This window comes from Gavia stellata, unplaced genomic scaffold, assembly GCF_030936135.1.
Source record: "Gavia stellata isolate bGavSte3 unplaced genomic scaffold, bGavSte3.hap2 HAP2_SCAFFOLD_42, whole genome shotgun sequence".
In the NCBI taxonomy this organism is placed as follows: Eukaryota; Metazoa; Chordata; class Aves; order Gaviiformes; family Gaviidae; genus Gavia; species Gavia stellata.
In genome coordinates this window covers 537,115-594,469 of record NW_026776913.1, presented here as the reverse complement: position 1 = coordinate 594,469, position 57,355 = coordinate 537,115, and the positions used below count along the sequence as shown (strand labels likewise).

Here is a 57,355-nt window from a genome sequence, read left to right as displayed (position 1 = left end):
CACACCGCTGTTTTGGCTCTTGCTTAGCAGTGCTGGTACAGCGTCAAGGCTACCTCTCCAACCTCCCTCCCCTGCAAAGGCCTGGGGAGGTGGGCAAGGGCTTGGGAGGGGACAGAAAGTGTTTTGGGTGCTCTTGGGATGTGTCCTTCACACAATGATGTGTTTTGCATCGGTCTAAGGCTATCCACTGTGGAAAGTGGACTTATGAGGAGGTAACATGACCTTAATATACAGGTGAGGAATGTCTTCTATGTTGTATTGAACTATGTCTACCTTTGGTTTTGTTTGTTGGCAAGTAAGAAACTTCCTTCTGTGCCTGTGTGCAGCTCGTTCTCCAGGTGAAACAGTGGGAATTGGTGCCAAGGGGCTGAAACATGCAGCTGCAGACTTTAGTTGAGAAGACTCTGTTTGTACAGCACTGCTGTAAGGCACACGTGGTTGAAGATAGAAATGGTGGAGTTGGTGGAAGGTACCAAGACTGCCCATATAGTTTCTGCCATAAAGGGTAGTGACTTCCATATATATTCCTCGTCAGTTAGGATATGCTCTCTTTCAGTATCAGTTGCAGATTGCTGCTATCACTTAAGGTTTATGCAGAAAAATAAAGGGAAGTGGGAAAAGAATAAATTCTTTCTTCCTGTTGGTGAATGATGAACTCTTTTCACTTTGAATACACTCCTGAAACCTCTCAAATGAACCACATAAAACCAGAAAATCAGGAAAATTGGCTTGTTAGGGCGTTTTTCATGTTCGAGTGCCCTCTGGAGCCAACTTCCTGAACTGCAGATCCTGAAAGATTGAACAGGCCTCTAGAGAAGGAGAAGCAGAAGCAAACCTCCAGGTTTCTGAGGGTGTTAGTGAGCCCCACCAAGGGCCATCACTGCAGAGACCATGGAGGGAACGCTGGACAAGGTGACCATCCCTGAGGGCTGGTGAAAGAGGAAGTCAAAGGTGACAGATAAGAGGTGGAAAATGAAATGTGGGGGTGGCTCTGATGCCAAGCAGGCCCTTGATGTCTTTCTCTAAGGAGGATGACCTGGTCCTGACCCCCATCACCTTGCAAAAGGCATCCTGTCCCTCATAGGGTGCTCAGGGCTCTTCCTATGAGCAGTGGGATGTGGGGTGCGCAATGACAAGTGCAGGACAGCGGTCGCACAGCTCCCAGCCTCTATGAAGGATGAGGAGGCAAGAAAGCACTGGGGCTGTAAGGAAATGGTGACCTCCTTGGAAGAGGCAGAAGTGACAGGGAAGAGGACAAGGACCCCACTTGTGTTGTTGAGAGGTCCCAGACCCACCAAGACTCTCAGCTGTCCCCACCGCAGGCTTTCCTACACTGTCCTATGCCTGTGCCTGTTTCCCAGCAGATTTAACCACCTACCATGACTTCCTGAATACAGTAATACAATAAATTCAGTAAGTTTGCAGATGATGGTGAAATAGGAGGAGGTCTGGATTTGATTGAGGGTGGAGAGGCCTTATAGAGAGAACTGGATAGACTGGAGAGCTGGGCAATCGCCAACCACATCAAATTTAACAGGAGCAAGAGCTGGATTCTCCACCTGGGATGCAGTAATCCGAGTTATACATACAAATTGGGGGAGGAGAGGCTGAAGAGCAGCCCTGCAGAAAGAGATCTGGGGTTTTTGGGTTCAGGGCAAATTGAATAGGAGTCAATAGTGTGCCGTGGCAGCCAAAAGGGCCACCCGTGTCCTGGGGTGCATCAAGCACATCATCGCCAGCTGGTCGAGGGAGGTGATTGTCCCACTCCGCACTGCACTGGTACGGCCCCACCTCAAGTGCTGTGTGCCGTTTGGGGCACCTCAGTAGAAGAAGGACACCAAAGTATTAAAGTGTGTCCAGGGAAGGGCAACCAAGGTGGTGAAAGGTCTCGAGGGCAAGACTTGGGAGCAGTGGCTGAGGTCACTTGATTTGTTCAGCTTGGAGAAGAGAAGGCTGAGGGGTGACCTCATCGCAGTCTACAACTTCCTCAAGGAGGGCAGCGGAGAGGGAGATGCTGACCTCCCCTCTCTGGTGACCAGCGATAGGACCCGAGGAAATGGAATGGAGCTGTGTCAGGGGACGTTCAGATTGGACATGAGTAAAAGGTTCTTCACTAAGAGGGCTGTTAGTCATGGGAACAGGCTCCCGAGGGAAGTGCTCACGGTACCAAGCCTGTCAGAGTTCAAGGAGCGTCTTGAAAACATATGTCATGTGCTTTAGTTTTAAGTAGTCCTTGTGAGGATTAGGGAGTTGGACTCAATGATCCTTATGGGTCCCTTCCAACATTAGATATTCGATGATTCCTTGACTTCATCAGGTCAATTCTTTCTTTTACATGCAGTTGTTGATCTTCAGAATGAGACTCATTCTATAGAAACGCTGTTGCTGGTACCAGTTGCAAAACCGATTGTCTGACTGCAGGATCTGCCCAATTCTTTTCAAACCTTTTCCCCTCAATAGCAGGATGGAGAAGAATACCATCTGCACCCTCCTGCCCTTGACCATCACACCCAGAGCAGCGTAGTCATGCTTGCTACTTTCCAGGTCTCCTAGGACAACATCAGTGGTTCTCGTGTGGAAGAGCAGAAGGGGTTAACATTCCAAGATCAGGACAAGCTTCCGCAGCCTCCCAGCAATGCACCCCTTGATCAAGGACAGCTGACAGAGCTCCTTAGAAGCTGCTAGAGCTTGGCAGCAGCTTGTCAGAAGTCTACGTCTCCTCTGACTCTTCTTACTTGGCAGCCAAAGGCCCCTTGAATGTCCTCAGAGGGCTCCATGGATCTTCAAGACCCAGGTTCACTAAGGCTCTCAAAAAAGTCCCCAGGAGACATTGTCAGGACTCCATTCGGCCAAGAGCTGAGGAACTCGGGGTGATTCCAGTATTGATCCTGAAGTGAGCCCGAGGTTGGTCTAGAGGCATCCGAAGGTGCTTTCCAGCATGAATGGGTTTGTGATTCTGTCATCTCTCATAATAGCTACTGCAATTCTTGCAGTCATCAATTCCTCCTCTGCATCTGGATTAGCACCAAGCATGGTAACCCTAGAGCCACACCCTCTCAATGGTGTCAGGATGCCACTAAGGACTGAAACATTTTATGTTGAAAGTTTCATTGTGGATGACTCTTTGTTTTCAGACAGAACAGGCCCTTCTCACAGCCTGAAACACCTGTGCATTGCAACATGATGCCAAATGAGAGGGATGCAATCAGAAATTCATGACACGAGGGTAATGATGTTATAACATCTGAGGGGTCCTTGGGAAAGCCAGTAAAAACTCAAAATGCCCTAAAAATCTCAGACATGATTTGTAAGGTTGGCTTTGCCACTATGGCAGTCTGAGGGAGCTGGGTTTGTTCAGTGGAGAGAAGAGAAGCCTTTGGGGACACCTGGGGACAGCCTTTCCACACCTACCAGGAGATCACCAGGAAGAGGCAGCCAGGCTCTCCTTCCCTGTTGTGAATGATGGGAGGGTGAGGGCCAATGGACTTCACTTGAAACACCTGAGGAAAAGCTCTTTACCCATGAAGACGGTCAAGCCCTGGGGCAGGTTGCCCAGAGAGGTTGTGCTCTGTCAGTCCTTGGATGTTTTCGAGCCTCACACAAATAAAACTCTGAGCCGCCTGGTGTGACTTGATAGCTGACCTTGCTGGGAGCAGCAGGTTGGCTCTCGTGCAGCATGAGGGACTGCACATTTCCTTCCACCACAGGGCTTCCCTGAACCATGCTAGGGAAAGCACTCAGCTTCCCCATGACCATGGAGGTGAGCAAACCTGAGTTTGGTCAGATTATCTTTTTTGTCTTGCGCATGTCACCACTGCTTACCTGCAGAGCTGCTTGGCAGGTACCTCCAAACAGCCTCGATCATGTCCTTTGCTTCATCTTCTCTTTTCTTTTCCCCTCTTTTCCCCCATCAGAGCTCTGCCCCTTGGTCATCCTTATCTCCTCGCATACAAACAGCCCACCTGTGTTTGCTCTTCCCACACTGGTCTTGCCTTTGCTTGCTCTGTAGCTCTTTCTGAGATGGGCAGCATGGAAAATTCTATATTGGAAAGTGACTCCATTAAACTAATACCTCATTTTACCATTTGTAGTGCTCTGCAACTCATGCTGTTACCTTGTGAGAGTCACCACAATCAGACTAATTCAATTGCACGAACAGCCGACAAAACAGTGACTCAGTCCATGAGGACCTTGAGGATCTCTGGGATTCAGCCAACAGAAACCTCCTGAATTTACAAGGAGAAGCCACCAGTCCTGTACCGGGGGGAGAAGAATAACCCTGTACCTCAGGGCAGGCTGGTACCTGACTGGATGAGCAGGGACCCAAAGCAGAAGGGCCTGGGCCCAACGAGGGATGCCATATGACCCAGTAGCACGTGCTCACCAGAAGAAAGATCAGCTGCGTTAGGAATGATGTGGCCACCCAGACAGTGGGAGTTATCGTCCTCATCGAGTGAGCACCGTTGTGGCCACATTTGGACTAGTGTGTCCCTCTGTGGGGTTTCCTGCTCTAGGCAATTCGGGAGGAACTGGAGAGTGCCCAGAAGAGCTCTGCAGAGATGGGGGTCGGGGTCTAGTGCCCTCCTTGGGGGTGCTGAGGCACCTGGGTGTTTGTCTGGTGGGTTTAGACTGGACATGAGAGAAAGAAATGCCACTCCAAGGGCAGTGCTGTGATACAAGAGGGAGCCTGGGCCAGCCCAAGGCTTTGTGCTTCAAGGAACAGCCAGGGATGGCGGAGAGGAATCAGTAAAGGCAGTGAGATACTCAGGTGAGAACAAGAGGATGGAGTGTCCACAGCCTTCAGGGAAACAGGGCCAGGCGTACACACCATAGGACAGCCTTGGGTGGAGACGGTCGAGGGAGCTGGCAATGCCGAAAGCCCCCAACAGAGCTGACGTCCTCCTCCCCTTGGCTGTGGCTGTTGTCTGTGCCAGCCAGGGCCTTCCAGTAGGAACTTCATCATTACAGCTCGAGGGCCTCATGGACTCCTCTTCCCTACCCAGGAGCCTGGCAGGTTTCACACCGTGTTTTTGCACTTGCTCAGGGATCTTCCTGGGGCAGTGTGATGGAGGGATGTTCCTTGACCACACTGCCCCAGGAAAAGCCCCGAGCAACGTGTCAGGGAAAATCGCATACTCTGGGAATGTGTTGTGTATGTGACACATTGCCCCAAGCAATGTGTGAGGCACCAAATGGCATTCTCTGTGATGCCGACTGGGGTGTCTGTCATGCACCCACCCTGAATGGGAATTGCTTTCCTGTTGGTCCTGTGATTTTCTTGCCAGCCCTGGCATCTCATGTAGCTCTGTGGGCCTGGATTTGAACCTTACATTGAGCAGCTGCCTTGAATTCTGTACCACAATGTGGGGATGAACACGAGACAGCTGCCAATACAGTCAGTGAAGGTCTAGTGAATCCAACACCTGGAGGAGAGGAAGAAAGAGACGGAGCTCTCCCTATGGCATACGACTCCATTCCATCCTATGAATAGCTCTATAGGCTGACCTGAACATAACGAGTAGGGACAGGTTCAGTTGCCCTTAATTTGGGCAGCAGCTGTCCTTTCAGTTGGCCAAAGGAAATTCCCAAGAGCCTCCAAGAAGATGCCCCAGATGTTGGCCTGTCTCTACATCAGCCTGCACGTATCTTCAATCTGTCTCTATTAGCGGCACATATCTTTGACCACCTCTGGCACCTCAGGTGTCACCAGACAACTGCACCTGAACAGCTCACTCCTGGCCTCCAGCTCCATTAATTACCATGGGAGCTGAGAGCAGGAGCTCACATGCAGGTGCCTATTGTGTGTCCACCTGAAGGGGGGCAAGAGGAATCCCACCTGCTGTGGGTCTGTGGTGTGCATGGGAGGGAGCTGAGTGCCCTTCCAGCCCCAGCACTCCAAACCCAGGATGAGATGCCTTGTCGGGCTCAGCTGCATCCCTTCCCTCAGCAGGGGTAAAGGAGATCCCTGCCTGTCCCTGTCTGGCTGTCCTGTCTAAAGATGGGCCAAGAAAAGTTGATATTTAGGCGTGACTCTGTCTCTCAGCAGGGAAATGACAGTGCTGGGAAGAAGTGTCTCTCCCCAGCTGCGGGAGGGAACCTCAGTGATTGCTCCAGCCTGTTTCACAGCAGGTTCCCCTGGAGCCCCAGGGACCCCTGGGGGGAGCCCCGAGGGGCAGAGAAAGTGCCGCCTTGGGCTGCTCCTCTGCTGCTGAGCTGGGCCGGGCTCCTGGGATGGAGGGAGCTCATGGCAAGCGGGCAGCGCTGAGGAGAGACAGCTCTGCCCAGGAGCAGCTCCTCTGCAGAGCGCAGCAGGGCTGAGGGCACTGCCTGCAGGCACCGAGGGGAGAGGATCAAGGCAGAGAGAGGTTAAAGGCAGTCTGGAGTGGGAGGACTGAGATGAGCTCTCTGGAGGAGAAATCTTCACAGCCCTTGACACGGTAAGTCTCTTGCTGCAGGGCAATTTAGGTACAGTTCACGGGCAGATCTCCTAATGCTGGCACATCCCACAAACTCTGAGAGCTTTCAGGAAGAAGTGCCGCAGGTGCTCCAGTGTAGAGGAGGAGGAGGTGCCCCAGAGCAGGGCTTCCCTGCTGCACCATCAGAGGGACAGGGCATGAGGGCTGCCTTCTGCCAGGGACGGCTGCAGGGTGTGAAGGTGGGTGTGCAGCCAGGGGTGCCCAGGGCTGTCCTTCCGAGCAGGGTCCCTGCACCCCCGGGGCTGGGTGCTGGGGCAGGGACTCTGCCGCCTGCCAGGGTCAGCACTCAGCCTGCCCGGGGAGCTCCCCACGGCGCTGTGGGGAGAAGCTGGGGGTGGAAGGAGAGACCAGTGCAATGGCAGGGTGCTTCTGCTGTTGAGAGGGTGCTGTGTGGGTCAGGGCTGCCCTCAGCTCCAGATCACTCTGGGGACATTTGCAGAGGGTTGTTCACCTCCTCAGCAGCTGGACCTCCAGCGTAGGACCAGTGCATGTGTCCTACAGTCGATACACAACAAATATGCTAAAAACAAGTGCCCTGCAGTGTTGCTATCTGTGAGGTGGAGAGCACGGCTGGGTAAGGGGACGGCTTCACTGCCTGCCCATCAGCCTTTCTCTCCTTGCTTCAGTTTTTCAGACCACAGACATATTATGTATTTCTACACCTGCCTGTGGTGCTCTCAAATCTCAGGAGTTGGTGTGGAGGGTGAAGGTCAGCTTCTGTTTGGGGGGACACTGCGCCAGGTATGTCTTCATGGCAGGTAGGTGCCTCAGTTTTTTTTAAACTGTGAGGCACCATGTCGCTCAGTTGGTGGGGTTGGGGAATGAGCTGACTCAGTCCTCATTCAGCTGAGGGAGGGGGATTTCTATGGGAAATGGCATAGGTTTTTCATCAGAGAAGTCCTTCTCAACTTGTCACTGCCTTTTTCTCCTTGCACAGGTCCCCATGCCTGGAGGAAGAAAATGTCCAACAGCAGCTCTATCACCCAGTTCCTCCTCCTGGCATTCGCAGACACGTGGGAGCTGCAGCTCTTGCACTTCTGCCTCTTCCTGGGCATCTACCTGGCTGCCCTCCTGGGCAATGGCCTCATCATCACTGCCATAGTCTGCGACCACCACCTCCACACCCCCATGTACTTCTTCCTCCTCAACCTTTCTTTCATCGACCTGGGCTCCATCTCCACCACTCTCCCCAAAGCCATGGCCAATTCCCTCTGGGATACCAGGGCCATCTCCTTTGCAGGATGTGCTGCACAGGTCTTTCTGTTTCTCTTTTTCATTGCAGCAGAGTTTTCTCTTCTCACCATCATGGCCTATGACTGCTACATTGCCATCTGCAAACCCCTGCACTACGGGTCCCTCCTGGGCAGCAGAGCTTGTGTCCACATGGCAGCAGCTGCCTGGGGCAGTGGGTTGCTCAATGCTGTGCTGCACACAGCCAATACATTTTCACTACCACTCTGCCAAGGCAATGCCTTGGACCAGTTCTTCTGTGAAATCCCACAGATCCTCAAGCTCTCCTGCTCAGACTCCTACCTCAGGGAAGTTGGGCTTATTGTGGTTAGTGCTTGTTTCAGTTTTGGGTGTTTTGTTTTCATTGTGCTGTCCTATGTGCAGATCTTGAGGGCCGTGCTGAGGATCCCCTCTGAGCAGGGACGGCACAAAGCCTTTTCCACGTGCCTCCCTCACCTGGCCGTGGTCTCCCTGTTTCTCAGCACTGGAGTGTTTGCCAATCTGAAGCCCCCCTCCATCTCTTCCCCATCCCTGGACCTGGTGGTGTCATTTCTGTACTCGGTGGTGCCTCCAGCAGTGAACCCCCTCATCTACAGCATGAGGAACCAGGAGCTCAAGGATGCCATGAAGAAATGGTTTTCACGGACACTTTTCAACAGCTGAGACCTGCCATCTGTCTTCACACATGATTCCCAGTGCATCCTGTAATGTGTTAGAGCTTTGTTTATTCACTCCGTTGCTGGTTTTGTTGTTGTTATTTCTCCCTGTCATTTTCCTGCATGACTCTTTGGATTTGTCCCGCTACACCTGAGGCAGGAATGTGCTCTCTCTCATCTGGACACCTCAGAGAAATTTGTGTAACTCTGGCTCATATCTGACTCTCTCACACTAGCTCTGTAATAAAATGGGATCTCCCCTGCACGCTGCCTGCACGGTTGGCTCTTCTTCCAAAGCTGGTGTTAAGAAGAACAAAAGCCCAAAAGGGCTCATTGATCCACGGATTTGGGAGCAAAAACCTCCTTGTCACATCATGCCCTTTTAGAGACCAAGGGATGGATTTTGAACTGATCTCTGTGTGTGTCTAGTGACAGTGGGGATGGTGAGTGTCACTGAGGGACATACCCAGGGCAAAGCCATCAGGGTGAGCATCTCCTGCCTCGAGCAGGAGAGATGGACAAGACAATGGTCAAGTCTCTTCCAACCTGAGTTATTCTGTCATGCAGTGAGTCTTTTCCATGAAGATAGGATAGGCAGAGGAAGGAGAAAAGAGAGAGAGGCAGAAGTAGAGAGATGAAATGTGCCAATATAAAGACAGTAGTTCTTCTGATCAATGCTTCTCCAATTGAAGAAATGATAAGAAAATTTATTTTGCTAAGGGGCTGCATAAAACAATTAACAGAGAGCAAGGGCGTGTAATCAGCTTGCCAGTACATGCTCTTGCTGCTGTTAATAAAAAACTATGAAAAAAAATCATGAAATTTCATGAAAAGCCAGCCATGCTGGAAAGGAAGACTTTTCCAGCTATTACATTGAGGTCTTTTCTGCAGAGCTGTCAAGTTTCTCCTAAAAATCTACATGCAGGGCTGGATTCAGTTACCCACAAAGAGATGGTCGCTGCCCTTTGGAGCTGAAGCACCCACGTGGGAAATGCGTCCCAGGACGTCTGAGAGCCCTTCTGGAGCCTGAGCTGGCAGGCAGGCAGAGTACCTCGGGGTGGTGGAAGGCATCACCTGCCTTCAACACTGCTGGGCAGACTGCGACGAGGCCTCTCCAGCACAGCAGCACGTTGTGTCCCCTTGGGTGCTGGCTGTGAGGTCAGGTCTGAGCAGGCAGCGGTGGGAATACAGATACTCTGAGGTCTCAAAAGCCATTGCAATGCTGCCCCCAACAAGATGACAGATTTGGGGAGGTCAGGGGGAGCTGGGACAAGATTTGGAGGAGGGCAGAGAGGTTTGGCCAAGAGAGATGAAAGGTTTTGAAGAGGAAAGATGCATTTGGGTAGTTTTGATGCCACCACGATACTGACTGAGAAAACATTCACGTGAGGCCTTTACCCTCTTTCTAAGCAGTAACCTCAAGCCCTAACCCTACCCCAAAATGGCACCCTTCACCCTGACAGGAACCCACTGCTCTAATCCCTAACCTCAAACCTTACCTCTAAACCAAAGCCCAAACCAGAAACTCCTCCTCCTACCCTGTTACTCACTCCAATTCCCAGCCTGTATCCCTGCCATTAAATGCTAGCCTTGACCCTCACCCTCCCCACAGCCCTACACAAACCCTAATCCACAAAGCGAGCCCCTCCCCTGGCACTAACTGGACACCCTCAGCAGAACACCAAACCCTCCACGAAGCCCAACAGGGCCAAGGTCTTTGTCCTCTTGGCTATGGCAGTTGCCTCTGCTACCGACACCTACCAGGAGAAACCCGGAGGCTCTGGACTTTGGTTCTTCCTCGCCCCTTCTGGGGAGGCCGGGAAGTGTTGCACTGTTTTTCTGCACTTGGCATTGCTCATCCTCACATCCCCCTGCCCCCAGGAAGAGCCCTGAGCCACACGTGAGGGACCAGCTCTGCCTGCCCAGGGCCTGGGGCTCAGGGTTTGGCCTTTCTGCTTCATCTAACAATCCAAGGGCTTTCTCAGCATTACAGCCACCTGCACAGTGCCTTTGCCTCCCTGCAATCACAGCCTCCAGTTATCGGCTCTAACGAGTCCCTGGGGAGGCTCTGTCAGTAATGGCCCTCAGTGGGACCCAGTAATGCTTCAAGGTACTTTAGCTTTTGCTTCTGCCTTTGACTTCTTGAGAGGTTTGATTTCTCTCATCATCAGAGATTCATGGACTACAGGCCCAAATACACCGTGGGGCTCATTAAAGTACAGAAAGCCCTAACGAGCTATTTCCCTGCGTGTCACTTTCTTCAAGTCTTCAAGACTTGTAGAGCTAATTGGAATCATTTCATAGTCTAGTTAAGGAAGATTTCAAAGTGCCCCTAATAAAAAAATATATATTTTTAAATGTTACATTTTATTCCTTTCTGTTTAAAGAAAAGGTGACAGCAGCATTCTCCAGTTGATATTGACCCAGAGTGTCGGGGAGGAAAAGCAGTCCCTTGAGGCCTGACACTGCATGGACACCCTTGCTCCTCACCTCTCCAGCCCCACCATTTCTGTCCTTGGCCACCTGGGACTTGCCTCACTTTGCCTTCCGTCAGACTTCTCGGGACTCAGGGAGCTGAATGTTACAGCGCCATTGCACCACCTCCCACCTGCTTTCCTTAGAGAACTGCCTGCACACCGGCACAGAGGGAATGTTCCTCTTTGCAAGCAAAGAGAAGGAAAGCAAGGAAAAGTTTCATAAACATTAAAACGCACTCCTCAGCCACACGTAAAGTACAAGCTAGGTCTCATGAGGCTGACTTTCTACAAGGGGTAATCTCATGAGAAATGCTTTAGATAGGGAGATACAAAAAAGTAAATATCAACATAATTAAAGAGTTGGCTCTTAAAGAGAGACAATTAGACTACTGAAGGACAGGCCGGCTTTTAGTCCCTGAAGCTCAAAGCAGCAGCGTAGGTGAGAGGTACCTGAACGAACAAAGAGAAAGGGAAGGAGAAAACTGGAGAATAATGGAAAGGGCCTTTGCCCAGGCAGTCTGCATCTGAAACGATGACTTTAGAAATGGTCTTTGTATCAGGGCAGGGGAAAGTCAATGAAAGATCAGAGAAATGAAATACAGCGTAGGACAGGCAGAAGAGTGGTCCTGAAGTTACAGGGGAAGGTCAGCATTTCCTTGGAATATGCCTTTTGAAAGGTCATGGGATTGGTAGAGGTCTCTTGTGAGTGAGGACAAACCAATGATGCACCCCTCTTGGAAGGAGGCCAAAAGTGCACCCCAGGGAACCCCAGGCTGTACAAGCTCACTTCACAGAATCACAGAATCACAGAATCACTAAGGTTGGAAAAGACCTGTAAGATCATCAAGTCCAACCATCAACCTACAAACACCACCATGCCCATTAAACCATGTCTCACAATGCCTCGTCCACACGTTCCTTGAAAACCTCCAAGGATGGTGACTCCAGCACTTCCCTGGGCAGCTTATTCCATTGTCTTACCACTCTCTCAGTAAAGAAATTTTTTCTAATATGGAGTCTAAACCTCCCCTGGTGCAACTTGAGGCCATTTCCTCTTGTCCTGTCACTAGTCACTTGGGAGAAGAGGCCAACACCCACCTCTCTGAAACCCCCTTTCAGGTAATTGTAGAGAGCGATGAGGTCTCCCCTCAGCCTCCTCTTCTGCAGACTGAACAACCCCAGTTCCCTCAGCCGCTCCTCATAAGACTTATGCTCCAGACACCTCATGAGCTTTCTCGCCCTTCTCTGGACACACTCCAGCACCTCAATGTCCTTCTTGTATTGAGGGGCCCAAAACTGAGCACAGTATTCAAGGTACGGCCTCACCAGCGCCGAGTACAGGTGTACTCCTTTGGTAAGGAGTGTGCCATCAGTTAGAGGCCTCTTGGGTGACATTTCTGGGACCTTGAAAGAGAAGAATTTGTCCAAAAGCAGTCAGCATGGACTCACCAAGGGTGAATCATGCCTCACCGACTTGATTGCCTTCATGATGAAGTAGCTGCATTTGTGCATGAGGGGAGAACAGTGGATGTTGTTTACCTCAGCTTAAGCAAGACTTGTGGCATAGTGTCCCTCAATATTCTTCTACCCAAGTTAGGTTCTTACAGTCTGGATGGGTTGACAAACAGATGGGTGAAGCACCAGTTGGATGATCAGGCTGAGAGAGCAGTGGTGACGGGGTCATACCCTACCTGGAGGCCACTGGGACATACTGGGGCATTGTGGGGCAGCACAGGGGACTCTGCTGAGACCTGGGCAGTTTAATACGTGTAGCTATGACTTGGAGGAGGCAACTCTCACCTTGTTTGTCGATGACCCTAAATTGGGAGGACCATTGCTGTGCCCTAGGGATGCCATAGAGGGGAAACTGGAGAGGTGGAAGGACTGTCCTGTCAGAACCTTCATGGCATAGAAGGTGGCCAAATGGCAGGTCCTGTGCCTGGGACAGACTAACGCCCTGCAGTGGTAGGGGCTGAGGACTGCCTGGCTGGGGATCAGCTCTGCATAAATGGCCCTGGTGGTGCTGGAGGACAGAAAGCAAATTAGAACATCTGTACACTACCATGTAAATTTCTGGGCCTCATGTGGGGCAGGGGAGGAGGGAGTGAGCGGCTGTGTGGCTGCTGGGCTATTGGCCAGAAATAACCCATTACAGCAAGGAACATGTTGATAGCTGGGAGCGAGTTCAGAGGAAGACCGCCAAGATGCTCAGGGGCTTGAGGACTTACATTGGAGGAGGAACTGAGGGACAAGTCCTTGTTCAGCCTGGAGAAGGGAAGGCCTCAGGAATATCAGCCTGCCAGTCACTGTGGGGATGTTTTCAGGGAGATGGAACCAGTCTTGTCACCGTGACCTTTGGCAGGAGGATAATCAACAATAGTCAAGTGTTGAAATAAGGACTAGTCAGGCTGGAGATAAGGAAAAACATTTTCTCCATGAGGGCATCCAAGCATCAGAGCAGGTTTCCCAGAGACATTGTGCCATCTCTGTCCTTGGATGCTTTCAGCCTCCACTGGATAAAGCCTTAAGCAACATGGTCTGACTCCATAGCTGCTTCTGCCATGAGCAGGAGGTCAGAGCAGAGACCCCCTGGAGTCCCATTCAGAAGAGTGGAAAACTAAATGATGCTGCAGTTCCTTCCCCTCTGGGTCTTCCCTTGATGAGAGTAGGGAAAGTTTTCAGTTCCACATGACCACCATGGAAGTAAGTCAGATGTTAGTATGGTCAGAGCAGCTGCAGCTTGCTTGTCCGTTTCCAGGCAGTGTTGCTCAGATGCAGGGCTGCTTGACAGCTATCCCCAAACAGCCCTGATCATTCCCTTTGCTTCACCTTTCATTCCCCTTTTCACTCTTTTCCCACCTCTCAAGCCCTACTCTTCAATCATCCTTATCCCTTCCCATGTAAAATCCAACTCCTTTTCACCGTTTCCCCACTGGCCCTGCCTTGGCTTCACTTTGGACCTTCCTTTGGTGGTTCCGAGATGGTTACCACGGTACTTTCTACCTTGGTTAGCAGCTCCATTACACTAGCAGTCTTCTTGTCATCTGTAGTGTTCTGATCTCGTTGGAGGCACCACGACTCAGGATGACCATTGGCACACGTGCTTTAACAGCTGGACTGTTGGAGCTTCAGTCCAGAGAGACCTTGACACACCTGGAGATTTGGCCATGTCCTGGACCTGGCTGGGGTGGAGTTAACTTTCCCCATAGCAGCCCTCATGGTGCTCAGCTTTGTATTTGTAGCCGGAGTGCTGTTGCTACCACACCGCTGTTTTGGCTCTTGCTTAGCAGTGCTGGTACAGCATCAAGGCTACCTCTCCAACCTCCCTCCCCTGCAAAGGCCTGGGGAGGTGGGCAAGGGCTTGGGAGGGGACAGAAAGTGTTTTGGGTGCTCTTGGAATGTGTGGTTCACACAATGATGTGTTTTGCATCAGTCTAAGGCTATCCACTGTGGAAAGTGGACTTATGAGGAGGTAACATGACCTTAATATACAGGTGAGGAATGTCTTCTATGTTGTATTGAACTATGTCTACCTTTGGTTTTGTTTGTTGGCAAGTAAGAAACTTCCTTCTGTGCCTGTGTGCAGCTCTTTCTCCAGGTGAAACAGTGGGAATTGGTGCCAAGGGGCTGAAACACGCAGCTGCAGACTTTAGTTGAGAAGACTCTGTTTTTACAGCACTGCTGTAAGGCGCACGTGGTTGAAGATAGAAATGGTGGAGTTGGTGGAAGGTACCAAGACTGCCCATATAGTTTCTGCCATAAAGGGTAGTGACTTCCCTATATATTCCTCGTCAGTTAGGATATGCTCTCTTTCAGTATCAGTTGCAGATTGCTGCTATCACTTGAGGTTTATGCAGAAAAATAAAGGGAAGTGGGAAAAGAATAAATTCTTTCTTCCTGTTGGTGAATGATGAACTCTTTTCACTTTGAATACACTCCTGAAAGCTGTCAAATGAACCACATAAAAACAGAAAATCAGGAAAATTGGCTTGTTAGGGCTTTTTTTAATGTTCGAGTGCCGTCTGGAGCCAAGTTCCTGAACTGCAGATCCTGAAAGATTGATCAGGCCTCTAGAGAAGGAAAAGGAGAAGCAAACCTCCAGGTTTCTGAAGGTATTAGTGAGCCCAACCGAGAGCCATCACTGGAGACCACGGAGGGAACGCTGGACAAGGTGACCATCCCTGGGGGCTGGTGAAACAGGAAGTCAGAGGTGATGGATAAGAGGTGGCAAATGAAATGTGGGGGTGGCTCTGATGCCAAGCAGGCCCTTGATGTCTTTCTCTAGGGAGGATGACCTAGTCCTGACCCCCATCACCTTGCAAAAGGCATCCTGTCCCTCACTGGATGCTCAGGGCTCTTCCTATGAGCAGTGGGATGTGGGGTGCGCAATGACAAGTGCAGGACAGCGGTCGCACAGCTCCCAGCCTCTATGAAGGATGAGGAGGCAAGAAAGCACTGGGGCTGTAAGGAAATGGTGACCTTCTTGGAAGAGGCAGAAGTGACAGCGAAGAGGACAAGGACCCCACTTGTGTTGTTGAGAGGTCCCAGACCCACCAAGACTCTCAGCTGTCCCCACCGCAGGCTTTCCTACACTGTCCTATGCCTGTGCCTGTTTCCCAGCAGATTTAACCACCTACCATGACTTCCTGAATACAGTAATACAATAAATTCAGTAAGTTTGCAGATGATGGTGAAATAGGAGGAGGTCTGGATTTGATTGAGGGTGGAGAGGCCTTATAGAGAGAACTGGATAGACTGGAGAGCTGGGCAATCGCCAACCACATCAAATTTAACAGGAGCAAGAGCTGGATTCTCCACCTGGGATGCAGTAATCCGAGTTATACATACAAATTGGGGGAGGAGAGGCTGAAGAGCAGCCCTGCAGAAAGAGATCTGGGGTTTTTGGGTTCAGGGCAAATTGAATAGGAGTCAATAGTGTGCCATGGCAGTCAAAAGGGCCACCCGTGTCCTGGGGTGCATCAAGCACAGCATCGCTAGCTGGTGGAGGGAGGTGATTGTCCCACTCCGCACTGCACTGGTACGGCCCCACCTCAAGTGCTGTGTGCCGTTTGGGGCACCTCAGTAGAAGAAGGACACCAAAGTATTAAAGTGTGTCAAGGGAAGGGCAACCAAGGTGGTGAAAGGTCTCGAGGGCATAATTAGGAGCAGTGGCTGAGGTCACTTGATTTGTTTCAGCTTGGAGAAGAGAAGGCTGAGGGGTGAGCTCATCGCAGTCTGCAACTTCCTCAAGGAGGGCAGCGGAGGGGGAGATGCTGATCTCCCCTCTCTGGTGACCAGCTGTGCTGGTTTTGGCTGGGATAGGGTTAACTTTCCTCATAGCAGCTAGTATGGGGCTGTGTTTTGGATTGTATGGGGCTGTGTTTTGGATTTGGGCTGGAAACAATGTTGATAAAGCAGGGATGGTTTAGTTACTGCTGAGCAGGGCTCACACAGCACCAAGGCCTTTTCTGCTCCTCACCCCACCCCACCAGTGAGTGGACTGGGGGTGCACGGGAAGTTGGGAGGGGACACAGCCGGGACAGCTGACCCCAACTGACCAAAGGGATATTCCATACCATATGACATCATGCTCAGTATGTCAAGCTGGGTGAGGAAGAAGGAAGGTGGGGACATTTGGAGTAATGGCATTTGTCTTCCCGAGCAACCGCTATGCATGATGGAGCCCTGCTTCCCTGCAGATAGCTGAACACATGCCTGCCGACGGGAAGTGGTGAATGAATTCCTTCTTTTGCTTTGCTTCTCCACACAGTGTTTTTTGCTCTACCTATTAAACTGTTTTTATCTCAGCCCACGAGTTTTCTCACCTTTACTCTTCTGGTTCTCTCCCCCACCCCACCAGGGGGGAGTGAGTGAGCGGCAACAATATCACACCAATCGAGACTCCCTGGTTCCCATCCATAAGTTGATCCATCAACTGGAAAGGAGTGATCAGTAAGACTCATTCACCCTTTAAGAGTCCCCTATGGCCCGTGCAAAAATCTAACGGAGAGTGGCGGTTAACAGTGGACTATCGAGGCCTGAATGAAGTCACACCGCCGCTGAGTGCTGCCGTACCAGACATGCTAGAACTTCAGTATGAACTGGAGTCAAAGGCTGCCAAATGGTATGCAACAATAGATATCGCCAATGCGTTTTTCTCGATCCCTCTGGCAGCAGAGTGCAGGCCACAGTTTGCTTTCACATGGAGGGGTATCCAGTACACCTGGAATCGACTGCCCCAGGGGTGGAAACAGAGTCCTACCATTTGTCATGGGTTGATACAGAGTGCACTGGAACAAGGCGAAGCTCCCGAACACCTGCAGTATATTGATGACATCATTGTGTGGGGCAACACAGCGGAGGAAGTGTTTGAGAAGGGGAGAAGAATAATCCAGATTCTCCTGAAAGCTGGTTTTGCTATAAAACAAAGTAAGGTCAAAGGGCCTGCACAGGAAATTCAGTTTTTAGGAATAAAATGGCAGGATGGGCGTCGCCATATCCCAATGGATGTGATCAATAAAATAACAGCCATGTCTCCACCAACTAACAAAAAGGAAACACAAGCTTTCTTAGGTGTTGTGGGTTTCTGGAGAATGCATATTCCAAGTTATAGTCTGATCGTGAGCCCTCTCTATCGAGTGACCTGGAAGAAGAACGACTTTGAATGGGGCCCTGAACAGCAGCAAGCCTTTGAACAAATGAAACAGGAGATAGTTCGTGCAGTAGTGCTTGGGCCGGTCCGGACAGGACAAGGTGTGAAAAATGTACTTTACACCTCAGCCGGGGATAACGGCCCCACCTGGAGCCTCTGGCAGAAAGCACCTGGGGAGACTCGAGGTCGGCCTCTAGGGTTTTGGAGCCGGGGATATAGGGGATCTGAAGCCCGTTACACTCCAACTGAAAAAGAAATATTAGCAGCATATGAAGGAATTTGAGCTGCTTCGGAAGTAGTTGGTACTGAAGCACAGCTCCTTTTGGCCCCTCGATTGCCTGTGCTGGGCTGGATGTTCAAAGGGAAGATCCCCTCTACGCATCACGCAACTGATGCTACATGGAGTAAGTGGGTTGCACTGATAACGCAACGAGCTCGGATGGGAAACCCCGACCGCCCGGGAATCCTGGAAGTGATCATGGACTGGCCAGAGGGCCGAAACTTCGGAGTGTCACCAGAGGAGGTGACTCGTGCTGAAGAGGCCCCTCTGTATAATGAATTATCAGAGACTGAGAAGCAATATGCCCTGTTTACAGATGGATCCTGTCGTATTGTGGGAAAACATCGAAGGTGGAAAGCTGCTGTGTGGAGTCCTACGCGACAAGTTGCAGAAACTGCTGAAGGACAAGGTGAATCAAGTCAGTTTGCAGAGGTGAAAGCCATTCAGCTGGCTTTAGATATTGCTGAACGAGGGAAATGGCCAGTACTTTATCTCTATACAGACTCATGGATGGTGGCAAATGCCCTGTGGGGGTGGCTACAGCAATGGAAGCAGAGCAACTGGCAGCGCAGAGGTAAGCCCATCTGGGCTGCTGAATTATGGCAAGATATTGCTTCTCGGGTAGAGAACCTGGTTGTAAAAGTACGTCATGTAGATGCTCACATACCCAAGAGTCGTGCCACTGAAGAACATCGAAACAATGAGCGGGTGGACCAAGCTGCTAGAATTGAAGTGGCTGAGGTGGATCTGGATTGGGAACATAAGGGTGAGCTATTTGTAGCTTGATGGGCCCATGACACATCAGGACATTTAGGAAGGGATGCAACATACAAATGGGCTCGTGGTCGAGGGGTGGACTTGACCATTGATGCCATTGCACAGGTTATCCATGAATGTGAAACATGTGCCATAATCAAACACACTAAGCAGCTAAAGCCTTTTTGGTATAGGGCGATGGCTGAAATATCAATACGGGGAAGCCTGGCAGGTTGATTATATCACACTACCACGAACCCCCCACGGGAAGCAGCATGTGCTTACAATGGTGGAAGCAACTACCGGATGGATGGAAACATACCCTGTGACCCATGCCACTGCCCGGAACATCTTGGGCCTTGAAAAGCAAGTTTTATGGCGACACGTCACCCCTAAAAGAATTGAATCCGACAATGGGACTCATTTCCGAAACAACCTCATTAACACCTGGGCCAAGGAGCATGGCATTGACTGGGTGTATCACATCCCCTACCATGCACCAGCCTCTGGGAAAATGGAACGATACAACGCACTGTTAAAAACAACACTGAAAGCAATGGGTGCTGGGACATTTAAGCATTGGGATACACATTCAGCAGAAGCCACTTGGCTAGTTAACACTAGAGGCTCTGCCAGTCGACCTGGCCCTGCCCAATCAAAAGCCCTGCGCACTGTGGAAGGAGATAAGATTCCCGTAGTACATACAAGGAACTTGCTGGGAAAAACAGTCTGGGTTATTCCTTCCTCAGGAAAAGGTAAACCTATTCGCCGGGTTATTTTTGCTCAAGGACCTGGGTGCACTTGGTGGGTAATGCAGAAGGATGGTGGACTCCAGTGCGTACCTCAAGATGATTTAATTCTGGGTGAAACTGATCCATGATTTGAGTTACATGTTACAGAAATTACTACAGCAGGAACCACCTGAACCAATGAAGGACAAGCCTTACAAGAAGCAGTGCAAGTGCAGCAGTGACCTGACCTGAGCTGGCTGTGGTGCCCAATAACTCCACGCGATACAACACCTCTTCTCTCCTGAGTGACCACCATTAACAGATGGAGCCCAAAGTCACGGACTAAATGAACTCAATGGACATTTTGTGGACATTTGTGGATATCCGTGGGCACTTTACAGGCATTTCACAGGGGTGGTCCATAGACTAAGGGAATGATATCTGTGTACTATAGGAAAGGATGGGAAGGGTGATGGTAGGTAAGGAGAATGTATTGGATGGTGTGCTACCTGAGTATGACATAAATGGTATGGAATAAGGGGTGAAGAATGTGCTGGTTTTGGCTGGGATAGAGTTAATTTTCTTCATAGTAGCTAGTACGGGGCTTTTCTGCTTCTCACCCCACCCCGCCAGCGAGTAGGCTGGGGGTGCACAAGAAGTTGGGAGGGGACACATCTAGGACAGCTGACCCCAACTGACCAAAGGGATTTTCCATACCATGTGATGTCATGCTCAGTATAGAAACTAGGGGAAAAGCTGGCTGGGGGACCGCTGCTTGGGCTGGGCATTGGTCAGAGGGTGGTGAGCAATTGTTTTCATTTGTACCACTTGCCTTTCTTGTTTGTTGTTGTTGTTATTTTCCTTTTCATTACAATTTTTATTATTATTATCATTATTATTTCATTTTGCCTCATTTCACTTATTAAACTGTTATTAAACAGCTGGGGTGAGAGGCCAGTGCTGGAAATGGTGGTGGTTATTGGCTGGTGTGTGACGACTGCCCTGGGGCAGGTGCCCGGGGTGTCCAGCAAACACGAGCACAGGCCAGACCCTGCTCTGCTGGTCCTTCATGTCTCTCGCAGGAGCCCGGCTGTGCGATGACCCTGCTGTGTGCCCCCACCCTGCCCACTCACACACTTGAGCTGTTCACTGGAGTTTTCATCAGTGGGGCCGCTTTCTTGGGCATGTTCTTGAGAGCAGCCTTGGAACAAGTCCTAAGCCTTCAGGCTGTGCCCTGAGAAGATCACCTTTCTTTATGGAAACGTTGTTGTGGAGGCCAGCTCTGTCACAGAAGTGCTCGTTCCCTGTCCCTCCCTGTTTTCACAGGACTACCACATGGCAGGACTGTGCCCAAGCTGCCAGAGCACTCAGGCCTTACACCAATTCAAGGGCTGAGAAGAAGAGAGTAGAAGTGGGAAGTGAGCAGGTCTGGAGACACCAGGCACTGGTGCTCCCTGGCAGTGCTGCCGTGCTGGGATTCTTTTCCTCTCCACCTCTGCACACCCGTACTCACCCTGTAGCTCCAGAGAATGCCTCAAAGGAAGGATCTCAAAGAAGTCACTGAGGGGTTCTTAGTTTTGTTTAAACACACAGACAGCATGGCTCCTTATTTACACAGACCCTGGGTAACACAAAAGTTGGATAGACATATAATTACAAATGGCACAAATAATGACAATTCTTTATGGACAACATTGTGCAAAGTAAGACAAAGCAAATAAACCCCAAACCCACAACGAAAGCCACCAAAAACTACAGAAGATGGGCTTGGCCTGTAACGAGTCACATTAGGAGTGATTTGCAGAAGATGATAATCAGTTTATGGCTTTTGAAAATCATCCAGTCATCAGTTTCCACACTGCATCCTTGAGCTCCTGGTTCCTCATGCTGTAGATGAGGGGGTTCACTGCTGGAGGCACCACCGAGTACAGAAACGACACCAGCAGGTTCAGGGATGGGGAGGAGATGGAGGGGGGCTTCAGGTAGGCAAACGTGCCCGTGCAAATTAAGAGGGAGACCACAGCCAGGTGAGGGAGGCACGTGGAAAAGGCTTTATGCGGTCCCTGCTCAGAGGGGATCCTCAGCACAGCCCTCAAGATCTGCACGTAGGACAGCACAATGAAAAGAAAACAAAGAAAAGAAAAAAATAAAGTAAAAACAAGAAGACCAACTTCCCTGAGGTAAGCATCTGAGCAGGAGAGATTTACAATCTGTGGGATTTCACAGAAGAACTGGTCCAAGGCATTGCCTTGGCAGAGTGGTAGTGACAATGTATTGGCTGTGTGCAGCACAGCATTGAGCAACCCACTGCCCCAGGCAGCTGCTGCCATGTGGACACAAGCTCTGCTGCCCAGGAGGGTCCCGTAGTGCAGGGGTTTGCAGATGGCAATGTAGCAGTCTTAGGACATGAAAGTGAGAAGATAAAACACTGCTGACATGAAAAAGACAAACAGAAAGACTTGGGCAGCACATCCTGCAAAGGAGATGGCCCTGGTGTCCCAGAGGGAATTGGCCATGGCTTTGGGAACAGTGGTAGAGATGGAGCCGAGGTCGAGGAGGGAGAGGTTAAGGAGGAAGAAGTACATGGGACTGTGGAAGTGGTGGTCGCAGGCTATGGCGGTGATGATGAGGCCATTGCCCAGGAGGGCAGCCAGGTAGAGGCCCAGGAAGAGGCAGAAGTGCAAGAGCTGCAGCTCCCGCGTGTCTGTGAATGCCAGGAGGAGGAACTGGGTGATGGAGCTGATGTTGGACATTGCTTCACTCCAGGCATGAGGCACTGTTGAAAGAGGAGAAGACATTGACAAGTTAGGGCAAACTTCTTGGAGCCAATCCTGTGCTTGTTTCCCAAAAAATCCCCCCTCCCCCTAAATTTCTCATCTTTCTTTGGCGTAACTTCATTCTGCTCCTTTTTATGATCACAGGTTTGTGCTGCTGCGTGAGGGCACTTTCTTTGACGGGGCAGAAATCGCCACCTTTCACATTGCTCTCAGCCTGAACACTGACGAGCCCTGAGGAAAAAAAGGTCTCCCTGTGCCCTAGTGCAGAGTCAGGAGAACTGATCTGCCCACGAGTGACCTGCTGGTAAGCATGCAGGTGCCCTGTGCTTACACCTGTTGCAGGTTGATGTCTTTAACAACATACTTGAAGAAGAAAGTGGACTTCCGTGAGCACGAAGAGTCCAGTTTCAAATTCCATGTCTCCAAACTGTTCTCTTTCCCCGTGCAGCTGAGCAGAGAGGGATGCGGAGGGGTGGCATGGCTCTCTGCTACTTGGAGTTGTCCCTGCTGGGAGCTGTTTCTCTGTCTCCAAGTCTCTTCCCAGTCAGTTCATCCCACCGGCTCTCTGCTCGGTTCTGCCCTGAAGACACCTTCTGGCAGCAGGGCACTGCCCAGAGGCATCTCCCTGTTTGCAGGTCCTAAGGAGCAAATCAAAACAAACCTTAAGTCTCAAGCAAAGGCAATGCTGGTGCTGTGTGTAGGTAGAGGAGTGGCTGAAGACACTTTATAGGAATTCTGGCAGTATAACGGTTTAGAGTCTCAGTGACTTATTCAAACTTGACAGCCCCTTTTCCCTTTCCCTTAGAAGAAAGCTGAGATGACAGGCCCTGAAAAGGTCTTCATCTTTAGGGTAGCCCCTGCTTCGATCTTCCTCTTGAAATGTTGCCTCTGCCAATGTCCTGGTGGTGGTCTAGGTCTGTGAGCAGCCCTGACCCCGGCAGAACCCTCTTGACAGCAGAAGGACCCTGCCCTGCCTCTTGCCCACCCCCAGCTTACTGGCTCTTGGCGGGGCTTGGAGACACAGCCTTGATGCTGTGCGAGCACTGCTCAGCAATAGCCAACACACTGTTGCGCTATCAACGCTGTTCTAGCCGCAAGGGCAAAGCACAGCACTGTATGGGCTGTGATGAGGAAAGTTAATGTCAACCCGGTGAGACCCAGTGCAAAAGTCTTTCTGGAGGTGAGGGCCCAAAACTTGACACTCTATTCTGCATGTGGTCTAATGGGTGGTGAGCAGGGGGAGACAGTCACTTGCCACAATCTTTTGGCAAGGCTTCTCTCCGCAATGCCCAGGACACTTCCTCACTAGCAGGGCACACTGCTAGAAGTCTTTTTGCCTTCTATCCCCAGGACCACCAGGGTCTTTCATACCCCGGCCAGATGGTCCCCAGCCCATGTCACTGCAGTGGGCTGGCTACCCCAGGTGCAGGACCTTGTGCTAGTTTTTGTTGAATTTCATCAGGGGTCTGACACGACAGTCCTCCCACCTGCCTGGGTTTCTCTGAATGGCATCCCTAAGGCATCCCTGTTCCTCCCAGTCTGGTGTCCGCGAGAAATGTGATGAAGGTTGCGTTCTCCAGATCACCTTATGAAAGAGCACCTTATAAACTGCACCAGGCCCAGGAGAGACCCCTGTGCTGCCCCACCTTCCCTGGCCTCCAGGCAGGGTATGATGCCTTCGCCACTACCCTCTCAGCCCAGTCACCCAGCTGGTCTTTTACCCACCTGCTTGTCTACCCGTCCAGACTCTAACGTCCTAACTTGGGTACAAGGTTATTGAGGCACACCAGGTCAAAAGTCTTGCTGAAGTTGAGGTAAATGGCATCTGCTTTTACCTCTTATTCACAAATACAGCTAATTTATCCTGGAGGTAGTCTGCCTGGTGAGGCGTGATTTACCCTAAATTACATTACGTGCTGATCGTTCTCAGTCACCTTATTCTCCCTTAGGCAGCCAGAAATGTCCCCCAAAGAGGCTTCATTCACTAACACACTCCTCACCAAAGCCTGTGGTTCCCTGAGTTGGACTTCTGTCCTTTTCCAAAGATGGGTGCAATGAAGGGAAGAAGAGAAGGAAGAAAGGAGGAAAAGGGGGAAAGAAGGAAAGAAGGAAGGAAGAGAGGGAGGGAGGGAAGGAGGGAGAAAGGGACTGGTACAGTGCCTGTGGGTTGACACTGGGCTGGGCGCCGTGTAGCTCTTCAGCTCTTCAGCTGGGCTGTCCAAGCCCCACTGCCCCACATGGCCCCACAGATCCGCAGTGCAGGCACTGCATGGACCAACGTGCATTCAAGGGTGGGGAAACATTCCCACCAGCACAGTCCCCGCGGCAGCCCTCCATGCCTCCTCCTCCAGTAACCCCCTCCATTTGGCAGCCCGCCATCAGTGCCTGCCCCTGCACCACCTCCGGTGTGTCCCATGCATGTGTTAGCAGACAGCTGTGCTGTGGGGTCTGGAGGGCTTGGGCCAGAAGAGAGATGGCACAGAGCTGGCCATGCCCTGATACAGGCACAGAGACCACCAGGAGGGAGGAGATGGCCATGCAGCAGAAATCCCTCCCCAGGGCTGGGTGTATGGCCAGGGACTGAAATGGCTGATGTGCGGGGATGCTTTGTTGCAAGTGTTTGGGGCAGCTTCGCTGAGGTGTCCAAGGGAAATGGCACAGAGCAGCTCCTCTCTCCCACACCTTTGATGCCTTGCTTCCTTCTCCACGAGACCTGGCTCTGCATCACAAGCCCTCTCGACTGTGTCCTTACCCTGTATGGTCACACAGCTCAGCTAACATTGGTGTTTTCCCCTCCTGAGCACTTGGCAGCCCAGCCCAGCCACTCCTCGGCTCTCCACACCTCCCCTGCCCTCTCCCCAGCCCAGCAGAGCAGCCCAGTCTGGGCTGGCCCCACAGCAGTGCCCGCCACAGGGTGCCGCAGAGCTTTGGGCACTCACCCCACAGCCGCAGCCTCTCTGAAGGGGCTCAAACTGCCCAGCAGCACCAGGGCTGGAGATGGCCCATGGGCACGAGGAAGCAGAGGCCAGTCTCCCTCTGGCTCTCCTGCATTCACCCTGCAGGTGATCTCCCACCCCGACTGCCTTTGTCCCACTCTGCCTCCCCACCAGCCCCGCTCCCCAGGACAGCACGAGAGCCCGGGCTCTGGGGCTCCTCAGGGAGCTCACGCATCTGACCAGGCTCAGAAAATCCCAGTGCTACTGTGAGGTTCTCCCCCTGAACACAGGGAGAAGGGAAGGAGAAAATAAGCTTTGGCCGCAGCTTTTTAAGGAGAGCCCAGCCTTCCGGCACTGAACTGGGGAGATCCCCCTTTATTGCAGAGATGCTGTTACAGGGGTCAGAGGTGACCCAGTGTTCTGCAAGGATCAGACACCACAGGACTGTGCCTCAGGGGACGGGGCATGAGCCCAAGCAATTACCTCTAAGTATGATTCTGAAAGGGAAAAAAAAACAGAGCCTGGCCTAAACTCTTGCCTAAGATCTGGGCACTCTGCAGAGAAGGAGGCAGATTATTGTTGATGGAGTAAGGTCCATTGGATCAGTTTCCACACTACATCCTTGAGCTCCTGGTTCCTCATGCTGTAGGTGAGGGGGTTCACTGCTGGAGGCATCACCAAGTACAGAAATGACACCACCAGGTCCAGGGATGGGGAAGAGGTGGAGAGGGGCTTCAGGTAGAAAAACATGATGTGCTGAGAAACAGGGAGACCACAACTAGGTGAGGGAAGCATGTGGAAAAGGCTTTGTGCCGTCCCTGCTCAGAGGGGATCCTCAGCACGGCCCTCAAGATCTGCACGTAGGACAGCACAATGAAAACAAAACAGCCAACACTGAAACAAGCACTAACCACAATAAACCCAACTTCCCTGAGGTATGTGTCTGAGCAGGAGAGCTTGAGGATCTGTGGGATTTCACAAAAGAACTGGTCCACAGCATTGCCTTGGCAGAATGGTAATGAAAATGTATTGGCTGTGTGCAGCACAGCATAGAAAAAAACACTGCCCCAGGCAGCTGCTGCCATTTTCACACAAGCTCTGCTGCCCAGAAAAGTCTCATAGTGCAGGGGTTTGCAGATGGCAATGTAGCGGTCGTAGGCCATGATGGTGAGAAGATAAAAATCTGCTGACATAAAAAATACAAGCAGGAATACTTGGGCAGCACATCCTGAGTAGGAGACGGCCCTGTTGTCCCACAGGGAATTGGCCATGGCTTTGGGGAGAGTGGTGGAGATGGAGCCCAGGTCGAGGAGGGAGAGGTTGAGGAGGAAGAAGTACATGGGGCTGTGGAGGTGGTGGTCGCAGGCTATGGCGGTGATGATGAGGCCATTGCCCAGGAGGGCAGCCAGGTAGATGCCCAGGAAGAGGCAGAAGTGCAAGAGCTGCAGCTCCCGCGTGTCTGCGAATGCCAGGAGGAGGAACTGGGTGATGGAGCTGCTGTTGGATTTTGTGGCCGGACATAAGGAAATTCCAGTCAGGGCAGGGAGGTGGTCAATGTCTTCTTTAAGCAACCTGTGGATTTCTCAGGATCAGTGACACAGGGTCTTACCGAGAACAGAACACAGCACTGAGCACTGAGCAGAGCTCAGTATAGCTGGGCTGTAAGGACAGCCCGCTGCAATGGCCCACAGGGATATTCAGTTGACTCTCTCAAGGGAATTCAATGGCACCAAGATGAGCTGTTACTACGGAAGTTAAAGTTAAAGAAGAAACAAAGCAATGTGAGGCCACAGCAACATTTAGCAAGAGCAGGTGTAAATAGTTCTGAGATACTCTGTGTTGTGTTTGGCTCAGTCTCCATCAGCAGGGTCTCCCCGGCCCTTGTACCCTAAGGCAGAACCCATGGAGAACAAGCAGCAGTGGGTGGGGATCAAGTCAGGAGTCACTTGAACAAACTCAGCCCTTGCCAGCTCATGAGACGGGAGGGCCTTCATCCAAGGATGCTGAGAGAACAGGCCAAACTTTCAGTGATGCTGTTCTATGTCGTATTGGACAGGTCATTGGTTTAGCAGAACTCACTCAGCTGGTAAACCCCAGGGGATCTGCTAACTGTCCTGGTCCTGCCCAAACAAAGCCTGTACATAACTGTGGGAGGAGATAATGTCCCCGGAGTGCACACAGGGAGGTGGCTGGGGAAGGCAGTGTGGGCTGCTCCTCCCTTGGGAAAAAGCAAGCCCATTTGTGAGATTGTCTTTGCTCAAGGACCTGGGTGCACTTGATGGGTAATACAGAAGGATGGGCGATCCGGTATGTACCTCAAGGAGGTCTGACCTTGGCGGAAAATCATCCGTGGTGTGAGTTATAAGTTCTAGGAAGCGAGGCAGCAGGAACCACTCAAACCAACAGAGGGCAATCCTCATGAGGAAGGGGGTGGGTGCAATGGTGATCCAATCCAATCCGGTCTTGGCACACAAGGATCCAGCACGTTACTTCACCTGTCCTAAGTGACCACCTTGACAGATGGGGCCCAAGTCATTGGCTTCTCATATGGACACTCGCTGGGGGGGGTGGGGGGAGCGGAGCTGGAATGGGTGGATAATATCAGTGATGTCAAGGAGCAGCGCAGTGGTAAATGAGGATGTATAAACCTGACTGTTGGAAGCAAAGCTGCTCCTAAGTATGCAGTAGAAGTTGTAAGTGTTGGTAAGAGGGGATTTGGGGACTGAGAAAGAGAGAATGGAAAGGTTTGAGTAGGGTGTAGAAATGCAACAACATAGGAATGGGGCGATTCTGTATGTATTGACTGTATACACTCAGGTGTATCACTCAGTGTGGGACCTGACCATGACGGAAATTCTGTGGAATAAGGGTGCAGATTATACCGGGTCTCGCTGGGTTGGGATTAACCTTCCTCATAGCAGCTCATCTGGTGCTTTGCATCAGTGGCCAAAACAGTGTTAATAACTGTTTTAGCTATTGCTGAGCAGTGCTTGCACAGTGTCGAGGCCTTTTCTGTTTCTCTCTCTTCCCCTCCAATGCGTAGTTTGGATTTCTTGATGATGGAAGAGCAGGGGATGTCATTTAGCAAGGCCAAGTTTTTTGCTCTCTATTGGTGTCTGTGTCTGCTTTTTTCCTAGGGGAGGGGCATCAGGAGCCCATGTTAGAAGAGGCAATGGGTTACCCCATGCCCGACACAGCCAAGTCCAGCCAGCTCTGCAATAGACCTACTGCTGGCAAAAGCTAAGCCCATCACCCAAGCTGCTGGCACCTCTGTGAAAATGTATTTAAGAAAGGGCACAAATGCCAGAGTGGGACAGGAGTAAGGAAAAAAAAGGTGTGAGAAAACTTCCTGCAAACATCAGGGTCGGTGAAGAAGGAGCAGGAGGAAGAGCTCCAGATGCCACAGAAGAGATTGCCCTGCAGCCCACGGAGGGACCACAATGGAGCAGGTATTTCCCTGCAGCCTGTGGAGGATCAAGTGCCAGAGAAGTTGGGTATTTCCTGAAAGAACTCTAGCCTGTGGGAAGGTTGCCACGGGGAAAGTGCAAGGAGGGAACAGCAGAGGTGAACTGTGATGAACTAACTGCAATCCCCATTCCTCCTTTTACCACTCACGGGGAAAGGAGGTAGAGGAAACAGCAATGAAGGAATCAAGCTGAGCCTGGGAAGAAGGGAGAAAGGGGAGGTGCCATTGTAATATTTACCTTTTCTTCTCACTATCCAAACCTATTTGAATTGGTACTAAATTACATTAATTTTCAACAAGTTGAGTCTGTTTTGCTCATGATGGTAACTGGGAAGTCATGTCCCTGCTTTTATGTCAAGTCCTGAGCTTTTTTTTCCCTTTTTTCTCCCCTGCACTATTGAGGAGGAGGAGTGAGAGAGTGGCTGGGTGGGCATCTGGCAGCCAGCCAAGGTCAACCCACCACGCACTGTCTCCCACCATACTCCCGTATTGAACCTAGGAAGCTACAGTCTTGATAGGTGGGCAAAGAGGTGAGCAAAAGACTGATTGGATGCACTGGAGTCTCTCCTGGGACTTAACGATGTTATCAGTGTCCTGGAGGAGCTGACAGAGTTTGCAGATGACACAAAACTGAGGCAAGGGACCAGTGTCTACATGGGAGGGCTGCTTTCTGGAGGAACTCTGACAGGTTGGTAGAGTGGGCCAACAAGAACCTACTAGATTTCAGAGAGGAAAAATGCCAAGTCCTACCCGTGGGGTGGCCTAACCCTGGGCAACAGCCCCAACTGGGGCCCAGCTCAGCAGAAAAGGCCCTGGGGGTCATGGTGGACAACAAGGTGTATGAACAGAAGCATATCCAGGAGAGAAGGGAGAGGCATTCTGCCCCTCTATTCAGTGCTCACTAGACCACACACACAGTACCGCACTGAGTTTGGAGCCTACTACCCCAATACTGGAAAGACATGGATCAACCGGAGTGAGTTCAGTGAAGGGGCACCAGTACAGGCAGGTGTGTGTGAGTGTGCAGGGGGCTGGAGAACTTTCCACCTGAGGAAAGGCTGAGGGAACACTGTTCAGTATGGAGACGGGAAGGCTTCGGGAAACCTTATACAAGCATTTCAGTTCCTATCAGGTGGTTAAGGAGATAGAGCCAGGCTCTTCGTCATGGTGCATGGTGGGAAAATGAGAGGAAAGGGACAAAAGTTGAAAGAATGTTCAGGTGGGAGATAAGGACCATGAGGTCCACGGGGTCGTAATCATAAGGTCACTCATGGACTGGAAGAAGTTGCCCTGAGTGGTTGTGCAGTCCTGATCCTTGGAGGTTTTCAAGCCTTCTTTCCCCCTAAATATCATCTCCAAACATTGAAAAAAATACTCTTGCTCATGCAAGAAAGAAGCAAAAGCCTATGGCACGAGTGCAAGCTCTGCCTCCCCTGGGCCCTCTCTTCCCTGTGAGAGAGCTCTTCCACCAACCCCACACTTCTTCCACCCTCAGTTTTTGCAGCTGCACGTGCCTACCCTGCCCACTTGCCTTCACCACCGTCAGCTTTGTACTTGAGGCCCGACACATATCTTGGCACTCCTACTCTAAGCTGGCCCCACCCCACACCTGGAGCCCACCTGGCCATGGAGGCAGGGAGAGGCCAGGTGCTGGGCACAGCTTTTTTCTGGGAATGTCCCCAAGGAGCTCTCCTCTTGTGTGTCAGCCGGTGGCCTGGACAGGGTGGAACTGGGACAAGGGCTGCTGGGGCAGGGCTAATGTAGCCCGGCTGGGAGAGCATTAGACTGAAGACCTAAAGGTCCCTGGTTCAACCCCAGGCTTCAGCAATGATTTTCTCCCTTTGATTTTTGCAGAGCCTGTCTGCCTTCTTGCATCCTGCCCTGGCCCTCCTTGCTCCTTCACCTCTTGCCAGAGCACTGCCCGTGCACTGTAGCTGCAGATCTGGGGGTTAGAAGGAGCCTTCCTCTTGCACCACAAGTCCCCAGGCTTGCCCTGGACAGGACTCCCTAGTCAGTGCTTCTTCGGGGCGGTCTGCATCTGTCCCTCCTTCCCTGCTCCACAGCAATCGGCATCCCTCCTTTGCGGGGTCTCTGCAAAGACCCTGTCTCTGTCCTCTTTGTCATTCTCGATGGTGCACAGACTGCACCCCTCCTCACACACATCCTTCACCTGGACCTCAGTTCCCAGACCAGAGCATACTGCCCATGGGGGAGGCCACCGTCCCCCCAGTGCCAGGGAGAGGCACTCCCTGGAGCTGAGGCCTGAACGGCAGCAGCCTCCCTCCAGAGGTCTGTCGTAGTGAGACCTCAGATGTGTGAAGGGCAGCTGACAAAGCCGTGCTGAGGATCGTCCCCTGTGGCGCATGGGCTTAGTCACACGCTGTCCTGAGCAGAGTTTCTTGGACCCCTTTGCCCCCCTGCTGCAAAGTTTGATGAAACACAAACATGCTGCTCTCTGCACATCAGCAAGGAAATACACGGCACAGGGGGACCCCTCTGGGGCCCCACATGAACATCCCTCTGCATCAGTTCCTCCCTGCTGCAAGGGCACAAGTCCGGACAGAAATGCCAGCAGTGGCTCCCCTGCGGTCTAGCATTAAACGTCACCAACTCTCACACTGTGACTTCCGTACAGCACCAGTTCGACCGCTGGATGTCGTTTTTACGCTCCAGATTTACCTCCCTCTGCATTTCCTCAGCATCACACCTGCTTCTGTGTTCTCCATCCCATCAGCACCAAACCCGGGGCTCACAGCACACCTGTCTCAACAGTCCCCAGTTTCCATACCCAAATATGCTCACCCACCAGACTGGACTGTCCAGCCCAGCTGCAGCCCTTCACAGCCATCAGGCACTGTCCAGAGGAAGAAAGACCTGCTCATGAGCTCCAACAAGCTGCTGGGCTCCACTCTTGCAACCTCTTGCTGCTACAGAACCCTTCTCACCCATCAGGAAGACAGTGACAACTGTGACCCAGGACATGTCTCTCTGTCTCCAGTCTGAGCACCTCCCCAGTCAACCGGTCAGGCCAAGGAATGGCACATACTGGACTATAGTCCCACAGCAATGTGCACGTCCTAGCTCCCTGCAGATCGGCTGCCTCATGGCTGGCTCCCCAGGCATGCACCTCTAGAGGAGTTTGCGTTTGTTGTGACCGAGCGCAAGTGAGAGGCGGTGAGAGACCGTCTGTCACAGCACAGCTGCTGTCTTGTCAGCTTTGAGCATGAGCTTGAAAATGCTTGGCCGCAGGGGTAGTGCCTGCAGGATTGTCACTGCTCCAAGAGTCCTTCTAGGTCTTTCTTGAGCAAGAACGGGAGAGCCATTGCTGAGGATGGGCTTTGGGGCCCTGTGTGCAAAGCAGACTAGATGAGCAGTCCATCCCCTTAACTCCACTCAGCCACCCCAGAAGTTCACGGTGACTGTGGTCTGCTTTAATTCCCACAAACCCTCCTTGCCAGGCAAGGGCTCAGCAGGGAAAAGTCTATGGCATTGGGCACCACAATTGCCCCAGCTTTACCACCATGACAACACCACCCCTGCACGTGGTCAAACCATCGACCATTGAGTGAAGAGCTGAACACGCTCACCCACCCTGCCCCAGAGGCCGCAGCCAGGGCTGTCCCAGGGCACTGCTTTGCTGTCAGGACAGTCCTCAGGGCTGAAGGAGTGGGAAGGTCCCTGAGCCCTACCTACACCCTCAGCCCCAGGGAGATGGAAGCTTGCTGTTCACCCCACCTCCAGGGATGCTGGGGGACAGAGGGGTGCAGGGGGAGGCCCAGTGCCTGGAGGAAGGGGTGTAAGATTTCTGTCCCCATGTCCTCTCCACCACATGCCCTGGGGTGCCATCAGAGCCTGGGGGTACCTCACCTCAGGGAGGGCATTCCCCTCCCCCTGTTGCACTGCTCCTGCTGTGGAGTTGGGGACAGATGTGGCACAGAGGGCTGTTGCCCTGGGTGGCAGAGGAGGCTCAGGGGAAGGGATTTCCTCTTCTCCATTGAAACACCATGGAGTAGGCCAGATCATGGCAGCAGCACCTGCAGCAAGAGCCTCCTCCTGCCCCATTGCCCTGCAGAGATGTTGAAGGGGCAGCATTCTGCAGTGCAGCCCTGTGCCAGGATCGGGCCCCAGCAGAGTGCTGGTCCTGACTTCCCCCCATCTCAGGAGGATTCAAGTGCTGTTGTCTGCAGTGTCCCTGGGCACCCAGGGGACAAGAAACTGTGCTTGTCATAGGCACATCAACAGGATGCGAGTGTCTCTGATGCTGGCAGGTGTCAAGGGGATGTAGCTCAGTGGAAGAGTGCCCACTTCGCATGTCGGCGGTCCTGGGTTCAGTTGCCAGCATCTCCAGGGATGCTTTTGCCCTGACTCCCCAGCCTCAGGCAGGTGCAGGCACTAATCCTCCCCAGGCTCTGTGGGCCTGCCCTGCCCACCCAGGGCTTGGCTGTGAGGTGAGGAGGGCTGTGTGCGCTGCCTCTGCTGAGCCCCCTCTTGGAGGAGAAGCAGGTAGCTGTGCTGGACCTGAGCTCAGGTCACTGCCCTGCACCACACACCCACCCCACCCACCGCCCAGGGACAATGCTTGGCAGCAGAGTGCCCCTGTGAGGAGACCTCAGGGAGGGGATAGACGTCAGCAGCACACTGGGAATCCTTTCTGGCTGCACTGAGAGATATGGTGTGAGGGTGCTGGTACAGCCCAGGTGTCCTTTGGGACCAGGGCCATGCTGCCCTGGTGGGTCTCCAGGGATAAGGGTCTGAGATTGTCCTGTCTCCAGGTGGAGATGCCATACCACATGGGAAACACTCCTCTGTGCCAGCAGGTAGGGTGTCTGAGTTGGAGGAGCCTGGGCAGGGCTGTGGGACCCCCAGCTGGAGGAATGGAATGACATTTCTTACCCTGACCCTGCCTCCAGCTCCTTCTCCTTCCGCTGTCACCACTGGCTTAGAGCAGAGCCTCAGCTCAGGGAACCTGGAGCTGCTGAGGTCAGGCACAGCCCTGCAGAGGTGGGTTTGGTGGGGCCGGTGCCCACCTCTTGTTTCTGGGTGTTGGGTGTCTCCGTCCACCCTGTGATGGTGGGATCAGGGATGCACAGGCTTGTCCAAAGCCATGCCCAGGTGGCGAGGGCCAGAAGGTGGTGCCTCAGCTGCTCCATCAGCAAAAACACCCTCAATCAAAATGGGTTGTGAGACATGGCCTTTCACTGCAGGACGCCCAGCCCCCGGGAACGGTGAGCCCAAACTAAGAGAAATAAGGCTGCTCTCCTCTGGGTTTTCAACAGCCGAGCTCTGCCCGGCATAGGGCAGTAGTGCTGAGAGTTGGGCTCTCACTGTGACCCCCCTCAGGTCAGTCCTTGGGAGCTGCAGGAGCAAGCACGGATCTGGGGCACAGTGATGATCCTGCCTCCTGCAGAGAACAGAGCCAGCCTGCAGGGCCAGAATGTTCAGGTCCCAAAATGCCATGAAATGGGCTCTTTCTGCTCAGCTGTGCTGCCCCCTCAAGCACACCCAGGCCTATGGCTCATCTCCCCAAGGAGGAGGAGGCAAACCTCTACCAGGTGCCAGAGCAGGGGAGAAATATTATGCCTGTGGGAGGGCAGAGCTGGCGGGGAGGTGGCGCGGGACCGGTACTGGGCTCTTCTCCCTGGTCCCCACCTGGGGCACCTTGAGTCTGCAGGTCAGTGTCTGTACTGCCCAGAGGCCCCCGCCATCCTGTGTTCAGAAGATAACACTCCTCCCTTCCTCTTTACTTCACTTTTATACGTTACTTCTCTGAGATGCAGGGCTGCAGCTTGCCCCAGTGGGTAGTTTTCCAGGGAAAGGAGGCTGTTTGCAGTGCCCATGAATGTCACCCATCGCTGCTCTCCCATGGGGGCTGCCAGCAGGAAGGCTCCAGGGTGTGGGGCAGAGGGATGTGTGAGCCTGGGCTCCCCCAGGTCCCCCCAAGGGTCACCCCAGGTGTAGAGGAGCTCCCAGCAGGGAATGGGGCAACGCTGCCGTAGAAGAGGATGCTGGCAACAGCTGCTGCCTCTCTTCTCCTCTAGGGCCAGATCCTGCTCTTTGCAGTGCTACTGAGCTGCAGCTGCTCCCCACAGGGAGCCCTGCCACAGACAGCCAACGCACCTTCCAGCCCGCAGCAGAGGAGTCCATTGGGGAAGAGCTGGAGGGGTGTGGAGATCCACCAGTGGGAGCAGGGAGGGCAGTTTGGGCACCAGTTCCTGCCCAGGTGTCAAATCCTTCTCCCCACCTGGCTTCTGCATAAGAGGTTTCTCTGCCGTGGGCACTGGGGCAGGTAAAAGCCTGAGCAGAGATGGACCCTGGCTCAGCTCCCAGCAGTACCTGCTTTAGGGGAGGGACACAAAAATCTCCTCTGCCATGGAAATGTGCCCACATGAGCATCCTCCTGGATGGGCCCTTCTCCAGGCCAGGGGCTGGGACATGGCTTTTGGCTGCAGCACACGTCTCGTGGGGATCCTTTCTCCATCTCCCTGGCCCTCCAACAGCGCTGAAAGAAAGATGCCCCTATTCCCCTGCTCCCACCCCTCCTCTACCTGCACACAAGTACTGCCCCGACACAAACCCAGACTGGCACCACTGGTGAGGCAGAGGAGGACAGGGGTGGGGGCTGGAGGGGAGCAGGAGGAGGGGGTCATAGGGATGCCATGGAGCCTTACAGCCCCTGCTCAGGAAGAAGGCAGCTCTGCGGCTGTGACAAGAGTGCTCGGGGTCTGCAAGTGCCTGGGCAGCAGGAACAGCCCCTGGAGACTTGGGTCCTGGCAGAGCATGAGGAGAGGGAATTCCAGTCCCATGTGTCCCAGACAGTGGCTCTGCACCCTGTGCTGGGGCAGTGGGGAGCAGAACTGCCTCCGAACCATTGTGGGAGGTAATCTGTGGCCATGATCCCCCTGGGGTGGGCTGGGGTGTTCAGGGCACTGCAGCCGCCTTAGGGCTCACTTGTGTGGGGCCACAGCCCAGGGCTTACCCTGGCATGGCAGCTCTGTCATGGCCTCTGCACTGTGGGACCAGAAGGTAGGGCCTGGGGCAAGGAGCAGCTGGGAAACCCCGGGGTGAGGAAATGGGTGCTCCCACTGGGGTCGCATCATGGGACCTATCAGAGAGACATTTTGACTAGAAACTGCCCGTGGCCAGCAGGATGGAAGTGTCTCTGTCAGTACGATTATCCCCCAGGAACCATGGGCTATCGCAGCCCCACAACCTCACCCCAAGCCTGCTGTCCCTGAGACACACCCCTTCCCCACCACCATGTCTTTGTGCTCTGCTCCCCTAGACCAGCCTCAGGGAGACACCGCGACACCTGGGCAGGCAAGCAGCAGCTCAGGGTCAAAGTCCCCCGAGACTTTTAATAAGAACAAATATGATGTACAGCATAAGAATGGGAAGAAAAATAGAGGAAACTCTGGACTGTTTCTGCTGTGCATGGGTCAAGGGAGATGGTGCCCTGGAGCTCACAGCTCTCCCAGCTGCACAGACCTCTCCTCCCTCCTGGCTGCACCCAGCGGCACAGCAGGGTTGGGCTCTCCTGGGCTGGGGCTCAGGCACTGTTGTGCACTGAGCTCCGGTGTCACAGCCTTTGTGTCCTCACAGGGATGTGCCAGAGACACCTCTTCAGCATCATCATAGCCCGTACTCCCCAGGGACAGGGACGAGGTGACTCCTTCAGCTCCAGGGACCCTGGCACTTCTCTGGGAGTGCAGGCTGCCCCCTGCAAGCAGCGAAGCAGGACGTTGCAGTTCGCCCCATGGGTTCTGTACATCACTTCCCTCCCTGTTCCTCACCACATTCAGCTCCTTCTCCCACACCCAGTCCCTCCAAGGGAAACTCCTGGGTCAGGTTCCCTCTTCCCATGGTCTCAGTATGGCAGCGGCTTGGGTGGCGCCAGGGATGACACCCCCGGAACCAGCAACACTGAATTTCCCTCTCACCTCTGGCTGCATCCCTGGTCCCTGCTCCCTCCTCTGGCACCCTGGGCATTTCCCAAGCTCCCTGCCCAGGGGCAGCATCCTCCCCTGGGTCAGAAACCTCCCTGGCATCATCATAGCCATCCGCTGGCTCACCTCCGGGCAGGACAAGAACATCTGAAAGCAGAGGGGAGCTGGTGACAGTGAGAAGGTACGTCCTGCAGAGCAGAGGGCGGGAGGATGTTCTGGGACACAGGGCTGAGACACTGGTGTTGGCAGCACCACGGGAGACCCCCAGGTCCTCCCCATCTCTGACAGTGACACTCAGTGACACCTTTGTCCATCACAAGTCTGCAGGGAGATCAACCCCTTCCTGCCTCCGTTACCTGGTGCTGATCCCAGACCATCCTCCTCCTCGCTCACGCCAGGGTAGGGCTGCAGCTGGGTCAGGGACTCCTCTGAATAGGAGCCTGGAGGGATGCACAGCGGGTGTTATGGAGCAAGCCCCACTGACCTGGCTCATGGTCAGCACTGCTGGGGAAGGGGGACCCACAGAGCTGGGGCTGAATAGGGAAGAGGGATGGGAATTCACCCTGCTCCCCTGGGACAAACCCTGTCTCAAAGGTGCTCCCAGAGCTGCCCTAGGACAGCCCCTTCCCTCACTCCTCGGCTGTCCCATGGGGTGCAGGGGCAGGCAGAGAGGGGCTGTCCAGCTGGGATGGGCAAAGCTGGTTGGGAGGAAGCTCCTCTCCCGGGCCCAGGACCTGCATGCTCTCCCCACAGACCACACGGCCCCAGCGCTGAATGGGCTGGGGGCCTTACGGGGATCAGCCCTGGGTTATGGCCAGGGAAAAGGGTCCTGCAGATGCGCCTCCAGGGACGACCCACACCCACCTGAGCGACCAAACCTCGCCTGCTTCTCCCACGCTGGGCTGTAAACAACCTCCTCATACACGGCCTCGGGGAATGGTTCCTGAGCTCTCCAGGAGCCTGGGGACACAGGCAGGGCTGGCACAGGGAAAGGCAGAAGGGCAATGGGACCCCACTGTTCTCCCGCAGACCTGTTCCTTGGGACTGGTCCTACAGCACAGCCCCACTGTGTTGCCCAGGCACAGCTGCCACATCCTCAGTGAGGGCAACATCACTGTGGAGGTTATCTGGGGCAGTGTCATCCTCGCATCATCCTTTTGGAGACAGCGCTCATGCCCCTCTGGCCCCTGGGTCATGCCCCCTTGCCTGACCCCAGAGCAGCTCCCATGTTTCCTCTCCACCTGGAGCTGCCCCTTATCTGCCCCATGGGTCCACAGCAGAGCCCCTGCCCTGCTAGGGAGTGGGAAGGGCTGGGCAGAGGGACAGCCCGGGGGCCTGACACCGTGGAGATGGACCATGCTGCCTTGCACTCCTCCTGTCATCTCCCTTGCCCCAGAGCCCCCTCCAGCGCTACCTAGAGCACTGCCAGCCTTGGCCATCCCCACTCTGCCATTTCTCTCCTCGCTCTATCGCTAGCTCCCCCCGCCTCTGGGCTCTCTCCACCCCTTGCTGCTGGTGCCCCACAGCCAGGCACTCAATGGGGCCGTGCATGGGACAGGTGGCAGTACACAGTCTCATCCCCCCAGCTCTGCTCGTGCCCCTTGCTGACACCCTGCAGCACCCCAAAGCCCTTCCAGGAGGCATCTCCCCCTGGGACAGCTGTGGAAGGACCCACCTCTGCGTCCAGCCCTGGCGCTTAGCACTTGCCCAGCCAGGAGGGCCAGGAGCAGGCAGAGAAGGGCCCCCAGGATGATGCAGATGATGACGGGCACTGAGACTCTCCCACTGCTGGTCAGACGGCCTCGGGTGGGATCTGCATGGGCAAGAACATGGAAGGGGCAGCAGCAGGCCTGGGAGAGGTGGAGGCAGCACCAGTCCTGACCCCCATCACACAAGGCAGCAGGGGGTGGAGGGCCCCAGGGGTAGAGTGACGGGGAAGCTTCCACCCTGCTGAGTAAATTACAACCCTCCCTAACCCTCCACCACCCACCCAGTGCCTCCTCCTGGGAGTTTCACACCCTAGCAAGGAGCCCCTTCCATCCAGCTGTGGGTCACAGTCTGGGGGGATACCCAGCCCTGGGGGGAGGACAAGTTACCTGCTCGGGGTGGGGATGCTGCTGTCCTGGCTATAGCTGCAGAGGAGGAAAAGGAGAGCTGAGCTGAGAGGGCGGGTGTGCGGGTACCACACAGCCTCCTCCTCAGCACACCGTGTATGTGTCTGTAGGTGTCCTTGACACATCCCACCCAAATTGCCCCTCCTGTAGTGCTAGAGAGGGAGGCTGGGACTGGGTCCAGGGCTTCTGCTGTGGGCAGCAGGCAGGATGGCACAGCCAGCCCAGGGGATAGCCCTGGGGCTGCAGGGCCCCACGGGCAGTGGCCAGAGGATGTCCAGTTCCACCAAGACTGCTCCCCACCTGGCACCAGGCTCCTGCACTCTGCAGGAACGTTCTTGCTCTTGGGAGGTCAGGGGCCATGCCAGGACCAAGTGGACAAAAGGCCTTCCCCAGCTCCCTGCCAATACCCAAGCAAGGGGTCCCAGTCCTGCCACTCACCTGAGCAGCGCACGGCAGCATCTTCCTTATGCCGGCAAACACCGCTGTCCCCGGGCCGGGCCCAGCAGTCCTGTAAGGACAGCTCTGTCCCCTGGCACTCCACCTGCTCCAGCCAGATGGGGCCCATCCCCATCCCAAACGCAGCCTCATGCAGGGCAGACACTGCGGGGCCACAGCCCAGCTGCCTGCACGCCACTTCAGCATCCCGCATGTCCCAGGAGTCATCGCACACCGTCCCCCAAGAGCCACGGTGCCAGACCTCCACTCTGCCTGAGCACCCGTCCTCACCTCCCACTGCACGAATCTTCTCCCTGTCTGGAGAAGGCAAAGACCTCCCATGGCACTGAGACAGCTGGCAGAGCCCTGCCAGACAAGAAGGGTACACAGGGGAGCAGCTCCCTACCTGTGCAGCTCGTGGAGTTGGGGCACGGGGCCAACGGGCTCTGGGGCATTTCTGGGCGTCCCCCTGAAGAAGGAAACACTGTGGTGAAGGGGTTTGTTTGGGGGATCGTGCAGAACAGAGCAGGGCTGAGCTCTGCTTGTGCCTCCCTTTGCCATCATGATCACGGCAGCAACTGAACACCGGTCATTCAGGGGACACGCGTTGGACTGTGGGGGGACCCAGATTGCTCAGCCCCAAAAGGTCCCTGGTTTGCAGAGCAGCAGGAGGGTGTCCATGGAGGGAAGGCACCTCTGAATCCTGTCTGGTCTGTTCTGAGACCTCACCTAGAGATACCTCTGCCTCCCCTGGGCACTGCTGGCAACCTGGGTGGCAACTGCTGCTGGACATGTGTGGCTGCGGTCATGCTTGTGCCACTGGCAACACAAGGGTCTGACATGGAAAAGAAAAGCCCCTCCAAGCCCTTTCTCTGTGTTTGGCTATGCCCAGCGGGTAGCAGGATCTGGGGTGACACGGGTGCCCAAACGGCTCAGAGTTACCGTTGCAGATGATGTGGACCTCGTCTCGCAGGTCTTCGCATGACTGTGGGTCCCAGGGAGCCGAGGGACACTGCCAGAAGGAGCTGGTTTTCTCCCCACACTGCACCTTATCCAGCCACGCGGGGCCAGACACCCTACCATAGGGCAGGCCTGTTTCCTGGGATCCTCTGTCTCCGCAGCCCAGCTCCTTGCATGCCAGCGACACCGTGTCGAGAGTCATCGAGTTGGAGCAAATGCTCCCCCATGTCCCGTTGTAGAAAACCTGCAGGCGCCCAGAGCAGCCGTCGCTGTTCTCCAGCCTCAGGGCCACGAACTCTGGGAGGAAAGGCACCAAGGGGGAACAGGCTGGTCTGGGGCTGTGGGAGCCAGGACACCTCTGCACCCGCCAGGCACTCAGACGGGCAGGGGCAGGGCCAGCACACCCGCCTTGCACCCAGGGGCAGAGAGAAGTCCCTGATGGACAGACACCCCTGCCCTTCCCGCTAACCCTTGGGGACAGCTGAGCTCCCCAGGGACCCCCGGTGGGACTGAGGGTGCCCATGCATGGGTGTCCACAGGACGGGCTTGGGCAGGAGCTCAGAGGCAGCCAGGGAGAGCCTTGGCCATGCCCGGCCCTCCGTGTGTCCTGGCCTCCCCAGGAACCAGGCTCCCACCACAGCTCCCAGCACAGACCTGAACAGACGACTCCCGCATCCTCTTTGTGCCCGCAGTCGTGCTGCCCCCAGGGCCTGGCAGGGCAGTCCCAGAGAGCAGCTTCGGCCCCGGAGCAGTTCACGCCATCCAGCCAGATCTGCCCGGAGCCTTCCCCAAACTGAGCAGAGCCAGCCACCTCCACTGCCCCTCCGCAGCCCAGCTGGTGGCAAATGACGGCAGCATCAGACAGGTCCCAGCCATCGTCGCAGACAGTCCCCCAGCTGCCCTGGTAGTAGATCTCCACTCTCCCGGCGCAGCGCCCAGCCCCGTTCACCAGCCGGACCCGCCGGCTCCCTGTAGTGGGTAGAAACCCCTGTTGCTCTCAGGGGCCGGCTGCCCACCCACCCTGTCACCTGGGGGGCCCGTGCAACGCCGCTCACCCCAGCAAATGGCTCCCACGTCCTCCGCAACCCCTGCCGCCAGTGCACTCTCAGGCAGGGAGGTGTTGCAGAGGGTCAGGTTGGCCTCGTGCCCTGCGCACCTGACCCCTCGCAGCCCCACAGGGCCCGTCCCTCGCTCCGGCTTTGGGGGGTTGTAAGCTCTCCCTGCCTCTCCGCACCGCAGCTGCCGGCACACCACGCTGGCCTCCTGCACATCCCACTGGTCATCCAGGACTCTGCCCCACGTCCCATGCTGGAAGATCTCCACTCGCCCATCGCACCGGCTCCCTCCACCCACCAGCCGCAGGGATGCAAAGCTGGCTGAGCCTAGGGAGAGCAGAGATACCACAGCCATTGGCGGCACCGGGGAGCATGGTACCCTTCAGGGAGCAGGGCAAGAGGGGATTTTCCGACCAAACAGGACAAGATTGAGCCTTGTGTTGGCGAGAAGAGAGGGCAAAGCTTTGGCCTGTTCTACAGCTCACACCCAGGTCTGCTGCTGCTGGGGGCTCCTGCCTGGGTGGTGGGATGAGGCTCTGCAGGGCCCTCTGTGGGGATGGGATGCAGCTGTCTGCAGCCAGAGGGCTGAGGCAGTGCCCTGCAGCCCTGTCCTGGGCTCATCCCAAAGTATAGGAACAGAGGAGCCCAGGCCTGGCAGCGGCACCAGGGCCTAAGCCACTGCCCTGATGCTTCAGTCCTCAGCTCTCCCGCAGCAGAGTGGTCAGACTAAGCAGGCAAAGCCCTCCCGTTGGCTCCTGGGTTTCTCCAGGGAGAAATTCAGCCTGGTACTGCCTTGCGACCCCTACTTTGGGTGGCCATGATGCACACAAAGGGCGAATGAAGTTAAGGCAGCATTTTTCCGGCACTCACCTGAGCAAATAACAGCAGCGTTGCTCCCGCGGGAGCATGGTGAGGCCCCCAGGGTGATCACTGGGCACTGACCCAGGTGGGCTTCAGTCCCGTCACAGTGGAATGAGTCTCTCCAGACAGGGCCAGTCTCTCTCCCAAAATACTCTCCTCCAGGAATGGACTCGGCAAACCCACAGTTGAGTTGATGACAGAGAACGTGGGCATCCGACAGATCCCAGTGGGAGGCACAGAGGGTCCCCCAGGTCCCCAGCACCTGGACCTCCACCCTCCCTGCACATGCCGTGCTGCCGTTCACCAGCCTGAACCCTGTGTACTCTGGGGACAGAGGAGGAGGAGAGAGGGCGGATTGGTGCTCTTGTACCCCCAGTAGCTGGCGGGGAGGCCAGAGGAACAGCATGCCTTTCTTCTCCTTCTGCACTATTTTCATGCTGCAGACAATCCCCTCATCCCTCCTGCCCTCACACCCGGCCCAGCACGGTCCTTGTTCTGTTCCCCAACCCCGGGCACAGCCCCAGTGTTCAACACCCCACCCCGAGTCCTTACGTGTGCAGGTGACAATAGCGCTGTTCACGTGGGTGCAGGGCTGGTCCCTGGGGGACCCTCTGGGGCAGGAGGCCAGGAGGGATTCATTCCCCACACACTGCAACTCTCCATCCCAGATGGGACCGACCCCTTCTCCAAAGTGACCTCCTCCAGTGACAGGCAGGGCCACACCGCACTGCAGCTCCCTGCAGACCACGTCAGCAGCTTTGGGACCAAAGTGGGAATCACAGACGGTTTTCCACTGGTCCCCATCACGGATCTCCACACGTCCTGAGCAGTGGCTCTTCCCTTCCACCAGCCGGACAAATCCTGGAAAAAACACAAAGCAGCTGGGAGTTCCCAGAGCCCTCTGGCAGTTACATTTCCACATCTCTGGTGACCTTCAAGCAAGCCATGACCAAATCACCCATTGCACATCCCAGAGGAAGCTGTGGGGGAGTGTTGGTGCCACAAAGGCATCCAGGAACCCTTGCGCCCCTTCACTACACCATCACAGCACTCAAGGGTACGTGCCTATCTCAGACCCACAGCAGACCCTGCAAACCATGTTGCTGCCTTTGGGACCAAAGTGTGAGTCACAGACAGTTTTCTAAAGGTCGTCCTCATGCATCGCTACATGTCCTTAGAGGCGGCTCTCCCCTCAGACCAGCTGGACAGATTCTGGACCAACCAAAGACCCCTGAGATTTCCCACAGCCCTTTGGTTGCCACGGGCAAAAAGCCCCACGACCACCCCTGCTGTTCTCAGGGGGTGCTGATGGCACAAACACATCAGGGCCCCCCTGCTGCTCCTCAGAAATCAGCACAGCACTTGTGGGCTTGCTTCTCTCCCAAAGCCATAGCCACAGGCACCGCTCAGACAAACTGCTGCTGCCCCAGAGGCCTGGGGCTGCCTGGCACTGGTCCCTGGGCACTGCAGCACCTGAAGCACTTGGGGTCCAGGGAAATGCGCCCAGGCGCTGTTGGCTGCTACAGCTTGCTCTGCCCCACTGAGCTCAGGGCCAGACGTGAGGAACCCCTTGGAGCTGCCAGAAATGCACCCCATTCCCCAGGGGGTCTTGAACTGTTGGGGTGCTTCGGGTAGACAGAATATGTCACAGAGCAGAAGCATGGTGAGGCTGTACCTGCAGTCAGTGTCTGTACCAGCCCCTCGCTCCAGCACCCTCCTGGGAAAGAGGTCCTCAGCCATGGCCAGAGTGCACTTCTGGATGCGCATGTCCCTGGCCAACAGCCGGGAAGAGGGCAGGAGAGTGGACAGAAGAGCAACCCTGGGCTTCCACGAGCTCCCAGTGCAAGGGCAGGCACAGAGGAGAGCCAGTAAACGGTGGCACATCCAAAAGTGCAAGGCAGCCCAGCACTGGGAGAGACCTGAGAGGCTGGGCAGCGGGTCAGCACTGCCTGGACAGGGCTGTATCCTCACGGGCAGTCTCTTGAGGGGTGACCCTGGGAGAGGAATGAAGTGCCACATGCCACCCCACTCGTCTGCCCAAGCCCCGTGGTCTTCCTCTCCAAGCAATCCCTTTGCTTGGGCCAAGGGACTCCTGTCTGCCAGGGGGCACAACCCAAAATTCCCCATCCATCTCACGCCCTTCCCTGCGGCTGTGGGTGTCTGCGTGAGTCACTCTTGGTGCCTCTGGCATGGGGGGACCTGGCCCTCCACTCAGTGCTGCCAGACAGGCCCTGGGTGAAAGGGAGGAGAAAGATGGGAACCAACAGACACTGCGGGGCTGGGTGGGGGATTTATCTGAGCCACTTCAGGGGCCAGGCAGGGTATGGACACCCTGGGGCAGGTTCCCACTGGGCCTTCCCCAGGGATGGAGGAAATCAGCAATGACAATCCCAGCTCAGCAGTTCAACCAACATCACGGGACCCTGCTCAAGTGTCCATGTGTTGCTCCCTGAGGGCACAACCAGGCCCCTTTCCCTGTCCTACCGCCTAAGGTGGAGAACAGGCTCTCCCTTACCTGAACATGTCACTCCAGCATCCTCACCGTGACCACAGTCATGTTCACCCCATCCTCCGTGTGTGCAGTCAGACAGGGCAGACTCAGTGCCATTACAGCCAACATCATCCATCCAAATGGGGCCGGATCCTGGCCCAAAGTGTCCGTACTGAGGCGCTCCAACAGCAGACCCACAGTCCAGCTGCTTACAAACCACTGCAGCATCATCCATGCTCCAGTCGTCACCACACACGGTCCCCCACTGGCCCCTGTGTTTCACCTCCACTCTCCCGGCACAGTGTTTGCCGCCATCCGCCAGCCTCACCTCCGCAGCACCTTCAAACACTGACACAGGACCAGTCAAGACAGTGCCGAGCCCCGGCACTGTGGGTCTGGGGAAACTCTTGCCCGGACGGAGTCAGAGGTACCAGGGTGGGAGCCCACTCCCTGCCAGGCTGTTCCCAGGGCAGTGCAGGGGTTCCTTCTATCCCCACGGGCTGTGCAAGGTTGGGGGTGCCCAGCTCCGGCCCTACTGCATCATTTGTGGACCCACAGACCTTGACACTCCCACCCAATGGCCAGCTGTCCCCTGTCCCCAGCCCAGGGCACCCGCTCCTCCCCAGCCAGCACCCTGAGAAGAGACCTGTCCCCACCAGGGCTCCCCCAGGCACACACTGCTGCTTCTCCCCGGGGCCCCCAGCTCCCCTGGACCACAGCCTGCCTAGGGCACCTCCCAACCCATCCTCCACCCTCAGGCCTTTCTGTGCCCCCTGTGGGGCAACACGGTGATCCCAGGGAGCCCTCCCAACCCATGCCCCCTCCTTGTCCCCAAGGCCTCAGCCCAGCCCTGCCCTTGTCGAGGATCCCCCAGGAAGGTCACCTCTCTGCCAGCCTGTGGCAACAGATACCCCAGTTCCCTTGTCTCCACAGCACAACCTGCCTCCCCCGCCCCAGGCTGGGGCTCAACCCAGTGTTCAACACCCCACCAGAATTCTTACATGTGCAGGTGACAATAGCGCTGTTCACGTGGGTGCAGGGCTGGTCCCTGGGGGACCCTCTGGGGCAGGAGGCCAGGAGGGATTCATTCCCCACACACTGCAGCGCTCCATCCCAGATGGGACCGACCCCTTCTCCAAAGTGACCTCCTCCAGTGACAGGCAGGGCCACGCCGCACTGCAGCTCCCTGCAGACCACGTCAGCAGCTTTGGGACCAAAGTGGGAATCACAGACGGTTTTCCACTGGTCCCCATCACGGATCTCCACACGTCCTGAGCAGCGGCTCTTCCCTTCCACCAGCCGGACAAATCCTGGAAAAAAACCAAAGCAGCTGGGAGTTCCCAGAGCCCTCTGGCAGTTACATTTCCACATCTCTGGTGACCTTCAAGCAAGCCATGACCAAATCACCCATTGCACATCCCAGAGGAAGCTGTGCGGGAGTGTTGGTGCCACAAAGGCATTCAGGAACCCTTGCGCCCCTTCACTACACCATCACAGCACTCAAGGGTACGTGCCTATCTCAGACCCACAGCAGACCCTGCAAACCATGTTGCTGCCTTTGGGACCAAAGTGTGAGTCACAGACAGTTTTCTAAAGGTCGTCCTCATGGATCACTACATGTCCTTAGAGGCGGCTCTCCCCTCAGACCAGCTGGACAGATTCTGGACCAACCAAAGACCCCTGAGATTTCCCACAGCCCTTTGGTTGCCACGGGCAAAAAGCCCCACGACCACCCCTGCTGTTCTCAGGGGGTGCTGATGGCACAAACACATCAGGGCCCCCCTGCTGCTCCTCAGAAACCAGCACAGCACTTGTGGGCTTGCTTCTCTCCCAAAGCCATAGCCACAGGCACCGCTCAGACAAACTGCTGCTGCCCCAGAGGCCTGGGGCTGCCTGGCACTGGTCCCTGGGCACTGCAGCACCTGAAGCACTTGGGGTCCAGGGAAATGCGCCCAGGCGCTGTTGGCTGCTGCAGCTTGCTCTGCCCCACTGAGCTCAGGGCCAGACGTGAGGAACCCCTTGGAGCTGCCAGAAATGCACCCCATTCCCCAGGGGGTCTTGAACTGTTGGGGTGCTTCGGGTAGACAGAATATGTCACAGAGCAGAAGCATGGTGAGGCTGTACCTGCGGTCAGTGTCTGTACCAGCCCCCCGCTCCAGCACCCTCCTGGGAAAGAGGTCCTCAGCCATGGCCAGAGTGCACTGCTGGATGCGCATGTCCCTGGCCAACAGCCGGGAAGAGGGCAGGAGAGTGGACAGAAGAGCAACCCTGGGCTTCCACGAGCTCCCAGTGCAAGGGCAGGCACAGAGGAGAGCCAGTAAACAGTGGCACATCCAAAAGTGCAAGGCAGCCCAGCACTGGGAGAGACCTGAGAGGCTGGGCAGCGGGTCAGCACTGCCTGGACAGGGCTGTATCCTCACGGGCAGTCTCTTGAGGGGTGACCCTGGGAGAGGAATGAAGTGCCACATGCCACCCCACTCGTCTGCCCAAGCCCCGTGGTCTTCCTCTCCAAGCAATCCCTTTGCTTGGGCCAAGGGACTCCTGTCTGCCAGGGGGCACAACCCAAAATTCCCCATCCATCTCACGCCCTTCCCTGCGGCTGTGGGTGTCTGCGTGAGTCACTCTTGGTGCCTCTGGCATGGGGGGACCTGGCCCTCCACTCAGTGCTGCCAGACAGGCCCTGGGTGAAAGGGAGGAGAAAGATGGGAACCAACAGACACTGCGGGGCTGGGTGGGGGATTTATCTGAGCCACTTCAGGGGCCAGGCAGGGTATGGACACCCTGGGGCAGGTTCCCACTGGGCCTTCCCCAGGGATGGAGGAAATCAGCAATGACAATCCCAGCTCAGCAGTTCAACCAACATCATGGGACCCTGCTCAAGTGTCCATGTGTTGCTCCCTGAGGGCACAACCAGGCCCCTTTCCCTGTCCTACCTCCCAAGGCGGAGAACAGGCTCTCCCTTACCTGAACATGTCACTCCAGCATCCTCACCGTGACCACAGTCATGTTCACCCCATCCTCCGTGTGTGCAGTCAGACAGGGCAGACTCAGTGCCATTACAGCCAACATCATCCATCCAAATGGGGCCGGATCCTGGCCCAAAGTGTCCGTACTGAGGCGCTCCAACAGCAGACCCACAGTCCAGCTGCTTACAAACCACTGCAGCATCATCCATGCCCCAATAGTCACCACACACGGTCCCCCACTGGCCCCTGTGTTTCACCTCCACTCTCCCGGCACAGTGTTTGCCGCCATCCGCCAGCCTCACCTCCGCAGCACCTTCAAACACTGACACAAGACCAGTCAAGACAGTGCTGAGCCCCGGCACTGTGGGTCTGGGGAAACTCCTGCCCGGACGGAGTCAGAGGTACCAGGGTGGGAGCCCACTCCCTGCCAGGCTGTTCCCAGGGCAGTGCAGGGGTTCCTTCTATCCCCACGGGCTGTGCAAGGTTGGGGGTACCCAGCTCCAGCCCTACTGCGTCATTTGTGGCCCCACAGACCTTGACACTCCCACCCAATGGCCAGCTGTCCCCTGTCCCCAGCCCAGGGCACCCGCACCTCCCCAGCCAGCACCCTGAGAAGAGACCTGTCCCCACCAGGGCTCCCCCAGGCACACACTGCTGCTTCTCCCCGGGGCCCCCAGCTCCCCTGGACCACAGCCTGCCTAGGGCACCTCCCAACCCATCCTCCACCCTCAGACCTTTCTGTGCCCCCTGTGGGGCAACATGGTGATCCCAGGGAGCCCTCCCAACCCATGCCCCCTCCTTGTCCCCAAGGCCTCAGCCCAGCCCTGCCCTTGTCGAGGATCCCCCAGGAAGGTCACCTCTCTGCCAGCCTGTGGCAACAGATACCCCAGTTCCCTTGTCTCCACAGCACAACCTGCCTCCCCCGCCCCAGGCTGGGGCTCAACCCAGTGTTCAACACCCCACCGGAATTCTTACATGTGCAGGTGACAATAGCGCTGTTCACGTGGGTGCAGGGCTGGTCCCTGGGGGACCCTCTGGGGCAGGAGGCCAGGAGGGATTCATTCCCCACACACTGCAGCGCTCCATCCCAGATGGGACCGACCCCTTCTCCAAAGTGACCTCCTCCAGTGACAGGCAGGGCCACGCCGCACTGCAGCTCCCTGCAGACCACGTCAGCAGCTTTGGGACCAAAGTGGGAATCACAGACGGTTTTCCACTGGTCCCCATCACGGATCTCCGCACGTCCTGAGCAGCGGCTCTTCCCTTCCACCAGCCGGACAAATCCTGGAAAAAACACAAAGCAGCTGGTAGTTCCCAGAGCCCTCTGGCAGTTACATTTCCACATCTCTGGTGACCTTCAAGCAAGCCATGACCAAATCACCCATTGCACATCCCAGAGGAAGCTGTGGGGGAGTGTTGGTGACATAAACACATCCAGCCCCGCCCTCCCCGCACCCCTTCTCTACACCCTCAGGGCTCTAGAGGTTATGTGTCTGGTGCAGCACCAGGCTCCGCTCTGACAATCTGCTGCTGCACAAAGTGCCCTTCGCTGCCCGGCATGGTCCCCCCATCACCGCAGTGGTGTGCGCAGTTTGGGTCCACAAGAACTGGCCCAGATGATAATGACTGCTGCAGCCTGCTCAGTCCCTGCAGAGCTTGCGACCAGGCAGGGCCATCACCTTGATGCAGCCATAAATACAACGCACTCCCAGGGGTGTTCCAGGGTGCTGGGAGGTTCCTTTTAAGCAGGAGATGTCACAGAGCACAGAAATGCTGCAGCTGTAATCATGGCTGGTGCCTGTCCAGACCCCTCTGATGCCTGTTCAAGGGGGAATGTTCTCAGCCAGGGACACAACGCTCTGCCTGGATGTGTGCACAACCCGGATCAACGGCCAGACAGAGGGGCAGGAGTTTCACATGCCCCCCTGGGCCCATGCCTACTCTCACGGAACAGCCAGCACAGATGAGGATCTGCAAGTGCTGCCAAAGTCCCTGGTGTCATGGGGCAGTGTAGGGAGATGTGGGCAGGCAGGAGAGGTTGGGCAGTGGCCAGCACAACCTGCACGGGGTCATGTCCCCGCAGGGCTGTCACAGTCCCAGGGACGTCCTAGTGCCAGCCTGGGACTCTGGCGATGGAAGAAGCAGCCAGGGTCAAGCAGCCACCAAGCCCTGAGCCCTCGGGACAGGCAGCAAAGGGCTTTGTGGCCACCCTGCTCCTTTGCCCAGGGCCCACCACTCTAAAAAGTCCCTTCAATTCAGTCGAGGTGCTCATGTCTGTGAGGGGGAACTACCCAGTGTGACCAGCCATCTCACGCCAGTCCTCCAAGATGTGGGGTGCCAAGCAAGTCCCCCGTGGTGTTTCCAGGACAGGGACCCTCAGCATTTTTGTCTGGGAACTGGCAGAATAGGTGGAGATCGATGAAGCCCAGTGGACACCCTGGGCCAGGGATGGAGGACTCATCTGCAGCCCAAGACACCAACTGAGGCGGGGCTGAGAAACTGAGGCAGAGTTAGTTCGCCTTGGGGTAGGCTCCCACTGGGCTTTCCCTGGAGACCGATTACACCAGCAACGACAGTCCTGGCTCGGCAGTGTGATTGGCCACACTGGGCCCTGATTAGACATCTGCTTGTTGCTCCCTGAGGGCACAGCCAGGTTCCTTTGCCTGTCCCAGCCCCAAAGGCAGGCAACAGGCTGATCCCTTACCTGAACATGTCACTCCAGCATCCTCACCGCTAACACAGTCATGTTCACCCCATCCATCGTGTGTGCAGTCAGACAGGGCAGATTCGGTGCCTTTACAGCCAACATCATCCATCCAAATGGAGCCAGATCCTGGCCCAAAAGAGCCAGCCTGGTGAGCTTCAACAGCAGACCCACAGTCCAGCTGCTTACAAACCACTGCAGCATCATCCATGCCCCAATAGTCATCACACACGGTCCCCCACCGGCCCCTGTGTTTCACCTCCACTCTCCCGGCACAGCGCCTGCCGCCATCCGCCAGCCTCACCTCCGCAGCTCCTTTAAACAACAACATGGGATGGGTCAGGAGAGCACCAAGCCTTAGCACTGCATGTCTGGGGGAACCCCCTGCCCAGGTAGAGTCAGAGGTACCAGGGTGGAAGCCCACTCCCTTCCAGGCTGTCCCCAGTACAATGTGAGGGTCCCTTCTATCCTCAGGGGCTGCACAAGGCTGGGGGTGTTGAGTTCTGGCCCGGCTGAGTCATTCGCCATCCCACCACACAAGGTACCTTTTCCCATTACAATGACCACGTGCCCCCCTGCCCATACCCACCCGCACACTGCCCAGCCCTGCACTGGGCACCCGCTCCTCCACAGCCCAGCACCCCCTGAACAGCCCCAGGCACCCAGGCCTGCAGCTTCCCATGCAAACCGCCTGCCCCAGCACCGTCCAAACCCAACCCCATGCCGGGGCTTTCCATGTTCCCAGGGAGGACCGAGACGATCCCGATGGTCCCCCAACCCACATCCCCTCCTCGCCTCTGGTGTCAGTTCAGTCCCTGCACTGAGCCAGGCCCCCCAGGAAGGATGTCTCTCTACTGTAGATGCCCGGTCCCCTTCTCTCTGAGAGGTACGAACTGCTGTCATGGGGTCAGGGCTCCCCTGGAACAAGGGGGCAGCGAGCCGCACAGAAACCCTCTGGGGTAGCCCAAAGGTTGGCAGTGCCCTGGGGATCTCTGGGTGCTGCCATCACTAGCTAGGCCACCATCGGCTCCAAAGGCACCGTGTTGGGGAAGAGGGGGGTGTCCAAAAGGGTACCCCAGGACAGGGTGTCTATGAATCAAGCTAGGCAGAGGCTGCCCTAAACACTGGAACCCCGGAAAAGGAGACACTCTCTCCCACCCAGATGGGCACAGGGAAAGGCACAGGGTCCATGGACTTGAGCACCTTCTGGCCCTCGTCTCAGTGGCACCTGCAAAGAAACCCCGTTCCCAGACAGATCCCGATGACCACGCTGGTACCCGCTGGCCCTGGGCTGTGGGACAAGGGAGTCGGCACTTACCTCTGCACAGCTGCACCCAGAGCAGCAGCCACAGCACCTCAGGGGACAGGAGTCCCTCTGTGCCCATCCTGAGCCTTCTGCCCTGCCAGCGCATCCCTGCTCTGCCACACTCCCTGCCACAGCACCTGGGGACTCATGGGGACAATGACAGCGGGATGGCAATATATCTCCGCAGATGCCAGCCCAGCTACAGAAGGAGCCAATCGAAGCAGCAGCAGCACCTTTTTAGACATTATCGGGAGCTATCTCCCCTCCGACACAGCCGAGCCCTCCAATGAACTTCTCCAGTTCAATTCATGACCATATATGAGGGATGGCTCCGCTGCAAATGTCACGTCACTGTGGTGGTGGGACATCACAGGACAGGACCGGTTGTAGTGGGGGAAATGCATTTTTTCACCCCTTGAACCCTGCTGTGTGGACCAGGAGCACTGAGCATCTCCTATGTTGGGCACATCCAAGAGCCCAAGGCGCGAGTGTCCAGCCATCCCCCTGCCATGGGAACCGCAGGGCTGGGACTGCACTGAGGGCTGTGTCAGGAAGGGAAGGGAACAGCCCCTGCCCCTGCTACAGACCCCGCTGCACTGGGAGCAGCAGCTGCGAAAGGGCCTTAGCCCAGGCCAGAGCCCCATGCCAGGAATGCTGGCTCGCCTGTCCCTCCCTGGAGAGCCCCATGGAAGGTCCCTTCAAATGAGCTGGAGCTGGGATGTGTCCCTGTCCTGGCAGCAGACATGCAGCCTGCAGGCTCACATGCATCCCTGACTCTTGGCATGTTACCGAGGGGCCGTTATTCCCCGCGGGTGGCTCCGGAGCTGCAGCCTGCAGGTGCACAAACCACAGCCCACGTGGCCTCGCAGCGCTCCCCGCGCTCCCCCCATCACGCCCAGGCAGGAAGTCTGTGGTTTCCCCCTGGCGCCGTGCCCTGGCACATCCCTGTGGTGCCCCCGAGCCACCCCCACCCCGACTGCTCCAGCCAGGGCTGCAGGGGCTGCTCCTTCGGCCTCGCAGGCATGGGGCCGGGCAGCTCCTGTCCCCCGTGATGCCCTTGTGACAGCACACGGTTGCTCTGCACGGAGCCCCGATGGCCATGGGCTGCCACTGGTGACGTGACCTCATACCCTCCTACTGCCACTGCTGTGTGCTCATGGGTTATAGTGATGGTGACCTCATATTCTCCTACTGCCACCGCTGTGTGCTCATGGGTTATAGTGATGGTGACCTCACACCCCTCCTACTGCCACCGCTGTGTGCTCATGGGTTATACCTCCCCCATGGCATCCCTGTAATGAAATGGGATCTCCCCAGTGCACTGGGGAGATTAGCAGCAGTCATCCCCATCCAGCTGGAGCTGCTTCCCTCCCTGACCAGCAAGGCCAGTGTGGAGTCACTGGTGGCCCCAGGCACCAGAGCCAAATAGCTCTGCAGAGCAGCACCACGAACTCGGGGCCCTGGGAAGATATTGGGGAGCCATATGAGTTTGCTGCTGTCCCTTGGTCTCTGTGCCCAGCACATGCCCTTGAGACAGCCTCCTCCACCCCATGCGCTGGCCCTTACCCCAAAGTCACGCCCAGTCCTTGTTCCCCATACCAGCCGTTTCCAGCCCTGGCCATTCACCGTGGACCAGGTGAAGGCTGATCTTTGAAATATGACCAGCTCCATCCTCTTGCTGGGCTCAGTGTCTGCACTGGGGGAACAGCCAGACCTGCATGGGCTCACACATGCCCAGACCCTGGCAGGCCCCAGAGCAGGGCTGAGCCCCAGTGCCCTGCACCACAGCTCGTAGTACCTCCCCTCCCATGCCATCGTCCTCACTCACGAGCACCACCAAGTGCATTACTCCCTGACCAGGTATGCAGAGGAGCTGCTGGAGGGCTTCTCTGCTCACCCCTTCTGCCTCAAACTCTGCCTTGGTGCCAGCCCACAGGCACTGCCACATTCCCTCTGTGTGAGGTGCTGGGTGTCTCCACATGACCTCCTCTGAGCCCACGCACGGACCCCTAGGGTGTAGGTCTGCTTGGAGCTGGCCACCAATGCTTGGCTGTGCAGTCGCAGGGGATCTCAATGAGGCCACACTTGGAGAGAAGGTTGTGATTGTCCATGGTCAGAGTAGGCATGAGGATCTGCCTGGCAGTCAGGAAGGGCAGAAGAGGACAAGAGACAATGAGGACAAGAAGCTAGAAGGGAAATTTCAACTGAGGTTTAAGAAAACAACCAGTCACTTTCATAGTTGATTAGCACAGAGTGTGGGGCTCAGAGGTTTTCAAAACTCAAGTGGAAAAGCACTGACCAACGTGATCCTACTGACAAGCTCTCCCTGCTCAGAGCACATCGTAGCACTAGACACCTCCATTGGTTCCTTCTGACCCTTCTTGGCAGTATCTCTGGAGATTGCCTAGCCTAGTCTAGAGCAGGTTGCCCAATACAGGGTCCAGCTGGGTTTTGAGTATCTCCATGGATGGAGACTCCACAACCTCTCTGGATAACCTGTTGCAGTGATCAACCACCCTCACAGTAGAAAAGTGTTTTCTTGTGTTGAGATGGAAGTTCCTGTGCTTCAGATTCTACCCATTGTCTGTCACTGGGCAGCATGGAGAAGAGTCTGGCTCCCTGATCTTCGTTCCCTGCCATCGGGTATCGATACACATTGATGAGATCCCCATGAACCTTCCCTTCTTCAGGCTAAAAAGTCCCAGCTCTCTCAGCCTCTCCTTCTGACAGATGCTTGTGTGCCTTCATCATATTTGTGGCCCTTTGCTGGACTCGCTCCAGTAAGTGCATGTCTCTTTCGCTGGGCATCCCAGCACTGGACATAGCACTCCAGATGTGGCCTCACCAGTGCTGACTAGAGGGGCAGGACCACCTCTCTCGACCTGCTGGCCAAGCTCTCCTGAATGCAGCCCAGGAGGCTGTAGGTCTGCTTTGCCACACAGCCACACTGCTGGCTCGTGGCCAGCTTGGTTTCCACCAGGACCCCCTGATCCTTCTCTAGAAACGTGCTTTCCAGCCAGTCAGCCCCCAGCCTGTACTGGGCCATGGAGTTATTCCTGCCCACGGGCAGGACTTTGTGTTTCCCGTTGTTGAACTTCATGAGGTTCCTCTCTAGCCAGTTCACCAGCCTGCCCAGGTCCTTCTGAGCGGCAGTGCAACCAGCCGGTGTATCAGCCACTCCTCCCAATTTTGTATCATCCACAAACTTGCTCAGGATGCCTTTGGTCCCATCATCCAGGACTGTAATGAAAAGTTGAATAGAATGGGACCCAGTAACAACCCCTTTGCAACACCACTGCTGATTATCCTCCAGCTGGACTTTGTGCCACTGGACACAACCCTCTGGGACCAGCCATTCCATCAGTTTCCAGTCCACCTCCTTTTCCACTTATCTAGACCATATTTGCTCAGCTTGTCTATAGGGGTATAATGGGAGACAGGCTGACAGCTCCCTGCATCCTCCTCCTTGCCCTGCTTCAAGATAGGTTTTACCTTTGTTTTCTTCTAGCCCTCAGGACCCTCACTCAGTCACCATGACCTTGCACACATGGTTTCAAGTGGCCTACAATGACGTCAGCCAGCTTCCTCAGCACTCATGAGAGCATCCTCTCAGGTCCCAAGGACTTACGCATGTGCAGTTTGCTTAAACGTTCCCTAACCTGAGACTCCTGCACCAAGAGAAAGTCTTCCTTGCTCCTTGCTTCTGGTCTTGGGTGCCTGGGATTCCTGAAGGTTGGTCTTACCAGTAAACTCAGAGAGGAAAAGGCATGGAGTACCTTGGCCCTTTCTGTGCTCTCTGTCACTAGGGTCTCTGCCCCATCTAGCAGCAGGCCTGCATTTTCCCAAGCCGTCCTCTTGCTCCTGGACTGTTGTTGAATCCTTTGTTGAGGCATTTCACATCCAGGCTGAATTACCAGATTGAACTCGAGATGGACGTTGACTTTCCTAACACCCTCTCTGAATGCTCAGGAGGTTCTTGGTGCCCTCCAGAACCCTCCTGGGTGTCTTGTGCCCTGCTGTGCTGCCCCTCGGGCAGATGCCTGACTGGCTAATGCCCCCCATGAGGACCAAGGTCTGTGAACGAGAGGCTTCTACTTGTCTGAAGAAGGCCTCATCTGCTGCTTCTTCCGAATACGGTTGGTCCACAGCAGACACCGACTACGTTACCCACGTTGGTCTGCCCACTTATCCTGCTCCATCAGCTCTCATCTGGCTCATCGTCTGTCACAAGCAGAGCTCCATGCTTTCCTGCTGCTCGCCCACATACAGGGCAACTTCCCCTCCTCACTGACCTGCCCCGTCCTTCCTCAAGAGCCTCCATCCAGCCATGGCCACATTCCAGTGGTGTGAGCTGTCTGACTGTGTCTCTGGTATCTAAGTCAGATTACAGCTCAGGAACTGCCCACAGACTCCAAATTCCTCCTGTTTGCTCCCCTCTCTGTGTGCATTCCTGGACAGGCACAGCAGAGGTGTGCCCAGCCATGCTGATGTCCCTGCTCAGATTGAGGGCTACTTGGCAGGTGTCCATAAGCAGCCCTGCTTGTACCCTTTGCTTCACCTCCAACTTCCTTTTTCCCTGATTCCCCCATCCCAAGTTCTTCCCTTTGGTCATCCTCAATGCCTCTCATACAAGAAGCCCACCTCTGTTTTCACTTTACCCACTGGCCCTGGCTTTGCTTGCCTGTTGCTCTCCTTTGGTGTTTCTGGGATGGCTGCCTTGGGAATTCTTACCTTGGTCAGCAAGTCCATTAAACTAGTACCTCCTTTTATGATCCATCATGTCCTTCAGTTCCTCATGCTGTCGTCTTGTTCGAGGCACCACAGGACAGGGTGAGCCACCTACACGCACCCATTAACAGCTGACACAATGAAGCTTCAGTTCTGGGGGACCTCGAGAAACTCTGAGATTTCTCCAAGAGAAAGCTCACCAAGCTTTACAAGGAGAAGTGGCCAGTTCTGCATCAGGGCATGTATCAGGGCAAGCTTGGAGCTGATGGCTGAGGAGTGTCCCTATGGAGAAGGCCATGGTCACTACAAGGGATGCTCTAGGAGCCAGTGGAGCATGCTGGGCACGAATAAGGCCAGCTGCATATGGGGCTGAATTAGGAGGAGCGTGGCGACCCAGACAAGGGCAGTTACCTCCCTCCTTGACTCAGCACTGGTGTGGCCACATCCAAAATAATGTGTCCTGGTGTGGGGCTCCATGTTCTGCAGGAGTGGGGAGGAACTGGAGAAGGTCCAGAGGACGTCTGCCAAGATGGGGTGAAGGGGCTGAATCACGTGACTCGTGCAGAGAGGCTGAGGGACCTGGGCTGCTTTGGCCTCATGACATAGAGGCCAGAGCAATGTTGGAGTAGCCTGCAACTACTTGAAAAGTGGTTTCAGAGAGGATGAAGCTTTTCTTTGTAGAGGAAGAGGCATGAGAAAGGAAAAGCTTTGGAGGCTGAGACTAGACATGAGAGAAAATGAAATGTCACTTGAAGGGTTATGCCATGGTGCAACAAGAGGTCACCGGGGCTGGTGGTGTTTGTCTGTGATCAGCCCATGGCTTTCTGTTTCAAAGAGAGACATCGGTACAGGCAGGGACCTGTGAGGGTGACAGCAAGGTGGGGAAGCGGATAGTGGGTCTACAGCCTGCAGGGAAACTGGTGCAAGTGTGGGACAGTGTAGGGCATCCTGTGGTGGAGATGGCCAACAACGATAGCCGTGCAAGAAATGGTTTAGACAGAGAGATAGGAAGAGATAGGTAGAAATGCAATTAAGGAGCTGATTAAAGAATTAACGTGACTTCAGAAAGATGGGGCAAGTTTCTAACTCCCTGACACTCAAAGCAGCAACCAGATGGGTGGACGGTATTTGAATGAACAAAGAGCAAGGGGAGTGGGAAATCTGGCCAGCAATGGGAAGGGCAAATGTCCCAATACATCTGCTGAAAAGATGCCCTTAGACATGGTCATTTAACCAGGAGAGGTAGGAACACCTGAAAGATGAGGGACATTAAATATGCAATGTAATATAATAGATAGAGTAGTCGTAATGCAAGTACAGGAGATGACTATTTTTTCTCCTATGATCAATGCAAT

At 55.1% G+C, this 57,355-nt stretch overlaps 2 protein-coding genes across 2 annotated transcripts; one reads left to right on the top strand and one right to left on the bottom strand.

The window, feature by feature from the left end:
* Positions 1 to 7,436: 7,436 nt before the first annotated feature.
* Positions 7,437 to 8,369, top strand: LOC132321417 (olfactory receptor 14C36-like). The gene has a single exon (XM_059834915.1). The coding sequence runs from the start codon at positions 7,437 to 7,439 to the stop codon at positions 8,367 to 8,369; it is 933 nt and encodes a 310-aa protein (XP_059690898.1).
* A 27,528-nt stretch (positions 8,370 to 35,897) lies between these two features.
* LOC132321416 (antigen WC1.1-like) lies at positions 35,898 to 51,351 on the bottom strand. The gene is made up of 14 exons (XM_059834914.1): positions 51,285 to 51,351; positions 48,226 to 48,546; positions 45,474 to 45,606; positions 43,500 to 43,576; positions 42,358 to 42,666; positions 41,811 to 42,129; positions 40,945 to 41,261; positions 40,544 to 40,858; positions 39,872 to 40,186; positions 38,933 to 39,247; positions 38,056 to 38,193; positions 37,245 to 37,340; positions 36,737 to 36,820; positions 35,898 to 36,154 (listed from the first exon to the last, which is right to left on the bottom strand). The coding sequence occupies exons 1-14, from the start codon at positions 51,349 to 51,351 to the stop codon at positions 35,898 to 35,900; spliced, it is 3,063 nt and encodes a 1,020-aa protein (XP_059690897.1).
* Between the last annotated feature and the right edge of the window lie 6,004 nt (positions 51,352 to 57,355).

Bases quoted from the DNA above. Each gene is read 5' to 3' on its own strand.
- LOC132321417 (XM_059834915.1), top strand. From the start codon at position 7,437: ATGTCCAACAGCAGCTCTATCACCCAGTTCCTCCTCCTGGCATTCGCA.
- LOC132321416 (XM_059834914.1), bottom strand. From the start codon at position 51,351: ATGGGCACAGAGGGACTCCTGTCCCCTGAGGTGCTGTGGCTGCTGCTC. The intron at 41,262-41,810 runs GTGCCGGAAAAA...AGGCTCAGCCAG, and splicing joins GCTGTTATTTGCTCAGGTGA to CTTTGCATCCCTGCGGCTGG. The intron at 39,248-39,871 runs GTAACTCTGAGC...TGCCTTCTCCAG, and splicing joins GGTCCACATCATCTGCAACG to ACAGGGAGAAGATTCGTGCA.